The sequence below is a fragment of the Scyliorhinus torazame genome, chromosome 14, assembly GCF_047496885.1.
Source record: "Scyliorhinus torazame isolate Kashiwa2021f chromosome 14, sScyTor2.1, whole genome shotgun sequence".
NCBI classification, from domain to species: domain Eukaryota; kingdom Metazoa; phylum Chordata; class Chondrichthyes; order Carcharhiniformes; family Scyliorhinidae; genus Scyliorhinus; species Scyliorhinus torazame.
The window spans coordinates 64,323,138-64,395,226 of record NC_092720.1 but is presented as its reverse complement, the minus strand read 5'-3'; the positions used below and the strand labels follow the sequence as shown (position 1 = coordinate 64,395,226).

The 72,089-nt window shown below is 48.2% G+C and overlaps 1 long non-coding RNA gene and 1 pseudogene across 1 annotated transcript; both read left to right on the top strand.

Moving 5' to 3' along the window:
• Window positions 1-23,884: 23,884 nt before the first annotated feature.
• Window positions 23,885-48,844, top strand: LOC140389785 (uncharacterized). Its single transcript, XR_011934475.1, has 3 exons — window positions 23,885-24,329; window positions 41,489-41,610; window positions 48,053-48,844. It is a non-coding gene; the product is annotated as an uncharacterized lncRNA (long non-coding RNA).
• A 10,585-nt stretch (window positions 48,845-59,429) lies between these two features.
• On the top strand, window positions 59,430-59,645 carry LOC140390919 (U2 spliceosomal RNA; annotated as a pseudogene).
• The last annotated feature ends 12,444 nt before the right edge of the window (window positions 59,646-72,089 follow it).

The following is a 72,089-nucleotide window of genomic DNA, read 5'->3' as shown; positions in this document are numbered from 1 at the left end:
ACATTCTGCAGTTGCAACACATCATCACCCTGCCTTCTTTATTATGTTTGAATTAATTTATTCTTAATTAACTTATCGTTAATAACACTCCTACTCCCAATATCCTTTACTACTACTAGTAAGCATTATTACAACGAATAAAACCGTACAATTATGAATAAATTAATCAGTTTTTAAGATAAACAAGCAAAGTACTGGTGCCAGCATTGGTACCAGACTCTGAAAGAAACTAAGATTCCCCATTTATTGTCCTTACAAATGGCTTAGCCTTTCCCTGCGATGCGCTTTTAAGCAAAGCATAGCAGTAGATTTATACTTACTGCTTCATGTGTTTTCTCGCAGTATATGTTAGTGCAAACCAAGTGTCATTTTTCAGCAAATGCTTATAATAGAAAAGGAATGAATAGCTCTCAGGAGGTTCCAGCTGTTCAACATTATTATCTACAGCCAGGCAGTTCTATAGGCTTACACTGGACCATGTATCATTTTTGGGGATAACCAGTTAATTACCAAATAGAAGCTTCTGAAACAATGTGCCTTTCATCCTGAATTGCTGCAGATTAATGACCAGCAGCATGTTTCACTCTTACCAGCAATTCATCATTGAACGCAACTAGAGCTTTAATGATTAAGCTGTCGAGGTTGTAGAGCCCCTCTCTTTTAATTGCTCTTCTCAGTATGTGACCTGAAAAACATAAGTGACAGGTTCCATCAGTGAACCCAGCTTGCGAATGGCTTCACTTTACTTTTCACTCTTGCAGGTTTCGTTGAAATTGCTGCTCTGTTAACTTCATTAAGAAGATATATAGAGGTCAGGTGGCACTGCTGTATGCACAGGAACCATGTGGTTAATCAGTGCAAACAGGTTGAAGCAATCTTTTTATTTTACTAATCTGTTGGACGACTCAATAGAGCACGAGGTAGGTTCCTGTGCCAAGCTTAAATCTCTGTTTTAACTAACTAAAGTCCAGTCTCCTTGGGCTAGATTTTCACCAAGACCGCAAATGAGGCACTGCAGAAAAAATATGGCAGAATTATCATCTTTATTTCCGACACTGCCGATTCTCGCCAGCACAGGAAAAGGGGTGGGATGTGACTTTAATAGGGACTCGAGAATCTAAACCAAGTAAAATAAGAACAACGTTTTATTTACACACAGTATATTTACACTCCCCGGAAGACCCCTAACGGGTACTTCTCTGGTCAGTGATTGAGCTACCCCGCCCCTAGCGGGTGAGTTTGCACTCCTCAAGGAGCATGGGAGAGATAAGCATTCCCTACCCGTAAGCCCCATGTGGGATATTACCGTGACCTTGGCTGTAAAGTCTGAGAAATTGAGGATTTCAACTGACACAATTTCACCACAAATCAAAATTTTTATTGCCAAAAACTTAAACTTGAAAACAATAAACAGTGATTCAAAACATACTATTAGCCTCTTGTCCGTCAAATCAGGTTGCCTGCAGGCCCACTGGATCCAGTCTGACCAGGACTGATCTGCTTCCAGTGGGATTTTCCTGTAGATGGTGCCATTAGTGAAGGAATTCTATTTGCAGATGATTTTTAAGTATCCTTGGATCACCAACAGAGGAGCAGATATGTAGGCAAGTGTAACAATAATAATCGGGTAATTATATCAGGGGATTTCAACTTCCGCAACATAAATTGGGATAGTCATAATATAAAGGGTTGAGGGAGGGGGGAATTTCTTGAAATGTATTCAGGGGAGTTTTTTGTATCAATACGGAGAAGGCCCAACAAGAGATGGAGCAGTGCTGGACCTGGTTCTGGGGAATGAAGCCGAACACATGTTCAACGTGGCAATGGGGGAGCATTTTAGTGATAGCGACCACAACACGATAAGGTTCAAGTTTGTTATGGACAAAGAAAAAGATGACCGGCCAAAGATGATTTTGGATTGGGGCAAGGCAGATCTTTACCAAAATAAGGCAGGATCTGGCCAAAGTTGACTGGGAACAGCTTCTTGTGGGAAAATCCATAGCAGTGAAGTGGAGTGCATTCAAAAAGGAAATGAGGAGAGTATAGGCCAACATTTTCCCTATAGGCAGAAGTGTACGAGCAATACGTTAAGGGAATCCTGGATGTCAAGGACAATCCAGGACTGGATAAGGAGGAAAAAAAGGCTTTTTGCAAGTCCAAAGGGTGAAATTCAACTGTGGCCTTAGAGGAATATAGGAAGTGCAAGTGGGAACTTAAGAAAGCAATTAGAAGAGAAAAAATGGGGAATGAAAAAGGCCTTGTGAATAAGGTAAGGGAGAATCCTAAAGTATTCTATAAATACATTAAGTGGAAGGGGTTAACCAGGGAAAGAGTAGGAGACCAGGGGGGGCAATCTGTGTGTGAAACCATAGAACATTACTAGGGTTTTAAATGAATACTTCTCATTGGTCTTCATTCAGGAGAAGGAGGACATAGGTACAGTATTCAGAAAATGGGACTGTGAGGACCTTGAGCAGTTTGACATTGGAAATAAGGAGGTACTGGAGGCTTTGGTGGGCTTAAAAATAGACAAGTATCCATGTCCAGATGAATTACATCTGAGGCAGAAATTATAGGAGCTCTGACACAAATTTTTAATTCATCTCTGGCCATGGGGAAAGGGCTAGAGGACTGGAGAACAGCTAATGTGTTCTACCTTTCAAAAAGGGTGGTAGAGGTAAACCAGGGAGTTACAGACCAGTGAGTCTCATGTCAGTGGTAAGGAAACTGTTGGAGAAAATTCTGAAGGAGATCATTAATTTCCACTTGGACAGGCATGGGTTAATTAGAGATAGTCAGCAAGGCTTTGTCAGGGGGAGATCATGACTAACAAATTTGATAAGAATTTTTTGATTAAATGATCAAGTGTATGGATGAAGGAAGTGCAGTTGATGTTGTTTATATGTATTTTAGCAAAGCCTTTGACAAGGTCCCACATGGGCAATTGATTGAGAAGGTTGAAGCACATGGACTGCAAGGAAACTTGTCAAGATGGATCTGAAAGTGGCTGAGTAAGAGGACATAAAGAGTGGTGGTCGAAGGCTGTTTGAGTAACTGGAGGCCGATGTCCAGCGATGCACCACAGGGATCAATGTTGGGTCCCTTGTTGCTTGCATAGATTTTTTTTAAATTTAAATTTAAAGTACCCAATTATTTTTTTCCAATTAAGGGCCAATTTAGCATGGCCAATCCACCTACCCTGCACATCTTTGGGTTGTGGGGGGTTAGATCCACGCAGACAAGGGCAGAATGTGCAAACTCCACAAGGACAGTGACCCGGGTCCGGGATCGAACCCAGGTCCCCAGCGCCGTGAGGCAGCAGTACTAACCACTGCACCAAAGTGCCGCCCGTTATTGCTTACATAGATTACATAGAAAATAGGGGCAGGAAAAGACCATCTGCCCTTTGAGCCGGCTCTGCCATTCATTACGATCATGGCTGATCATCAAGTTCAATACTCTGATCCAGCCGTCCCCCCATATCCCTCGATCGTTTCAGCCCCAAGAGCTATATTTAATTCCTTGAAACTACAAAACATTTTGGCCTCAACTACTTTCTGTGATAGTGAATTCCATAGATTCACACTCTCTGGGTGAAGAAATTTCTACTCACCTCAGTTCTGAACGGTTTACCCCTGGTCCTCAAACTATGACCCTGAGTTCTGTGCTCTTCCATCATCGAGAACATGCTTTCTGAATCTCTCTTGTCTAATCCTGTTAGAATTTTATAACTTTCTATGAGATCCTCTTTCAGTCTTCTAAACGCCAATGAATATAATCCTAACCAACTTCATCTTTCCTCATATGACCGTTCCACCATCCCAGGAACTAACCTGGTAAATCTTCCTCGGCTAAGGACACCAAAACTGCACACAATACTCCAGGTGTGGCCTCACCAATGCCCTACGCAATTGCAGTAAAACATCCCAATTCCAATACTTAAGTCCTCTCGCTGCGAAGACCAACATACAACTTTCCTTCTTTACTGCCTTCTGCGACTGATGCACGACAACACCAATGTCTGCTGAGTATCCATCTCTCTCAATTTATACCCATTAATCTGCTGTTTACCCTCTTGATATCTGTACTCTTACAAGAGGTTGAACAGTTTACATATCAAACAAATGGTCTACACAGTAACTTGTGATTCGACAAGATTTTACGACATAAACTTCCAACAAATGCACTATGCATGTAATTGTTATTTTTTACAAATGGTTACAATTGTCCTACGACTCTCAGCTTTGGACACTTAAATAGATATTACTCGGTACAATAACTGGCCAGGTCTTTTCTTCTCTGGAAGTCTTCAGCCACTGAGTCCCAACTCGGGGTGTGACATCTGCAAGGTTCTTTCCACGGATTACGCCAAAGAAATTCAGAGCTCAGTATTTATTCCCCCTCTGCATGCGTATTGCATGGAAGAGGTCAAGCCCTGTGTCCTTCCTTAACAGTTCTGCTCTGAGAGAATAACATGCCGAAAGACCCAATTTTCCTAAACGCATCGGTTTTGTTATACATGTATTGTTTTGTATGCTTAAAGCTTGTGGTTTCAAGTGTTCCGTTCCGTTTGGTCCAAGACGGGCTTTAATGAGGTTTGTGGTCTAGGTGTCGTGTTCTATTTGGGTCAACACGCTTTGGATGAGCCTCAGTGACATCTGTGGTTTGTATATGCCCACTCACTCAGCCTGTCTAAATCCCGCTGAAGCATGTCTGCACCCTGCTCACAGCTCACCTTCCCACAACTTTGTATCATCTGCAAATTTGGAGAAAATACATTTATTTCCCTCGTCTAAATCATTAATATATAACGTAAAGAGCTGGGCTCCTTGCACAGACCCCTGTGGTACCCCACTAGTCACTGCCTGCCAATCAAAAAAAAGGCCCATTTGGGCGGCATGTGGCGCAGTGGTTAGCACTGGGATTGTGGCGCTGAGGACCCGCATTCAAATCCAGGCCCTGGGTCACTGTCCATGTGGAGTTTACACATTCGCCCCATGTCTGCATGAGTTTCACCTCCACAACTCAAAGATGTGCTAGTTAGGTGGATTGGCCACACTAAATTGCCCCTTAATTGGAAAAGAAAAATAATTGGCTACTCTAAATTTGAATTTAAAAAAAAAGACCCATTTATTCCAACTTTTGCTTCCTGCCTTCTAACCAGCTTTCTATCCAAACAAGAAACTACCCTCAATGCCATGCGCTTTAACTTTACAAGTAATCAGCTGTGAGACTTTGTCAAAAGCCTTCTGAAAGTCTAAATAAACCGCATCCACCAATGGATCTACTATTTCTTGGGCCACTTCCTCAGTACTCTGGGATGACGATTATCAGGCCCTGAAGACTTATCTATCTTCAATCCCATTAATTTCCCCCAAACTATTTCTCTACTAATACTAATTTCCTTCAGCTCCTCACTAAAACTTGTGCTTCACAGTACTTCCAGTACATTATTCATGCCTTCCTTTGTGAAGACAGACGAAAAGTGGGAAATTTGTTCCTCAACCATTTCTTTGTTCCATAGAACATAGAACATTACAGCGCAGTACAGGCCCTTCGGCCCTCGATGTTGCGCCGACCTGTGAAACCACTCTAAAGCCCATCTACACTATTCCCTTATCGTCCAAAAGTCTATCCAATGACCATTTGAATGCCCTTAGTGTTGGAGAGTCCACTACTGTTGCAGGCAGGGCATTCCACGTCCTTACTACTCACTGAGCAAAGAACCTACCTCTGACATCTGTCCTATATCTATCTCCCCTCAATTTAAAGCTATGTCCCCTCGTGCTAGACATCACCATCCGAGGAAAAAGGCTCTCATTGTCCACCCTATCTAATCCTCTGATCATCTTGTATGCCTCAATCAAGTCACCTCTTAAACTTCTTCTCTCTAACGAAAACAGCCTCAAGTCCCTCAGCCTTCCCTCCATACCAGGCAACATTCTGGAAAATCTCCACTGCACCCTTTCAATGCTTCCACAACCTTCCTATAATGCGGCGACCAGAATTGCACGCAATACTCCAAATGCGGCTGCACCAGAGTTTTGTACAGCTGCAACATGACTTCATGGATCCGAAACTCAATCCCTCTACCAATAAAAGTTAACACACCGTACACCTTCTTAACAACCCCCTCAACCTGGGTGGCAACTTTCAGGGATCTATGTACACGGACACTGAGATCTCTCTGCTCATCCACACTACCAAGAATCTTACCATTAGCCCAGTACTCTGTCTTCCTGTTATTCCTTCCAAAATGAATCACCTCACACTTTTCTGCATTAAACTCCATTTGCCACCTCTCAGCCCAGCACTGCAGCTTATCTATGTCTCTCTGTAACTTGTAACATCCTTCCGCACTGTCCACAACTCCACCGACTTTAGTGTCATCTGCAAATTTACTCACCCATCCTTCTATGCCCTCCTCCAGGTCATTTATAAAAATGACAAACAGCAGTGCCCCCAAAACAGATCCTTGTGGTACACCACTAGTAACTGGACTCCAGTCTGAACATTTCCCATCAACCACCACTCTTTGCCTTCTTCCAGCTAGCCAATTTCTGATCCAAACTGCTAAATCACCCTGAATCCCATGCCTCCGTATTTTCTGCAGTAGCCTACCGTGGGGAACCTTATCAAACGCTTTACTGATATCCATATACACCACATTAACTGCTTTACCCTCATCCACCTGTTTGGTCACCTTCTCAAAGAACTCAATAATGTTTGTGAGGCACGACCTACCCTTCACAAAAACGTGTTGACTATCTCTAATCAAATTATTCCTTTCCAGGTGATTATACATCCTATCTCTTATAAACCTTTCCAAGATTTTGCCCACAACAAAAGTAAGGCTCACTTATCTATAGTTACCTGGATTGTCTCTACTCCCTTTCTTAAATAAGGGGACAACATTTGCTATCCTCCAGTCTTCTGGCAGTATTCCTGTAGACAAAGGTGACTTAAAGATCAAAGCCAAAGGCTCAGCAATCTCCTTCCTAGCTTGCCAGAGAATCCTCGGATAAATCCCATCTGGCCCAGGGGACTTATCTATTTTCACACTTTCCAGAATTGCTAACGCCTCCTCCTCATGAACCTCAAGCCCTTCTAGTCTCGTAGCCTGAATCTCAGTATTCTCCTCGACAACATTGTCTTTTTCCTGTGTGAATACTGACGAAAAATATTAATTTAGCACCTCTCCCATCTCCTCGGACTCTACGCACAGCTTCCCACTACTGTCCTTGACTGGCCCTACTCTTACCCTCATCATTCTTTTATTCCTGACATATCTATAGAAAGCTTTAGGGTTATCCTTGATCCTACATGCCAAAGACTTCTCGTGTTCCCTCCTGGCTCTTCTTAGTTCTCTCTTTAGGTCCTTCCTAGCTAACTTGTAACTTTCGAGCGCCCTAACTGAACCTTCATGTCTCATCTTTACATAAGCCTCCTTCTTCCTCTTGACAAGTGTTTTGACTGCTTTACTAAACCACGGCTCCCTCGCTTGACCACTTCCTCCCTGCCTGACAGGTACATACTTATCAAGGACACGCAGTAGCTGTTCCTTGAACAAGCTCCACATTTCCATTGTGCCCATCCCCTGCAGTTTTCCTCTCCGTCCGATGCATCCTAAGTCTTGCCTCATCGCATCATAATTGCCTTTCCCCCAGATATAACTCTTGCCCTGCGGTATATACCTTTCCCTTTCCATCGCTAAAGTCATGAATTCCCCCGTTTCTGACTGTAAGTGGCCTGAATTGGTTTTTATCAATCTTTTTCTCTTTACATACCTATAGAAACTTTTACAGTCAGTTTTATGTTTCCCGCTGGCTTACTTTCATATTGTATTTTCGCTGTCTTAATCAATCCCTTGGTCCCCCTTTGCTGATTTTTAAACTGTTCCCAATCCTTAGGACTAATGCTTTTTCTTGTTAATTTATATGCCTCTTCTTTGAATCTAATATTACTCTAATTTCCTTGTAAGCCATGGTTTAGCCACAGTTCCCTTTCTACTCTTGCGCCAAATAGAATATATATTTGTTATATATATATAATACAGATGAGATCATGGGGTGGAATAATAAGTACATTTGCAGATTAAACCAAGATTGGTAGGATGGTTAACAGTGAAGAAGAGGGTTGTAGGTTACAGAAAGGTATAGCTGGGTTGGTCAGATGGGCAGAGCCGTGGTAGATGGTAAGTGCGAGGTGATACACTTTGGAAGAAGAAACCAGTCAAGGGAGTATGTACTGAATGGCAGGACACCAAGAAGCTCAGAGGAACAGATGGATCCTTGTGAACTTGTTCACAGATCCCTGAAGGTGGCAGAGCAGTTGAATAGGATAGTTAAGAAGGCATATGGGACACTAATATTATATGCCACGACAAATAAAAAAACAAGGAGGCTATGTTGGAGCTGTACAGAACATTGGCTTGGCCACATCTGGATTATAGGAAGGAGGTGATTGCACTGGAGAGGGTTACAGAGGAGATTCACCTGGATGTTTCCTGGGATGGAGCGCCTGAGCTATAAGGCCAGACTGGTGTGATGAATATCACACTGACTGTAGAGTCAGATAAAGCTTTTGTAAGAATCAAACTCATGGTCAGAAGTTGAAACTGGCATGCAGCATGTGTAATGCAAGTAAAGGAAAATCAAATAATACAAGTGTCTTTCAGAATCCCTGATACCTTTGGATATAAACATAACTAGAATTATGAATAAGACTTAAGTAGATCAAACTACCCCAAACAACAAACGTAACAAATGAAATAAATTGCACTCTAGCATCTTGAATTGATAAACATGAGGCATGATCAATTTGACTGGAGACGAAGTTGAATCCAAACTGAGGCTTTATTAGTATCTGATGTGTGGCCTCCCACAGCAGCTGACAAAATGGCTGCGAGCTGGAGGCCACGCATATTTATAACCCGGCTCCTGGACGGAACTAGCATGCAGGGGCCACAGGTGAACCTGTAGTGTAGGTTCTACCGTACAACCTCTAAGATCAGAACACAGTGGTTTACCACATTCACCCCCTGTTAAAATTGAGTCCGGAGGGGGTGGTGGATAACTATATGCAATTAGCAATTTTTAATATTTACAGAGCAGTTAAAAAAATGTCTCTTGGTCATCCGGCGGGCCGGTCAGAGGTTCAGCCGGTCTGGTGCCTTGATGGTTCTTTGAGATCGACGAAGTGGTGATGGCGCTGTCGTGGCCGAAGTTGACTCCGGGGGCATGCCAAAATCCTCTTCATCAACGGGGGTGGGCAGGGGGAGGACGGATGGGTCCTAGGGAGGGTGATGGGGAGGGTGGTGTCAGGGGCGACGGGGGTGGTGTGCGGGTGGAACCTGCTGGTGCCAGGTCCCTGAGGGAGACGGTATCCTGGCGGCCGTCGGGGAACGCCACATAGGCGTACTGTGGGTTTGCGTGGAGCAAGTGCACCCTTTCCACCAACGGATCCGCCTTGTGGAGCCGCACATGTTTACGGAGAAGCACGGTTCCCGGAGCTGTGAGCCAAGTTGGGAGCGATACCCCGGATGTGGACTTCCTGGGGAAGGCAAAAAGGTGTTCATGAGGTGTACGGTTAGTAGCAGTGCAGAGTAATGAGCGAATGAAATGTAGTGCATCAGGGAGGACTCTTGCCAGCGGAAGGCCGGGAGATTTCTGGACCGCAGGGCCAGCTGGACGGCCCTCCATACTGTCCCATTCTCCCTTTCTACCTGTCCGTTTCCCTGGGGGTTCCAGCTCGTCGTTCTGCTGAAGGCGATACCCCTGCTGAGCAGGAACTGACGTAGCTCATCACTCATGAATGAGGATCCCTTGTCACTGTGTATGTAGGCGGGGAAGCCGAACAGAGTGAAGATAGAATTAAGGGCTTTAATGACGGTGTCAGACGTCATGTCGGGGCATGGGATGGCGAAGGGAAACCGGGAGTATTCATCGATCACACTGAGGAAATGTGTGTCAATTGGAGGAGGGGAGGGGGCCTTTGAAATCCACGCTGAGGCGTTCAAAGGGGCGGGAGGCCTTCACCAGGTGCGCGCGGTCCGGCCGGTAGAAGTGCGGCTTGCACTCCGCACAGACCTGGCAGTCCTTGTTGATCGTCCTTACTTCCTCGACGGAGTAGGGCAAATTTTGTGCCTTAATGAAATGGTACAACCGAGTGACCCCTGGGTGACAAAGGCTGCCGTGCAGGGCCCGGAGTCGGTCTACTTGTGCACTGGCACATGTACCTCGGGATAGGGCATCTGGGGGCTCGTTGAGTTTGCCAGGGCGATACTTAATCTCGTAATTATTGGTGGAGAGCTCGATTCTCCACCGCAAGATTTTATCATTTTTGATCTTGCCCCGCTGTGTGTTGTTGAACATGAAGGCTACCGACCGTTGGTCAGTGAGGAGTGTGAATCTCCTGCCGGCCAGGTAATGCCTCCAATGTCGCACAGCCTCAACGATAGCTGGGGCTTCTTTTTCGACGGATGAGTGCCGAATTTCGGAGGCATGGAGACGAATGCCACGGGCTTGCCTGCTTGGTTGAGGGTGGCGGCAAGGGCGACATCAGATGTGTCGCTTTCTACTTGGAAAGGAAGTGTTTCGTCTACAGCGTGTGTTTCGTCTACAGCGTGCATTTCAGCTTTGGCAATATCAGCTCTGATCCGGGCGAAAGCCTGTTGGGCCTCGGCCGTCAGGGGAAACTGGGTGGGTTGTATAAGTGGGCAGGCCTTGTCCGCATAGTTTGGGACCCACTGCGCGTAATATGAGAAGAACTCCAGGCAGCATTTGAGGACCTTGGGGCAGTGGGGGAGGGGAAGCTCCATGAGGGGACGCATGCGGTCGGGATCGGGTCCCAGAACTCCGTTCTGCACCACGTAGCCGAGGATGGCTAAGCGGTTTGTACGGAACACACACTTCTCCTTGTTATACGTGAGGTTGAGGAGAGTGGCGGTACGGAGAAATTTAGGGAGGTTGGCGTCGTGGTCCTGCTGATCATGGCCGCAGATGGTCACATTGTCTAGATACGGAAACGTGGCCCGCAAGCCGTACCGGTCGACCATTCGGTCCATCTCCCTTTGGAAGACTGAAACCCCATTGGTGATGCCGAAGGGGACCCTAAGGAAGTGATATAGCCGGCCATCTGCCTCGAAGGCGGTGTATGGCCGGTCCGATTTACGGATGGGGAGCTGGTGGTAAGCGGATTTCAGGTCCACTGTTGAGAAGACCCGGTACTGTGCAATCTGATTAACCATGTCAGATATTTATGTGAGGGGGTACGCGTCGAGCTGCGTGTACCTGTTGATGGTCTGGCTGTAGTCCACGACCATTCGGCTTTTCTCCCCAGACTTAACCACTACCACTTGAACTCTCCAGGGGCTGTTGCTGGCCTCGATGACTACCTCCCGAAGCAACCGCTGGACCTCGGACCTCACGAAGGTCATATCCTGGGTGCTGTACCGTCTGCTCCTGGTGGCGATGGGTTTGCAATCTGGAGTTAGATTGGCAAAGCGGACAGGAGGATTGACCTTTAGGGTCGCAAGGCCGCACACAGTGAGGGGTGGTAAGGGTCCGCCGAATTTAAGGGTCAGGCACTGGAAGTTGCACTGGAAGTCCAGGCCGAGGATAAGTGCAGCGCAGAGGTTAGGGAGGACGTAGAGACGAAAGCCGTGGAACTCTACGCTTTGGACTGTGAGCGTGACCGTGCAGTACCCCCGGATCGCTACGCGATGGGATCCGGAGATCAGGGAGATATTTTGATTGGTAGGGTGTACCTGAAGGGAGCAACGACTTACCGTATTTGGGTGTACAAAGCTCTCGGTGCTCCCGGAGTCCAGTGAGCAGGAGGTCACATGGCCGTTGACTTTCACGCTGGTGGATGCGTTGGTCAGAGTATGTGGTCGGGACTGGTCAATTGCCATGGAGGCGAGCCGTGGTTGATCGACGGGTAGTGAGGCGGCCATTGAGTTGAGGTCCTGAAACGCCGTTGGTATCCATGAGCTGCGGGGTGGACAAGGTGGCGGCACCCGGAGGTCCTGGGGGTTACAAAATGGCGGCGCCCATGGAACGCATGTTGCGGGGGTGGAGCAAGATGGCGGCGTCCATGAAACGCACGTGTTGTGCGGGGGAGAAGATGGTGGCGCCCATTGGTCGCACATGGCCTGGGGAGGAGAGGAGGATGGTGCCGCCCATTGTCCTTGACCAGGGATGGGTGGGGGCGACCGCGGCCGCTGAGCGGGCCTGGCACACCACAGCGAAGTGGCCCTTCTTCCCGCAGGCCTTACAAAGGGCAGCGCGGACTGGGCAGTGTTGGTGGGGGTGTTTTTGCTGGCCGCACAAATAGCATCGGGGCCCCCAGGAGATCACTGGCTGGCGCGTAGCGCAGGCGTATTGGGTGGGTAGCGCCCCCGCTGGGGCGGCTGCCTGCGGGGCTCATGAAGCGTAGGAGCAGTGGGTCACGCGGTTGGGGGCGTAGGACTGGACATTGCGCAATGCGACCGTCGTGAAGAGCGCGAGTGTTTTAGTCTCTGCGAGGTCGCGCGTGGGCCTTTCTAGGAGCCGCTGCCTGATAACATCAGAACCAATCCGAGTTACAAAAGCATCCCGCATAAGGAGATCTGCGTGCTCCTTAGCTGTAATGTCCTGGCAGTCACAGTCCCGAACTAGTGGGATCAGGGCCCTCCAGAAGTCCTCGATTGACTCACCAGGTAGTTGAGTACGCGTTGCGAGCGCGTGTCTGGCGAAGAGCGTGTTCGTCTTCTGTTAATAATTTTCTTTGAGTCGAGTCATGGCATCAGCGTAATTGGCTGCATCCTGGATCAGGGGGAAGACTTTGGAGCTGAGTCTGGAGTACAATATTTGAATCTTCTGAACCTTTGGAACAGGGGTTGGCGCCGCGTTGATATACGTTTCAAAACAAGCTAGCCAGTGCTGGAAGTCCTTTCTGGCATCGCTTGCGTGTGGATCCAGCTGCAGGCGATCTGGTTTAATATGGAGGTCCATCTTCTGAATCTGATACTAATAAATTGAGGCATGATCAATTTGACTGGAGACGAAGTTGAATCCAAACTGAGGCTTTATTAGTATCAGATGTGTGGCCTCCCACAGCAGCTGGCAAAATGGCTGCGAGCTGGAGGCCATACATATTTCTAACCTGGGTCCTGGGCGGAGCTAGCATGCAGGACCCACAGGCGAACTTGTAGTGCAGGTTCTACCGTACAACCTCTAGTATCAGAACACAGTGGTTTACCACAAAACATAAAATTCTTCTGGACATCATTAGTAATTAAGCGAGAGGCCCATTTAGATAACATGGTGCTCGAACCCATTAGTCTGGCCATATTTCAAGATGTATTGACATAAACACCACAATTAAACAGAGATAACATGTCCTATAAACAACCTCCTCAAAAAATGGTGGCATCCTATACCTGTGAATAGCCATCTTTTAAAATGGCTACTATAGACTAGTTTTTTTAAGGTTAAAAAGATACCAGGCTGTCACCATACTTGAGAGAAAAAATGCATAAATCTACAGATAAGTATAGCCGCCTCTAAGACAGGCTGCTTAAGAAAAATATATACACGAGACAGCTTTGACAGAACCAGGACTCAGTCTTCTGTCCTGCAAAGAGAGTTCCTGCCTGTTTCATCAAACAAGTCTCTCAAGACTTTTGTATATTTTTCTTAATCTGTTAAAAGTCATACGGGATACTTTTGGATATTCATGTTTAAGTATATTACTCTCTTAATAATGACAAACTCAGACTTCCGGTGGCGGCTATGAAGGAGTAAGTCGCACATTTGGTGGCTCCCGCTCGGGTCGGACTTTTGGACCTTTTCCCCCGATTTTCTACTGGACTTGAATTGTAAAACTGAAGACCGAGGCAATTGTGTACTGAATTCCCACATCGGTGCATGGAGAGAAGGACTAGAAGTGCTCGTAAAGGCAGAAATAGAAAGACAGCGAAGGCTTGGGCTGAAGCTGCAGCGGGAGACAGCATGGCGGAGGACCGGACCTCTGGTTTGCCGACCCAGCGGTCAACGGAGCAGCTGTTGCAAGTTATTTGCTAAGCAGAAACGGGACTGCTTGGACCCGATAAAAGAGTCGATTGAGCGCCTGGAGCCCAAGATTGGACGCCCAAGATCGGGCGATCCAGAAGGTAGAGAAGGTGCTGGCTGAGCAGGAGGAATATCAAACTGCAGTGGAGTTGGAGGTGGGGATGCTGAGAGACCAGCAGAAGAAGCTCCTGGAGAAGGTGGGGGACCTAGAGAATAGGTCCCGCCGGCAGAACTTGAGAATCGTTGGGCTCCCAGAGGGGTCCGAAGGAGCGGACGCTGGGGCGTACATCGCAGACATGTTTGAGAAGCTGCTGGGGGTGGGGCATTCTCCTGACCCATGGAGGTGGACAGGGCTCACAGAGCACTCGCGAGGAAGCCGCGAATGGGAGACTACCAAGACCTGAGAGCCGAGGTGGCCAGGAGAAGAGCAGGCTTCAACCAGATTAGATCCATCCTTTATAAGAAAAAGGTGAAATTCAGACTGTTGTATCCGGCCCGTTTCTGGGTCACGTATGAGGAACAGCACTTTTATTTCGAGTCGCCTGAGGACGCGCTGGACTTCGCGAAAAGGAAAGGATTGGTGGTGGACTGAGAACTTTTGAACTTTGCTGCAACGTCTATGTTTTTTTTTTTGTTTTTCTGTTCTTTAAAAAAAGTTTCTCATTTTTTGTTTTGTGGAAGCTGTTTGTAATGCCTTCTGTATTGATTTGGGACCAGTGACAGAGCTGAGTGAGTTAAGGTTTTCATTTGCACTGTTGGGGGATGGATGTGTGCTTGTTTAGATTTTGGTGTTTTTCTGTTGGGCAATTGTGTGGGGATTGTTCGATGTTGGAGTATGTTTGCATGAGGGGGAGAGGGTGGGGAGGGAACAATAGGTGGGAGACTATCCGGCGCCAGGGATGGGGGTCACCAAGCTAGCTGGGCAGGCTAGCTCACAGAAGCGCAGTGGGGGGTGTGCATATGTTCACTTTATTAAAGGGGTTGGGTTAAGGAGTGTTGTTACGGGGGGAGGAGGGGGAAATGTTCTGCTGATGAGGGAGGGACTTGGGCTGAGGGACAGAGAGGAGGTTGGGGGTGGAGGCTGCCTGGGGGGTGGGCCGGTGGAGGCGCAGAGCATGGGCTTGAGGCGGGCCCAAAAAAGGAGATGGCTGATCGGCGAAAGGGGGGGGCAAAGAGCCTCCCAACTAGGCTGATCAGCTGGAATGTTCAAGGGTTAAATGGGCCAGTCAAGAGGGCACGCGTGTTCGCGCATCTAAGGGGACTGAAGATGGACGTGGTAATGTTGCAGGAGACACACCTTAGAGTAACTGACCAGATTAGATTGAGGAAAGGCTGGGTCAGTCAGGTCTTTCACTTGGGACTAGATGCAAAGACTAGAGGGTCGCGATCCTGATCAATAAGTGGGTGGTGTTTGAGGCGGGTAGAATAGTCTCAGATGTGGGAGGTCGTTACATTATGGTCAGTGGGAAACTGGAGGGGGTGCAGGTGGTATTAGTAAATGTGTATGTGCCAAATTGGAATGATGTGGAGTTTATAAAGAGGATGCTGGGGAAGATACCGGACCTGGACTCGCACAGGTTGGTCATGGGAGGGGACTTCAACACAGTTATGGACCCTGGCTTGGACCGGTCAAGCTCAAAAACGGGCAGGGTGCCAGCAATGGCAAAGGAACTAAAAGGGTTCATAGAGCAGATGGGGGGGGGGGTGGATTCATGGAGATTTGGGCAGCCGAGGGTGAAGGAGTTCTCCTTCTACTCACACGTGCATAAAGTGTATCCCCGGATTGATTTCTTTATTTTGAGCAGGGCCTTGCTGGCTGGGGTGGTGGACAAGGGGTACTCGGCGATCACAATCTCAGACCATGCTCCGCACTGGGTTGACCTGCAGGTTAGTAAAGACAGTAACCAGCGCCCGCACTGGAGGTTAGATGTGGGACTTTTGAATGACGAAGGTGTGTGTGAGTGGCTGAGGAAATGTATTCAGAACTACCTGCAGGTCAACGACACGGGGGAAATTTCAGCAGCGATGGTCTGGGAAGCACTGAAGGCGGTGGTCAGAGGGGAGCTGATCTCGATACGGGCCCATAGGGAGAAGGTGGACAGGGCAGAGATGGACTGACTGGTAAAGGAGGTACTACAGATCGATAGGAGGTATGCGGCTTTTAAGGGCACGGTGGAGGCTACAGGTGGAGTTCGGCTTGTTAACCACAGGGAGGGCGGTGGAGCAGCTGAGAAAGATGAGGTGGGTGATCTATGAGTATAGAGAGAGGATCAGCAGAATGCTTGCACAGCAGCTTAGAAAGAGGGAGGCAGCCAGGAAGATAGGGAAAGTAAATGACGGAGATGGGAACCTGGTTGGAGATTCAGCAGGGATGAATAAGGCGTTTAGGGATTTTTACAGCAGGCTGTATAGGTCGGAACCCCCTACGGGACCGGAGGTGATGAGGCACCTCTTGGGGAGGGCTGAATTTCCCAAAGGTGGACGGGGAGCTGGTAGAAGGACTGGGGGCCCCGATTGGGTTGGAAGAGATAGTGGAGGGTCTGAAGGCCATGCAGTCGGGTAAAGCCCCGGGACCGGACGGGTACCCAGTGGAGTTTTATAAAAAGTTCTCTGGGATATTGGGGCCGGTGTTGATGAAGATGTTCAATGAGGCAAGGGAAAGAGGGGTGCTGCCCCCGACGATGTCACAGGCCACAATTTCGCTGATTCTGAAGTGGGACAAGAACCCGGAGCTGTCTGGGTCCTACAGGCTGATGTCCCTGTTGAATGTGGACACAAAACCGCTGGCCAAAACTTTGTCCTCCAGGATCGAGGATTGTGTTCTGGACGTTATTGGGGAGGACCAGACGGGGTTTGTTAAGGGTCGGCAGTTGGTGGCCAATGTAAGAAGGTTGTTAAACGTGATCATGATGCCCCCGGAAGGTAGGGAGGTGGAGGTAGTGATCGCAATGGATGCAGAAAAGGCTTTTGATCAGGTAGAATGGGATTATCTGTGGGAGGTACTGGGATGGTCGGGATTTGGGCGGGGCTTTATTGACTGGGTCAGCTTGCTGTGTCAGGCTCCTGTGGCAAGCGTACGGACGAAGAGGACAACATTGCACTATTTTATTCTGCACCGGGGGAAAAGACAGGATGCCCCCTCTCCCCACTGTTGTTCCCGCTAGCTATAGAGCCATTGGCAATTGCTCTGAGGGAAGTGGCTGGTCCGGGGGGGTGGGTGGAGCACAGAGTGTTGCTCTGTGCAGGCGACCTGCTTCTGTATGTATCGGACCCAATAGAGGGGATGGAAGAAATCATGAGGATTCCAGAGGAATTTGGCCGGTTTTCGGGGTATAAGCTAAATATGGGGAAATGTGAGATGTTTGCGGTCCAGGCGAGGGGAACAGGAGAGGGGATTGGGGGAGCTGCTGTTTAGATTAGTAGGGGGAAGCTTTAGGTACCTAGGCATTCAAGTGGCGTGAGAACGGGACAGGCTGCATAAATTAAATCTAGCCCGACTAGTAGATCAAAGGAAGGACGATTTTCGGAGATGGGACGCGCTCCCGTTGTCATTAGCTGGGAGGGTGCAGATGGTGAAGATGACGGTCCTCCCGAGTTTCCTGTTCGTGGTTCAATGTCTCCCCATCTTTATTCCGCGGTCCTTTTTTAAACGGGTCAACAAAGTGATCACTGGCTTTGTTTGGGCGGGCAAGACCCCACGAATAAGGAGGTAATGCTTGAGCGTAGTCAGGGAGAGGGCGGGCTGGCGCTGCCAAATTTTAGTTACTATTACTGGGTGCCGAATATAGCCATGGTTAGGAAGTGGGTGGTGGGGGAGGGATATGGCATGGGAGCGTATGGAGGCGGCTTCATGCAAGGGCACCAGTCTGGGGGCGTTGGTAACTGCGCCTCTGCCGTTCCCGCCGGCACGGTACTTCACCGGTCCAGTGGTGGCGGCGGCCCTGAGAGTCTGGGGGCAATGGAGGAGACATGTGGGAGCAGAGGGAGCATTGGTCTGGTCCCCAATCTGTAATAATCACCGGTTTGCCCCGGGAAGTATGGATGGGGGTGTTCCGGATATGGCGGAGAGCAGGGATTGAGAGGATGGGGGATATGTTTACAGAGGGGAGCTTTCCGAGTATGAGGGCGCTGGAGGAGAAGTTTGGGTTGGCGAGGGGAAACAAATTCAGGTATCTGCAGGTGCGGGACTTCCTACGTAAACAGGTGTCAACCTTCCCGCTTCTACCGCTAAAGTGGATTCAGGACACGATAGTTTCCAGAGGGTGGGGAGGAGAAGGGAGCGTCTCTGACATTTACAAGGAACTTATGGGGTCAGAGGAGACGCAGACCGAGGAGCTGAAGCGCAAGTGGGAGGAGGAGCTGGGAGGAGAGATAGAGGATAATCTATGGGCGGACGCATTGAGTAGAGTCGACATGTCCGCAACATGTGCCGGGCTCAGCCTGATACAATTCAAGGTCGTTCATTGGGCTCATATGGCAGCGGCCCAGATGTGCAGATTCTTTGGGGTGGAAGACAGATGTGCAAAATGTGTGGGAGGACCAGCTAACCATGTCCACATGTTCTGGGCATGTCCGAAGCTTAGGGGATTTTGGCAGGGGTTTGCAGATGTCATGCCCACGGTGTTAAAAACAAGGCTGGCACTGAGTCCAGAGATGGTGATTTTCAGGGTGTCGGAAGACCCGGGAATCTAGGAGGAGAAAGATGCAGACGTTCTGTCCTTTGCTTCCCTGGTAGCCCGGATACGGATACTATTAACTTGGAGGGACTCAAAACCCCTGAAGTCGGAGACCTGGCTATCGGACATGGCTAGCTTTCTCTGTTTGGAGAAAATCAAGTTCGCCTTGAGAGGGTCACTGTTAGGGTTCGCCCGGAGGTGGCAACCGTTCGTCGACTACTTTACGGAAAATTAATCATCAGCAGAAGGGGGTGGGTGGGAAAGTTTAGCTTAGAGTAGAGGATTAATAAAGTGGGACCTGTAAGGGAGAGAGACGGCTTTTGCACTATGTTTATCGTTCCATGTACATTATTTATTTTGTTGTTGTTACTATACTAAAAATACCTCAATAAAATGTTTATTAAAAAGAACATACTGACAAACTGTTAGCAGGCTTACATTAATGACAAACTGTTAGCAGATTTAATAATGACAAACCGTTAACAGACATACCTCTTGTAGACTCTGTAATTCTGTTTTATACTTTAAAATGTTTATAATAAAACCCCACTAAAATATAACTGTTCATGTGTTGCATTGAGTAAGTTTAAAATGCCTAGACGCTTGTTAGGCAAAATCTTAAGCGGCAGGGATCCACTCTGAAAACGTAAAAATGTAGTTTGAGCGACTTACTCGGAGAATCTCCTACCAGAACTAACGGAAACCTGTTTAACTGTTTGAGAGCTGGACGAATAATCTCCCTCTAGTGAGAACCATTCTCCTTCTATAAAGGAAAATAGATAACCTGCTAGATTTCAGTGGCTTAATCAGAAACAGACTGTTATGCTTAATCATCTGGGTCAGAAATCCTAAATCAGCCACAATGGATAGGCTTGGATTAGAACAAAAGAACAAAGAACAATACAGCGCAGGAACAGGCCCTTCGTCCCTCCAAGCCTGCGCCGACCATGATACCTGCCTAAACTAAAACCGTCTGCACTTACGAAGTCCGTCTCCTTCCATTCCCACCCTATTCATGTATTTGTCGAGATGTCCCTTAAATGCAACTATCGTAACTGCTCCCACCACCTTCCCAGGCAGCGTGTTACATATATTTACCACCCTCAGTGTAAAGAAACTTGCCTCACACATCTGTTCTAAACTTTTCCCAATGCACTTTAAACTTATGTCCCCTAGTACTTGACTCTCCTACCTTAGGAAAGAGCATCTGACTATCCACTCTGTCACTCATAATTTTGTAGACCTCTATCAGGTCGCCTCTCAACCTCCGTCATTCCAGTGAGAACAGACGGTGTTTATCTGACCTGTTTTCTTTAGAGCAGAGAAGGCTGAGAGGGGATACGATTGCGGTGTATAAGATTATGAGGGGTTTGGACAGTGTAAATAGGAAGCAGCTGTTCCCCTTGGTTGAGGGGTCAATCACAAGGGGGCATAGCTTTGGGCAGCACGTTAGCACAGTTGTTAGCACTGTTGCTTCACAGCGGCAGGGTCCCAGGTTCGATTCCCGGCTTGAGTCACTGTCTGTGCAGACTCTGCATATTCTCCCTGTGTCTGCGTGGATTTCCTACAGGTGCTCTGGTTTCTTGTCACAAGTCCCGAAAGGCGTCCTTGTTAGGTGAATTGGTCATTCTGAATTCTCCCTCGGTATACCCGAACAGGCGCCGGAGTGCGGCGACTAGGGGATTTTCGCAGTAACTTGACAACAAGCTTCCATTTTTATGAACACAGATACTGCCACGTGATGAGAAACAAAATGATTTCCCACCACTCTCAAGTCTGACCGTAATGGTCTTTTTTGTGAATTTAGTGAGGATATGCTTTGCTATTACTGTGGAAGTCCTAGTATGTACGCTTTTAAGTTATAAAGAATTAACCAGTCAGATTTCTGAACTTAAACAAACAACAAGATAACTTCCTGAATTTTAAAAAAAACTAGGTAAATCGCAATCACTGAATCGGCGGGGGGGAATCTTTGTTTTTTTTTTAAGATTGGGATACCCTTTAAAACAGGTACCATGATCTCTGGAGAGCCACTGTTGCCGGATCTATCAGGCCCTGCTCTGCCAGTGTGATCACGTGATACATGCCTCCAGCACTTTTCTTTTACTCAGTGCTAGCAAATGTGGAGAGAAAAGTGGCTATGCAACTGGTGAGCAACACATGTTTCTCAACTGGTCCAGCACTTCCAAAAAGAAGGAACATTTCACCCTGTATCTTTTTTTTAAAAAAACAGAACACATCCTCGTAACAACACAATTGAAGGAAAGCAAAAAAAACCTTGTTTTAGTTATTTGTAAAAAATTTCAAAGAATTAGAAGTAAGTAACAAATGTATAGGGGCAGGGTTATCCGTCCATTTGCCAAAATGGGATTCTATCACAGCAATGGATGGGAGATTTAGTTGAGAATCGCGGCCAGGATCTTTTGCATGCTCTGTTATATATCATTATAAAGTTGTGTGTGCTAGCAAGTAGAAACTCCAGATGGTCCAAAATAGCTCTAATCAAACAGTAATGTTAAGCGCGACCTAACGGACAGGTTCCTAAATGTCATTTGTGGCGGGTTTTGCTGGGAATATCTCCCCGGCTCTATTGACGGGTTCGCCACCGATATCTAACCACACTTTAGTCATTTTTCCGGGCGCTGGGGAGTTTCTCTCTGGGCGAGCCCACACTTAGAATTCTTTTCATCACTCGGGTGCTAAACTGGCCAGACTGGCGCCTCTGAAATCGGGTCACCATTTTGAAAGGGTGCCATGATCTCCAAGTGGGCTTGAGGGTCCCCTACACCCCGTCACCCATGGATAACATCGTCCCCCGCGCACACACATGAGCATTACCGCCCCCCCCCCCCCCCGCCCCCCCAAAGGGATGACATCCCATTATGGGGTCACTGAGGGCTTCCCCTTTTCAGGCCTTCCCAAGCTCCCTTTCGGCCCCCCCTTTCCAGAACCCCCACCCTTCACCCTTCCCAACCTTCCAGAGGCCCCTTCATACCTGCCCTGCATCTCCACCCTTCATACCCCCCTCCACTCTGCTTTCATAGACAAGTTCCCCCTCAGGCCTTGACCCTTGGGTGTGCCACCCTAGCACCCTGGAAGTGTTCTTGCCGGTTTTGCAGTGCCACCTGGGCACCTTGGCAGTGCCAGGGTGGCAGTGCCAAGGTGCCAGCGCCAAGGTGCCCATGTTAAAGTCGAAAGTCCAGGGGGCCACTCTGTCCCAGACTACTCAGCGCGTTCCGAGTGAGAACCCAGAGTGCCGTTCCATTTGGTCCGTGTTTGCGTGGACCAGCACCGAAAAACGCTCAGCTGGGGTATCCCTGGGGAGATCGGTAAATGCCAGGAGCCCGATAGATCCCGGGTCAGCGCGTCTAAGTGCGTTTTAAACCTACTTGGGCATTAACTCTTTTTAAGAGTTAATGTAATCCAAGCTAAACCCAAGTGTTAAGTGAACCTGCACAGCCTTTGTAGCAGTCCCATTGGAAACTTTTGGCTGAGCACAACAATCAAAAAGAGCCAAAAGTCTTTGTGTCAGTGTTGTTCTGAACAAGTCTCAGGAAATCTGGAAATCTGCTTGCAGTTGTTCTTCATTATTGGAACAGATGAACTTTACATTTTCAAGCATGTTTATTAAAGTTCAACAGATCTCAGCTGGCACAATAGTGGGAATGTTTTTTCAATGTCTGAGAGTTAGTATGCAAATAATCAGCCTAGGCTACTACTTATGGTTCCTGCCCAAAAAGCCCCTCCTGAAGAAAATGTGTATATACTTCAGATGGGGTCAATATTTGACTCTCTTGTGTTATCCTTCCCGGACAATCCATTTCCATTCCAAACCTACTCTGCCGACGCTCGCGTCTAGGCTCACCCAGGAAGCTATGTGAGTGAGGTAAACTCCACCCATGAAATCACACTTCAACACGAGTTTACAATCTCCCGGAAAAGGAGGGCAAAAAGTGGGAAAATACAAGTTTAAAATACATCTGCTCCTTTGAGTAATTGAAAACAAAAAGTCTTTTGGAAATGATCCCTTTTCCAGCTTTATTCAAAGCTGTTCATTAACTTTGCTAGTCTCCACTAATGAAAGTCCCTGGTGAGAAGCCCCGTCTCATAAATGGCCTGTCAGAGAGCAAGGACTGGTCTAAGTGATTGTAGTAGGAGACATAATGAGAGGATTACAATGGTATGCATCTTCTGCAGTGACAAGGTATCACCAAAGCTGCTGCTGGGTAATTAGCAGCAGACAGTAATAAACTGACTCACTGAACTGCTGTGTCAGCTAACGCATTGCATGGGAATTCTTTTTACAATAGAAGCAGCACAAAAATAGAGCAGGGTAGTACTCCGAGAGCTGTAGACCAAGACAATGAAGTACAGCACCTTGACATATACATGTGGTGCTTTTGTTTTCTTTGAGAACTCTGGCAACTTTATTCATTCAAACTGCAGTAGCTACAAATGAAAAAAGCTGAAAGAGGCCAGATACAAGACATTCAGTGCATCTCACTGCTCCAGGGAACGTAACAGTGTGTGCAGTGTACCGTTTGAATTGTATTTGTGTTACTGTCAGTTTTGCTCTTCAAAATTGCCACAAGTATTCCCACAGAATCTTTCATTAGTTAAGCATCGATCAAACCTCTACAATTAATCTGTAGGGTGTTCATGTACTTTTCCTCTTAAAGGAAAATTAATGAAGAGAAACGGCTCCCATGGGGATGTGGAAAAAAGGAATGGTAAACCCACATGTTAAAAATTAGCTCTTGGAAAATTGCCGATAGATTTTCAGCTTCACCCACTGGATCTCAATCTGGTTCATTTGGAACCCCCCTAATGCTGATTGAAGGTGTGGGTAGTATTCTGTGCCAGTTAAATGTGCAGCTGAAGAAAAGAAAGTCTGTGATCGGACATTTAACTACATTAAAGGCACTCGATGAAAACAAATTGCTGTTCGTATTTTCTTCTGTATATTTGAACTCTTGCCCTCCATTAAGAGGACTAACTCAGCTCTGACCTGGAATCAGAATTGACTTCTAGTTTATCTTTAGCAATAACAACAGAATACCCAGGCAGCTTCTGCGGAAAGAGAAACATGGTAAACAGTTCAGATTGATGATCTGTCATCACAGCTAGTAAAAGTTAGAAATGTCATAGGTTTTAAGCAGGCAAAAGGGGAGGTGAAGGTGTGAGCAAGATCATAAGGGAAGGTCTGAGGTGGGGTACAGGGCAGGAGAGAGTAAATGATAAAAGGGCTCATGGTGCAAGGCCAAGGGGACTGACAGTGGGATCAGTAAAGAAAAAAAAGATGTATTCAGACGAGCTGTGAATGGCAAAGTGGTTATAGCTTCTGTCCAAAAGAAAACCAAACAGAAAAGCAAGGGGAAAAGGGAAATAAAATGGGCAGAGGTTATGATCTTAATCCTGTTATTATGGGTTCAAATTGGGATTTGTTGGCTTCTTTGATCTTTCTGGATGTAATGTTATTTTGTTCAAAAACCATTCATTTACCTCAGACTAGTCCAATGTGCAGCCTGAGGACCAAAGGCAGCCCTTGAAGCCCCTCTCTGCGGCCCCCAGAGCCAGTTTCAAAATGCCGGTCAAACAGGTAGGTTTGAATGAACAAATTTTGCATGGAACTACTCTTTCAATCATAAGGAATTTCTTTCCTCTGTTGTGGGAGAGAAACACTCTGTGATTAGAGGAGCAGCGAAGACTGGCGGTGAGTTTGGGGCCTTGAGAACCAAAGTTCAGGGGAGGTTAGGGGGGTTTGAGGAGGAGGTGAGGATGGGGTGGAGACAGAGGGCTGGGGCAGGGAGAAGAAGGGGAGAGGGCCGGGGAAGGGAAAGGGAGTCCGGGGGAAGTGGAGGCCAGGGGAAAAAAATGGATGCCACTGCTGTACAAGAGAGGAGGAAGAAGAATGGCAAGGCTTAAGAGATTATGGATTCAATAATAAAGGAAACAGACAGGTGCTTCTGTGGCTGCAAAAGAGACTCCTGAATGGTGTGTTGCCTCCCTGGTACCAGGGTCAAAGATGTCTTGGAGCAGCTGTAGGGCATTCAGAAGGGGTAAGATGAACAGCCAGCGGTTGTGGTACATACCGGTAGCAATGACATAGGTTAAATAAAGGGACGAGATCCTACAAGGAGAATATAGGGAGTTGGATGTAAATTAAAAAGTAAGACCTCAAAGATAGTAATTTCATGATTACTACCAGTGCAACGTGCTAGGGAAAGCAAAAATAACAGGATATATCGGATGAAGATGTGGCTGAAGAAATGGTGTAGGGAGGGAGGGATTCAGTCTACTGGATATTGGGATCGGTTCTGGAGAAGGTGGTACCGGTACAAACAGGATGGGTTGCAACTGGGCAGGGCCAAAACCAATATCCTTTGGGGGTGAGGAGGGGGGGGGGGGGGGGGGGAGCTGCTGTCAGGGAGGGTTTAAACTAGAATGACAGGGAAATGGAAACCGGAGCAGGGAGACAGAAGAGGGAGAAACAAGAATGGAAACAAAAGACTGAAATATAAGAAGCAAAAGTGCAAGGCAGAAAAAAACAAGGGCAAAAAAGCTAAGATGACTAACCAGATTAAAAAGACAAGTTGAGACTTCCGGTGACAGGATATGCTGAGCGGACACGCGGAAGGTGGCTCTCCTCCTGGAAACTTGAAATTAGGCACTTTTAGCCAATAAAGAGGCCACAAAACCTAGGGGAAAGAAACCCCCCCACCCTCCTCCAAAACCACCACAATGAATGAGGCATGCCAGCAACAACCTGAGGAACTGAAAAGACAGCAAAATCAGTGTAAATCTGGAGAGGAAGATTGAGGCAACAGCGAACACGCAGAGCAACGAGGATCTGGCCACATCTGGATGGGTCAAGCTGCAAGGAAATATGCCAGGCTACCACCCGATAAATAAATGGATGGACCTCCTAGCACAGGAGCTCCACATCCTCAAGGACACCATTAAACTCAAAATGAAGGCAGCGGTGAAAGTGGTGGAGCGGAGGCACTGGTCCCCCTTCAAGCAGAGCTGGAAAAGACAGAGCAGCGTCTGGAGACACAGGAGGTGACGATCAGAGAGCTGGAGAAGGCCGCGACCAACCAGAGCGGCTGGATCGCCTCACTGGAGACAAAGATGCCAAGGTTGGTGGTGACACAAGGGGCACTAAGGGGAGGTTTCGGGACCAAGAGAACTGGCCTTATGGCCAAAACTTCCACATTGTGGGCCTACCAGATAGTACCAAGGGCAGGAACCCTATGGAGCACATGGCACAGATGCTGGGCAAACCTGTTGGAGGGGAAAGCTTCACCATGCCCCCAGAAGTAGTCAGAGCCCACAGGTCACTTCTGCCAAAGTCCAAGCCCAGGGAGCAGCCACGGGCCATCATTGTGAAACTGCACCAGTACCAAGACCAGGAAAAGATCCTGAACTGAGCAAAGCACATTGTCCTGTAAATGGGAGGGGCACTCAATCCGTGTGTACCAGGACATTGGGGCAGACCTAGCCAAGTACAGGGCGGAATTTAACACTGCCAAGGTGGCTCTTTATATCAGGTTCAGGATGCTGTACACCGCCAAACTCTGGGTGACTTTCCTGAGTAGGGAGTACTATTTCACCGCACCGGCAGAAGCAGACGAATACATGCACAAGCTGGGAGCTGAGAAGGAAACGACACCAGCACTGAATCAGTAAATCTCTAGTCTCATCGGTCAAAAAAAGGGAGAGGCTCTTTGCACAGGACTGATCTGGTCTCATCTTCAATTTGACGATGATTCTCAGATAGGAGAAAAGAGGGGGTGAGAGCAGGAGGACGCAGAAGGCGGTGAGGAGGGGGAGATGGGGGGGAAGGGAAATGCAAAAGCCGGAGCAAAATGTGGATCGATCCTCGGGGGTGGGGGAGGGGGGGGCACCACAATAGCGGGTGAGCTAGCACAGGGAAGTACGAGGTGGGGAGTGCCGCGGCACAACTTCCGATGAGTGTGTGCCTCGCAGCAGGGGGTGGGGGGGGGGGGGGGCCGTAACAATATGTATATTGTATGGGAGATAAACAGTGAACAATTTAATGTTTATACCTCTTGGGCGGGATTCTTCGTGAATTGACGGGGAGGGCCACTCCGGCATCGGGCTGCCCCGAAGGTGCGGAATCCTCAGCACTATCAGGGGCTAGGCCAGCACAGGAGTGGTTGGCGCCGCGCCAGCCGGCATGGAAGGGCTTGGCGCCAAGGCAATCGGCGGCGAAGGGCCTCCACCGGCCGACGCGAGTTGGCCCATACGCGGGAGCGCCAGCATGTGCTGGCGTCATCCCAGCGCATGCGCAGGGGGGTTCTTCTCTGCACTGGCCATGGCGGAGGTTGACAGTGGCCGGTGTGGAGGGAAAGAGTGCCCGTACGGCACAGGCCCGCCCGCAGATCGGTGGGCCCCGATCACGGGCCAGGCCACCGTGGGGGCACCCCCCGGGGCCAGATCACCCATCACCCCCCCCGAGGACTCTGCAGGCCGCCCGTGGAGCCAGGACCTGCCGGTAAGAACCTGTTATGATTGAGGCCGGCGGGACCCGCCGAAAACCGTCGGCCACTCGGCCCATCGCGGGCAGGAGAATCGCCAGGGAGGCCGCTGCCAGCGGCGTGATTCCCGATGGATAACATGCCCAGGGGGATAGTCAAGCGACCCAAGGGGAAGGAAACATCATGGCTAGTGGTATCGGATGCGCAATCAATTGCACAAAGACGCAGATTGGGTACAACTGTGGCTTTATTGCAGTCAGATGCGTGGCCTCCTGCTGTAGCTAGCGAAATGGCAGAGCAATGGAGGTCACGCATATTTATACAGATCTTATTGGGCGGAGCCAGCTGGCCGGGGCTACCGGCGAACCTGTAGTGCAGATCCTACCTTACATCCCATAATACAGTGGTTCACCACATTCACCCCTGTCCGGCGAGGGTGATGTGAAGCTATATACAAATAGGGTATTGTGTACAGTGTTAAGAATGGGGAAAACAAGGAAGAAAAAAAAGAAAAGTCCATGTTGACGGTCCGGAGTCTGTCAAGGGTTCAGCCGATCCAGTGCTTTGGTGCTTCGCTGGGAGCGGCGTAAAGGTGGCGGTGAAGTCGGTGCTGGCGGTGGTGGAGGTGGCACCGATGGCGGTGGTGGCGGTGCTGATGCTGGCCAGTCATCGGGGAACTCCAGGAGCGTGCCAAAATCCTCTTCGTCCTCTTGTGTGGGAAGGGGGGGAGGGGTTGGTGTGATGGGGTCAATGTTGGCGGCGCGGTGGGGAGGGGGGGGGGGGGGGCGCATGGGTGGGGGAAGTGTGTTGGGGTGGAACCTGATGGTGCCAGGTCCCTGAGTGAGACAGTATCTTGGCGGCCGTCGGGGAACTCAATGTAGGCATATTGAGGGTTGGCGTGGAGCAGGTGAACCCTGTCCACCAAGGGGTCCGCCTTGTGGAGTCGGACGTACCTACGGACGAGGACCGGTCCTGGAACAGTGAGCCAAGTCGGGAGCGACACCCCGGATGTGAACTTCCTGGGGAAGGTAAAAACACGTTCATGGGGTGTGTTATTAGTGGCGGTGCACAATAGTGACCGGATGGAATGAAGAGCGTCAGGGAGGACCTACTGCCAGCGAGAGGCTGGGAGGTTCATGGACCATAGGGCCAGCTGGTCGGCGCTCCAAACAGTCCCATTCTCCCGTTCTATTTGCCCGTTTCCCCGGGTGTTGTAGCTGGTCGTCCTGCTGGAGGCCATACCCCTGCTGAGCAGGAACTGACGCAGCTCATTGCTCATGAATGAGGATCCCCTGTCACTGTGGATGTAGGCGGGGAAACCAAACAGAGCGAAGATGGTGTTGAGGGCCTTGATGACGGTGGCAGATGTCATATCGGGGCATGTAATGGCGAAGGGGAATCTGGAGTACTCATCGACCACACTGAGAATTTTTCGTGTTACGTTCGGTGGAGGGGAGGAACCCTTTGAAATCCACGCTGAGGCGTTCAAAGGGGCGGAAAGCCTTCACCAGGTACGCACGGTCCGGCCAGTAGAAGTGCGGCTTGCACTCCGCACAGACCTGGCAGTCCCTGGTGACTGTCCTTACAGGGCAGATTGCGAGCTTTGACCAGATGGTACAATCGAGTGACCCCCGGGTGACAAAGGCTGTCGTGTAGAGCCCGGAGTTGGTCTGCTTGTGCGCTGGCACATGTACCTCGGGAGAGGGCGTCTAGGGGCTCGTTGACTTTACAGGGGCGATACAAAATCTCGCAATTATAGGTGGAGAGCTCGATTCTCCACTGCAAGATTTTATCATTTTTGATCTTGCCCCGTTGTCTGTTATTGAACATGAAGGCTACTGACCGTTGGTCAGTGAGGAGAGTGAATCTCTTACCGGACAGGTAATGCCTCCAATGCCGCACAGCTTCAACGATAGCTTGGGCCTCCTTTTCGACGGATGAGTGTCGAATTTCAGAGGCATGAAGGGTGCGGGAAAAGAATGCCACGGGTCTGCCTGCCTGGTTTAGAGTGGCGGCAAGGGCGACGTCTGAAGCGTCGCTTTCTACTTGAAAAGGCAGTGACTCGTCCACTGCACGCATCCCGGCCTTGGCGATGTCTGCTCTGATACGGACAAAAGCGTGTTGTGCCTCGGCCGCGAGAGGGAATTGGGTGAACTGAATGAGTGGGCGGGCCTTGTCCGCATAGTTTGGGACCCACTGGGTGGAGTAGGAAAAGAACCCCAGGCAGCGTTTGAGGGCCTTGGGGCAGTGGGGGAGGGGTGCCCCATGAAGGGGCGCATGCGGTCGTGATCGGGCCCGAGAAGTCCGTTTTGGACGACATAGCCGAGAATGGCTAACCGGGTCGTGAACACACACTTCTCCTTATTTTTGGTCAGTTTGAGAAGAGTGGCAATGCGGAGGAATTCATCGAGGTTGGCATCGTGGTCCTGCTGGTCATGGCCGCAGATGGTGACATTATCTAAGTACGGAAAGGTGGCCCGCAAACCGCACTGGTCGACCATTCGGTCCATTTCCCTTTGGAAGACCGAGACCCCGTTTGTGACGTCGAAAGGGGCCCTAAGGAAGTGATAGAGCCGACCGTCTGCCTCAAAGGCAGTGTATGGACGGTCCGACTTCTGGATGGGGAGCTAATGGTAGGCAGATTTGAGGTCAATTGTTGAGAAGACCCGGTACTGCGCAATCTGATTAACCATATCAGATATGCGTGGGAGGGGGTAGGCGTCGAGCTGCGTGTACTGATTGATGATCTGGCTGTAGTCCACGACCATCTTCTGTTTCTCCCCAGTTTTAGTCACTACCACTTGGGCTCTCCAGGGGCTGTTGCTGGCCTCGATAATACCCTCCTTAAGCAGCCGCTGGACTTCGGACCTGATGAAGATCTTGTCCTCGGTGCTGTACCCTCTGCTCCTGGTGGCGACGTGCTTGCAATCCGCAGTTAGATTGGCAAAGAGGGAGGGGGGGGTCATCCTTCAGGGTCACGAGGCCGCAAACGGTAAGGGGGGGTAGGGGCCCGCCGACTTTGAGAGTGAAGCTCTGGAGATTGCACTGGAAGTCTAGGCCCAACAAGTGTGCAGCGCAGAGATTAGGAAGGACATAGAGGCGGAAGTTACTAAATTGTACGCCTTGGACAGTGAGGGTGACTGTATAGAAACCTCAGATTGGGACGGAGTGGGATCCGGAAGCAAGGGAGATCCTTTGATTGGCAGGATGGACCGCGAGGGAGCAGCACCCTACCGTATCTGGGTGTACAAAGCTTTCGGTGCACGCGGAGTCCAGCAGGCACGAGGTCGCGTGGCCGTTGATTTTCACTGTTGTTGATGTGGTGGCGAGGTTGTGCGGGTGAGATTGGTCCAGTATCATCGAAGCGAGCTGCGGGTAGTCGTTGGATGCTTCGGATGGCGAGTGTGTGCGGTTCCGATCTCGGGATGTCCGGAGAACCTGTGGGGAACAAAATGGCGGCACGCACATTGCGGGGTCGGGACAAGATGGCGGCACCCATGGGGCGCACATGGCCGAAGGGGGACAAGGTGGCGGCGCCCATTGGTCGCACATGGCCCCGGGAGGAGAAGATGGCGGCTCCCATTGTGCGTTTGGCGTGGGGGAGGGGGCGATAGCGGCCGCGATCGCAGCGACTGTGCGGGCCTGGCACACAGCTGCGAAGTGGCCCTTTTTACTGCAGGCTTTACAAACTGCAGTGCGGGGCGGGCAGTGTTGGCGGGGGTGCTTCTGCTGACCGCATAAGTAGCAGGGGGGACCCCCAGGTACGCGGATCGGCGTGCGGCGCAGGCGTATTGGAAAGGCAAGGCCCCAGCTGAGGAGGTCGGTGGCGGGGTCCAGGAGGGGTAGGAAGGGGTAGAAGGGTGGGCAGCGCGGTGGGAGGGGTAAGACTGTACATTACGGGATGCGACCGTCATGGGGAATGCCAAGGTTTTCGTCTCCGCTAGTTTGAGCGTGGCCCCTTCCAGTAATCGTTCTCGGATGCAGTCCGACGCAATCCCTGTCACAAAAGCATCGCGCATGAGGAGATTAGCGTGTTCAGCGACCGTAACAGCCTGACAGTCCCAGTCCCGGATGAGTGGAATTAGGGCCCGCCAGAAGTCTTCGATGGACTCACCAGGTAGTTGCGAGCGGGTGGCGAGTGCATGCCTGGCAAAGAGCGTGTTCGTCTTCTGAGCATAGTGTTCTTTAAGGAGTGCCATTGCTTTCGCGTAATTCGAGGCGTCTTGGATCAATGGGAACATGCTGGAGCTCAGTCTGGAGTACAGGACGTTTATCTTCTGAGCCTCCGTTTGCTCGGGGTCCACAGCCTTGATGGAGGCCTCAAAACATGCTATCCAGTGAGTAAAGTCTTTTCTGGCGTCGGGCGAGTGCGGATCCAGCTGCAGGCGATCTGCTTTGATTCTGATATCCATTCTGTGGAAAAAAATCTGACTGCAATAAATTGATGCGCAATCAATTGCCCAAAGACGCAGATTGGGTACAACTGTGGCTTTATTGCAGTCAGATGCGTGGCCTCCTGCTGCAGCTGGCGAAATGGCAGAGCAATGGAGGTCACACATATTTATACAGATCTTAGTGGGCGGAGCCAGCCAGCCAGGGCTACCGGCGAACCTGTAGTGCAGGTCCTTACATCCCAGAATACAGTGGTTCACCACAGTGTCCTGGAAGGGGCACTGATGGTCCTCGTAAATGTGTACGCTCCTAACTGGGACAATGGTGGGGGGGGGGGGGGGGGGGGGGGGGGGGGGTCCTTAACTGCTGACAGGACTCATGGACAGACAGATCAAACCCAAGTCAGGAAAAAAAAAATCAAACTTGGCAACGAAATGGAACATTTTCATGGAATAGATGGGGGCAATGGACTCATGGCGGTTCACACCCAGGGGAAAAGGAGATCTCCTTCTCCCAGGTACACAGGGTATATACTAGGCCCCACGCCTGTGCGATATGTTCGTAGACTCATTAGTAAGGGTAACCCGGCATCCAATACTGACATGAGCCTCACGATCGCTGTTACTGAAAAAAGACCCGACGGAGTGCGGGTCCTATAGGCCCATCTAAAAAGGGGACATGGCCACAGAGGGAGGGAAGATAATTGCTTCTAAATATATGTGCTAATTTCTGTGTGTCATTTTATTTTCCTTTTTTGGCGCGCTTTTATAATATGCAACTTATAAATTGTGTAATATAAGGGGCTGGATTCTCCGTCCCGCCGCCCCACATTTCTGTTTCATCCCGCCGGCGGGATCCTCCGTTACGCCGGCTGGTCAATGGGGTTACCATTGTGGGGCAGCCCCATGCCGTCGGGAAACCCCTGGCAAAACGGAGCATCCCGCCAGTGGAGAATCTAGCCCAAGATGTGAAAACCCAATTAAAAGACTTTTAAAAATAGCCAAGTCTACAGGCTTTGGGTGGGACTCTTTGTTAGCTGACGCCGAAATCGGAGAAGGCAATAGGGGTCTCATTTCCGGACCCAATTTCCGAATACCTCCTTCGCATAACAAGGACAAAAATTGTGATCAAGAGGGGAAAAATAAAATGAGAGTAAAATTGCAGGGAACATTGAAACTGATGCTAAAAGTCAGATAAAGGAGAACCAGTTGATGTGTATTTGGACTTTCAGAAAGCTTTTGATAAGGCCCCTCATAAGAGTTTTGTGGCAAAATTATAGCCCGGGGATAGGGGGCAGTGCATTGGCATGGATCAGGAATTGGTTGACAGAGCAGCAAGGTGGCGCAGTAGATAGCATTACTGCCTCATGGCGCCGAGGTTCCAAGTTTGATCCCAGCTCTGTCTGGGTCACTGTCCGGGTGGGGTTTGCACATTCTCCTCATGTTTGCATGGGTTTTGCCCCCACAGCCCAAGAGATGTGCAGGCTAGGTAGATTGGCCACGCTAAATTGCCCCTGTCATGATATCCACATCAGCATATCATGGTGCAATCACACACAAACTGATGGATAGGCAGTTGGACCAACCAGCACACACATAACATCGCAGCCAATCACCAGTGAGAGCACACGCACTATAAAACAGGGAACACCACAGTTCCCGCTCATTCTACCAGGAGATAGCTCAGAGCACTGAACTCACAGCCTGCCACTCAGACATAGTCCATGTGCTGAGTGCCTCACTAAGATAGTGATAGGGCTGGGTCCACAGGTTAGCTGGTGAAGTGCGTACCCAAGCCAGCAGTTAGTTGTAACCGTTGTTAAGACAATAAAACAGAGTTGTACCATCTACAGCCGTGTTGGATTATTTGTGCAGCAGAACACTCAACACGACATGATATCAGTAGTGGAAGCTGACCAGCGACTGTGAGACCTACCTGCACCCTTTCGGAAATCCGCCATCCTGCTCCATGGAAATCATCAGCTCGCCGCAGCCGCTCAGAATCACTGGAAATCTTGGCGTCAACTGGAAGCTGTTTAAACAGCGCTTCCAGCTCTTCCTAGAAGCCACAGACAGGGAGAATGCATCGGACACCAGGAAGATCGCCCTCCTCCTCTCCACGGCGGGGCAACACGCCATCCACATCTATAACTCCCTGGCATTCGCGGAAGGTGAGGACAAAACAAAATATAAGACGGTGCTTCTCAAGTTCGACGAACACTTCAGCGTGGAAGTCACTGAGAGCTTTGAGAGGTACCTCTTCCAGCAGCGCCTTCAGGGTAAGGATGATCCTTTCCAATCTTTCTTGACACACCTCCCTATCCTCGCGTAGTCCTGCGGCTATGAGGCCACCTCCGACTCCATGATACGGGGTCAGATAGTTTTTGGGGTCATCTCGGACACCCTACGCCAGCAGCTCCTAAAAATAAAGCGCCTCACCCCAGCGACTGCCATCGAGACCTGAGTCCTCCATGAGAACGCGACCAGCCGGTACTCCCAAATCCAGGTGGCCGAAATGGCACGGCACGGGTCCTACGAGGCGGGCGTGTCCAGTCGATTGAGTTCCTCCCAGCCCGTGGCCCGGACGAGGGCGGACATTTCGCACGCTTTCCGTGGCCTCCCGCGCTTGTACGCGCCAAAAGTGGGGATGTTGACGCAGAGGGGCGTGATGCGCAGGCGTGCTCTACGCAGGACCCCACCGCGCATGCGCAATGGCACAACGAATGCCATGACATCACGACATGTGGCAAGTGTGGCTCCGCCCACTTAAAGCGGCAATGTCCGGCCAAAGCGCGACAATGCCTCCGTTGTGGCAGGATGGGCCACTACGCTGCCTGCTGTCGAGCAGCTCAACCTGCCAACTCCCAACAATTCCGCCAGCCTCGCAGGGACGTGCGGGCGATTCAGCCCCCCTACACTGAGTCATATCCAAACAGTATGCAGACCAGCGATACCGAAGACAGGGAGCCCTTCCGCGTTGCGGTAATCCACAAGAACCGGATGTCCCCAAGTCGGAACCACCAGCCGCTGCCAATGCACAGCATTGATCCGGGCGATGAGTGGTGTGCCACCCTAACGGTCAACCTGAATTCGTCGCCCACCTGAGAGACTTGACTTATGAGCCTGTTAGCACATTGGACTCACTGAATTGTTTTACAGTACTGTTAACGAGTTTCTTTTCTTGTCATTCATTGTTCCAGAAGTTTTCTCTTGTCGTTTGCTGATTGCATTTGTTCTGTTATGGGTACAACCTCTTTGTTCTATTGCACCAGACACCTTCCTCTGTATATAGTTCAGCCTCATGTACATGTTGTAAATATTGCACACATATACTCAGATGCACTCAGTACACATTTCTATTTATTAGCATGTTGGCACATATCCTTTGTGAAAGGGGGGGATGTCATGATATCCACATCAGCATATCATGGTGCAATCACACACACACTGATGGACAGGCAGTTGGACCTACCAGCACACACATAACATCGCAGACAATCACCAGTGAGAGCACACGCACTATAAAACAGGGAACACCACAGTTCCCGCTCATTCTACCAGGAGGTAGCTCAGAGCACAGAGCTCACAGCGTGCCACTCAGACATAGTTCATAGTGCTGAGTGCCTCACTGAGATAGTGATAGGGCTGGGTCCACAGGTTAGCTGGTGAAGCATGTACCCAAGCCAGCAGTTAGTTGTAACCGTTGTTAAGACAATAAAACAGAGTTGTACCATCTACAGCCGTGTTGGATCATTTGTGCAGCAGAACACCCAACACGACAGCCCCTTAATTGAGTACTCTAAACTTATTAAACAAAAAGAATTGGTTGACAGACAGGAAACAGAGATTCAGAATAAATGTGCCATTTTCCGAGTGGCAGGCAGTGACTGGTGAGGCACCCGGGATCAGTGCTTGGGCCCCAGCTGTTCACAATATAGATAAATGACCTGGATGAAGGAACCAAATGTATAATTTCCAAGTTTGCTGACGACACAAAACTGTCATGATATTCAAAGATACATCATTCAGCAGCGCCTGCAAGGTAAGGATGAGCTCTTTCAGTCCTTCCTGACGCACCTCCGCATACTCGCGCAGTCCTGCGGTTACGACACCACCTCAGAGTCCATGATCCGGGACCAGAACGTTTTTGGCGTTGCCTCCAGTGGCCTACGCCAGCAGCTTCTAAAAATAAAAGGCCTGACCTTAGCATCTGCAGTTGAAGCCTGTGTCCTGCATGAGAATGCGACCAGCCGCTATGCCCAATTTCAGGCGACCGAATCGGCACGGAGGGGGTCCCACGCGACCGAATCGGCAAGCCAGGCCACCCACGAGGCCGAACGCGTCCAGGCAATCGAATTTCTCTTGGCCCGCGGCCCGGACGAGGGCGGCCGTTTCGCGCGCTTTTCAAGGCCTCCCGCGTTTGTGGGCGCCAAAACCTACGGCAACACTGAGGGACGTGCTGCGCAGGCGCGCCCGACGCAAAACCGAACTGCGCATGCGCAGTGGCGTAACGAACGCCATGACGTCATGACGTGCGGCAACTGTGGAGCTGCACATTTAAAAGGGCAATGTCCTGCAAAAACCCGACAATGCCTACGCTGTGGCAAGATGGGCCACTATGCTGCCTACTGTCGAGCGGCTCAACCTGTTGATCTTCCACATCTCCGACAACCTCGCAGGAACGTGTGGACCATTCAGCCTCCACATCACGACATCCAAACCGATGACACAGATGACCAAGACGCCTTCTGGGTTGCGGTCATTGATGGGAACCGGGTCAACACCATCAATCCAGGCGATGAATGGAGTGCCACCCTAACGGTCAACCCGGATTCGTCGCCCATCTACTAGACTGGACTTATGAGACTGTTCACACGTCAAACTTTTGCAACCACTGTTTTATAACATGGGCGAAATTCTCCGGAAACGGCGCGATGTCCGCCGTTTTTGGGGACCGCATCTTTGGGGACCGAGCCCCAACCTTAAGGGGCTAGGTCGGCGACGGATGAATTTCCGCCCCGCCAGCTGGCGGAAAAGGCCTTTGGTGCCCCGCCAGCTGGCGCGGAAATGACATCTCCAGGCGGCGCATGCGCGGGAGCGTTAGCGGCCACTGACGGCATTCCCACGCATGCGCAGTGAAGGGAGTCTCTTCTGCCTCCGCCATGGTGGAGACCGTGGCGAAGGCGGAAGGGAAAGAGTGCCCCCACGGCACAGGCGCGCCCGCGGATCGGTGGGCCCCGATCGCGGGCCAGGCCACCGTGGGGGCACCTCCCGGGGCCAGATTGCCCCACGCCCCCCCCAGGACTCCGGAGCCCACCCGCGCCGCCTTGTCCCGCCGGTAAGGTAGGTGGTTTAATCTACGTCAGCGGGACAGGCATTTTAGCGGCGGGACTTCGGCCCATCCGGGCCGGAGAATCGCGCGGGGGGGCCCGCCAACCGGCGCGGCGCGATTCCCGCCCCCGCCAAATATCCAGTGCTGGAGACTTTGGCAACCGGCAGGGGCGGGATTCACGCCAGTCCCTGGCGATTCTCTGACCCGGCGGGGGGTCGGAGAATCTCGCCCCATGTCTCTGTTTTATCGTTACAGGCTTCGTTTGATCGTTCCAAATGTCCATGTTGTTCTTCTTTTTGTTATGGTACAACCTCGTTAGCATGTCACACCTGACATCGCCCCTTGTATATAGTTAAGCCCCATGTACATGATGTAAATATTACGCACACACACACCTTTAGCTGCACTCAGGACACATTTATATTTATAACCACATAGGCACATAATCTTGTAAAAAAGGGGGATGTCATGATATACAAACATACATCATAACACATACATAATGATAGACAGACCAACGGACCAATTAGCACACATAACACGACAGCCAATCACAGACAAGAGCAGACACAGTATAAAACAAGAAACACAACACTTCCTAGGCAGTCCATCTGGAGACGGCACAGGGCCAGGACCTCATAGCAAGACACTCACACAGTCACAACGTGCTGAGTACCAAGTCTGATGTATAAATGGAAAAAACTGCGTTGTATCAATCGCAACCGTGTTGGTTCATCTGTACCTCAGTGCACCCAACACTTCAAAAACTAAGCTGAATTGTGAGAAGGATGCAAGGGTGGTTCAAGATGATTTGGACAAGTTGAATGAGTGAGCAAATACATGGCAGATGTAGTACAGCATGGCTCAATGGGAAGATACACATTTTGGTGTAAAATACAGAAAGAAAGAGTATTATTTAAATGGGGATATATTAGGAAGTATAGATGTACAAAGGGATCTGGGTGTCCTTGTACACCAGTCAATGAAAGTGGACAGGCAGGTGCAGCAAGCAATTTGGAAGACGAATAGTATGTTGGCCTACATTGCAAGAGGATTTGAGTTCAGAAGTGGCAATGTCTTACTGCAATTATGCAAGGTCATGGTGAGATCACATCTGGAGTGTTGTGTGCAGTTTTGGACTCCCTACCCAAGGAAGGATATACCTGCCATAGAGGGAGAGCAATGGAAGTTCACTAGGCTGCTTCCGGAGCTGGCAGGACTATCCTCTGAGGAGAGATTGGTCTGACTGGACCTGCATTCACTCGACTTTAGAAGGATGGGAGGAGATCTGATTGAAATGGATAAAATTCTAACAGGGCTGGATAGAATAGAAGCAGGGAGGATGTTTTCCCTGGTTGGGGAATGTAGAACCAGGTGCCACAGTCTCAGGATACAGGGTAGACCATTTAAACTGGGATGAGGAACAATTTTTTCACTCAAAGGGTAATGAACCTGTGGAATTCTCTACCACAGAAGGCTGTGGAGGCCAAGTCACTGAATATACTCAAGAGAGAAACAGGCAATTTCTTTGATTTTAATGGCATCGAGGAGTATGGGGAAAGAGTGGGAATATGGCATTGAGATAGAAGATCAGCCATGATCATACTGAATAGCGAACCAGACTCAAAGGGCAGAATGGCTTATTCATTGTTTCCAGTTTCTATGTTATCTTTCTGAAATTTGTTAATCGGCCGGCCGCTTGAGTGAGAAAAATTCTGAAATGTGGCCCCCCACACGAAAAGGTTGGACAAGCCTGTTTTGTCCCAGCCATTTACAAAGGTTCAGTAAGACAAAGACATAGCTGGAGCTGATCTCTGAGATGCTTCACACTCATCTCCTCTCAGTGTGTGACACCACTGTGACATATCTCCTTCTGCACATGCTCAGTAGCTATCCTCAGATTTAACTCTTTATTCTACATTGAATCACTGAACTTTGTTAAATTTGGAATTTTGTTAAGTGCCCTGTTGAAAGATAAAACGCTGTCCTTGGGGCAGCACGGTGGTGCCGAGGTTAGCCTGTACCCAGCCCCGGGTCACTGTCCGTGTGGAGTTTGCACATTCTCCCCGTGTCTGCGTTGGTCTCATCCTCACAACCCAAAAGATGTGCAGGGTAGGTGGAATGGCCATGCTAAATTGCCCCTTAATTTGAACTTTTTTTAAAGAAATGCTGTCCCTGGAGCATTGTTGAACATTGCAGGAGGCTGAGGGCAGAGACGTCAGAGTGGGAGCACAGTGCGGAATTAGAATGATAATTACCTGGAGGCTTGGGATCATGATTGCAAAATTGAACCGAGATGTTAGGTGGGAAGGGACTGGACAATGGAAGGAAAAATAGAGTCAAGAAAGCAAGAAACAAGTTCAGTAGGGCTGGAAATGATGAACTGCTTGTCTTTCCTTGATCAATCTGCCTCAGTTTCTTATCACTTAGAAAAGATTTTAGCAAAGTTTTAACAGGCAAGATTAAGAATGGTGGTACAAATCAATTAAACACCCATTAAAACATTCTACCAGGTTTACTCTAATTAGCTATACACGAACATGTGAATTAGGAGCAATAGTAATCCACTCAGCTACCTGAGCCTACTCTTGTCATTCAACTAGATCATGGTTGATTTGATTGTAACTTCAATCCCACCTCCTGCCCACCTCCATGATGCACCATCAATTACCACAAAGACGAGAGTAGTGGAATAATCAAGGCTTTATTGAGCAAAGATGTTGTGCCTCCTGTAGCTGGAACTAGAATGGCTGCAGTACCGGCGAGCACACACATTTATACGCCGCCTACTGGGCGGAGCCAGCAGGCAGGGATTTACCCATGTACCTCTACTATACGTGTCTTACCGTAATACATATAATACTGCTAGTGGTGACTACCACACTCCAATAATGTTTCACCCCCATGTTAATCAGGAATCTATCTAGTTCTGCCCTAAAAATAGTCAAACTAATGTCTACATTTTGTTAAATTTAAAATAGAGATTACATTATCTTCCATAATGTTTAATTTAAAGTAAGTTAACCAATACTTGCATAAAATCTTGTTCTCAAAAAGCAATACATTAATGATCTGAAAGAAGGAATTGAGAGCACTGTTGCTAAGTTTACAGATGATGCAATGATATGTGGACGGACAAGCAGTGTTGCAGAAGGACTCGGGCAGGCTGGGGGAGTGGGCAAAGAAGTGTCAGATGGAATACAATGTGGAAAAGTGCGAGGTTATGCACTTTGGTAAGAAGAATAGAGGCATATACTGTTTACTAAATGGGAAAAGGCTTCGGAAATCTGAAGCACAGAGGGACTTAGAATTCCTAGTTCAGGATCCTCTTAACGTTAATGTGTAGGTTCAGTAGGCAGTTAGGAAGGCAAATGCAATGTTCGCATTCACTTTGAGATGGCTAGAATACAAGAGCAGGGGTGTACTGCTGAGGCTGTATAAGGCTCTGGTCAGACCCCATTTGAGATATTTTGAGCAGTTTTGGGCCCCGTATCTAAGGAAGAATGTGCTAGCCTTGGAGAGGGTCTAGACGAGGTTCACAAGAATGGTCAGTGGAATGAAGGGCTTGTCATATGAGGAGCAGTTGAGGACTCTTGAGTCTGTACTCGATGGAGTTTAGAAGGATGAGGAGTGGTCTTATTGAAACTTACAGAATACTGAGAGCCTATATAGAATGGACAATGAGAAGATGTTTCAACTAATAGGAGAAACTAGAACAATAGGGCACAGTCTCAGACTGAAGGGATGATCCTTTAAAACTGAGATTAGAATGGGTTTCTTCAGCCAGAGGGTGGTGAATCTGTGGAACACATTGCTGCAGCAGGCTGTGGAGGCCAAGTCACTGAGTGCTTTAAGACTGAAATAGATATTTTGTTTATTAATAATGGGATCAGGGGTTATGGGGACAGGATAGGAGAATGGGGATGAGAAACATATCAGCCATGATAGAATGGTGGAGCAAACGCGATGGGCCGAATGGCTTAATTCTGCTCCTATGTCTTATGGTCTTATGGTGTTTAAACCATGGCCTATGCATTTAAACAGTCATATGATGCATTTTTATGCAACAGTAGTTTTGGATCTTTTTCATTCCTATGTAAAAGTGCTTTATTAACTGAATTGTTTCATGTAACAACCACTTACAAAGTTTGCAAAAATCAGGTCCAAGTAGTTCGGTGCTTGTGTATTTTAGTCATTACCCTTTCCATTCGTCCTGGGAAATTCACATAAAATCATTTTACAGATGTTTTCTGATTGAAAACATATCTTCTTTCAAGTTGAAAAGGATATTCAATTGATATATGATTAAACAAACATTTTCAAATGTTTGATGTCAAAAATTAACTCTGCAGACATTGTATTTTGGCTTACTCACAAGTAAAATAATTTACTCCTCTTGAATTGTATTATCGTGAGAGCAATAAAAGAACATTGCTGTATTAGCATAATGCACCCAATATGTCTGCCCTCGCTGCCCCATTCTTTCTCCTTCGCCCCCAGTTCATGAATTGAAAGTCCTTGTCCTTGTCTACAGATTCATACAGAAATGGAAACAGAGATGTCAATGAAGGGAAGGGGTGGGAGATGGAGATGAGCCACGTTAATGTGAAAGAGAGGAGAACTGAAAGCAAAGTTTGTGACGTTTTCAAGTGTCAGGTGAGAGCACAAAATGACAATGATAAAGAGCGTGATTCTCTGGCCTCAGTGCGCATGAGCGAGAGGGCGACAAGGGCGGTTAATAGCGGGAGAGGCCAAAAAGAGAAACACAACCAGCGCCAAACAGTTTGCGATGCAATCAGCCAGCTCCCATAGGCGAAATTGGGATCCCGCTGTAGCGTGACGAGAAGCCAATTATCACCACTTAAACCCTATATCCATACAATTAACGAGAGCCACCCCATGTCCAACGGGCTCCCGTGATTCAGCAGCCTTCCCAGCAAGTGGTCACGCTGGCGCCGATTAGTACTCCTTTTGAAAAACAACAACCTGCGGAAGGGCTTTTGCGGGTATCTGAGGAGGTGAGTAGCCATCTTTCCTCACAGGCAAAGAGTCCTAGGGCTTGGCGGGGGGCTGGTGGACACCCTCAGGTGGGGTGCTATGAGGGGGTCTGTTGGGGGGGGCGCTGGAGGGGCAATCATGCAGGACTCCACCATGCCAACCCCTGGATCGTGTGTACTCATTCCGGGGCAACCATTGTCCCTGCCCCACTGACCACCTGTAACTCCCACCGACTGTGGCTTCTTTCCGTGCGGCTGAAGGCTATTGCTGAGTTGGCAATCGTGGTTAAGTGAACACTTCACCCAACCTGAGTGCATTCCCCTGGGTGGGTAGGCGTGCCATGTAGCATGTGGGGGTTCTTACCTAGCATCTCAATCAGACCACGATGTCTGGACACTGTGCCTGAACACTGCGGGACACCACACCGCGGACAGAGCAGCCAACATCCGACAACCCAGGGGATGGGCAGGGCGTTCCAAGTGCGGGGGAGGGGGGGGGGGGGATCAATGGAGGAATGGAGGGTCCCGTGGAGGGAGCCACTACTGTTTGTCAGTCTAACACCCTCTCCCAAATCCTTACAGATATTGAACAGTACAGATGGTATTTTGGTACCCTGCAGAACAGGTAGTGGAACAGGGCCCAAGCCTGGAGAGATGGGCCATGGGTTCGGAGATCAGTCCGCATTGCGATAGAAAGTGACAGAGGTATCGTACTGGTTGCGGTGAAGTGTTTTTAAAGTTTCACAGGTGTCCAACAATGGCCCACTCTCCCGATGGTGCACCCCACTCTCCCCACCATCCCCTCACCCACCTACCCCCCTCCCCCAGTGCCCTCAGTGATAGTTTGCCTTCCTTGCTCTACCGCTACGTCCAGGTGTGTCTCCTGGAATGCACATCAGAGACGGAGGCAGCCAGCTGTTTACCATTTCCTGTGGCCTTCGATGCCCCTGGTGGGTGTCCTCTGGGGCCGGAGTGCCCTGGCGCACTTGGCGGCATACGCACAGCTGTGCGGCCTTGTCCCGTGTGCTGACTACGAGACACAACGTCGTCAGAGGGGTGGAACTCAGGGGAGCCGGTGGCCACACCCCCCACTCCATGGGACAGGTCCGTGTTACACCCAGTGCCCTCTCCTCCCATTGGGGGCACATAGGAGGAGGAGCAGCTGGTTTGAGCCTCCGCCACCCCTGGGTCAGTGGGAGGGATGGGTCAGTATGTATGGCAATAACAACTCACGTTTGACAGGTCCTCCGGCTGGGGCCCAGTGAATCCTTACCTCTGCACATGTCGCCCCCGTTACCTCCAGGGCCCGTTCCTCGAAGGTTGTGAGGATTTTAATGTCCGGCACCCTGCAGCCAGTCTGGGCCCTCTCCCGGCGATTGTGGGAGAGCTTCTCCTGCGGTGACTCAGAGAGGGCCGCATGCGTTGGTGGGGGGTTGGTGGGGGGTTGGTGAGGAAAGGTTTGGGAGGGGGTGATTGAATGGAGATGGGGGGTGAAGGAAGGGTTGGGGGCCGCATGGAGGGTTAACGGGGCGGAAAGGTCTTGGGGGGGTGTGGGGGGGGGAGAGAGGGGGGGGGGAGTGTTGGTATCAACTCACCTGTGCTATCTGTTGTTGACGTTCGTGCGGCACTGGAGGACAGTCCCACTGGTCACACTTCCTGAGCTATCCCAGGCAGCACTGGCTGACCTGTGGCTCACCCTTCAGGACCCTCAGAGGAACAGGCCATCCCTCCTGGCCTCAACTGCATCTAGGAGCCTCCCCAGCTCCACATCTCCAAACCTTGGGGCCAGGTGTCTCGGTGCCATGACTGCGAGCTGAGTAGCGTTGGCTGTACAAGTGCTGGTTAAGTGCTGATGAACCTTGTTAGCAGGAGTCTGGTGAGCGCGGTCCCGGCGAATTGGCTGGCGAGCCTCCATTTGCGGTGTGAAGCCTGTGAGACATCGCTAATTGGACCAATTAATGTTGCATTGCGTTGCCGGCCTTGTTGAGCACAGGGTCATTTGTGGTAGTTCCCGCTCGCTACTCCACTTAGAAACCTTTCCGGAAAATCGCGCCCATAGTCATTAATGTGCATGGACCTGTGAGAGGTCCTGTGTAAGAATGCAGTCAACCAAGGATATTCGTCCTCACCATGGATAACAGGAGCTTCATCTATGTCCACACCATTTCCTGCACTCCTGCTCTCATCTCTTCCCTTCTGATCGGGTTACCCATGTCCTCACTTTCCACCCACCAAACAGCCTCCATATTCAGTGGGACGAGACGTGTCGAAGAACGCCAACGCTGGTGCCGTGGTGAGTTTGTGTTTGAGCTCCTCCCATTCCAGCTGGTGTGTATGTTGCCACTGGAACTCTGTAGATTTTTTTTATGAGATGGCGCAGATTCGTTGTGTGGGAGGCAAGGTTGGGAATGAATTTCCCTAGGAAGTTGACCATGCCAAGGAATCGTAGGACAACCTTCTTGTCGGCCGGCCGCGGCATGGCTGTGATGGCGCTCACCTTGTCTGCATCCGGACGGACCCCTGACCGGGAGATGTGGTCCCCCAGGAACTTCAATTCGGTCTGGCCAAAGGCGCACTTGGCTCGGTTGAGGCGCAGGCCGTTTTCCCGTATGCGGGCAAAAATGCGTTGGAGACGATGTATGTGCTCCTGCAGTGTGGTGGACCAGATGATGACATCGTCCACATATACGCGCACCCCTTCGATGCCTTCTATCATCTGCTCCATGATTCTGTGGAAGACCTCGGATGCCGATATGATGCCAAATGGCATCCGGTTGTAGCAGAATCTGCCGAAAGGGGTGTTAAAGGTACATAGCTTTCGGCTGGACGGGTCCAGTTGGATCTGCCAAAACCTTTTAGAAGCATCCAGTTTTGTGAATATCTTCGCTTGGGCCATTTCACTGGTGACCTCCTCCCGTTTAGGTATGGGATAATGTTCCCACATAATGTTATTATTGAGGTCCTTGGGGCCTATACAGATGCGGAGCTCGCCAGAGGGTTTCTTGACACACACCATGGAGCTGACCCATGGCGTGGGCTCCGTGACCCTGGATAGGACCCCTTGGTCCTGGAGATCCTGCAGCTGCAGCTTGAGGCGGTCTTTAAGTAGCGCAGGAACCCTGCAAGGTGCGTGAACGACCGGGATGGCGTCCGGTTTGAGGCGAATTCGGTATGCGTATGGCAGTGTTCCCATGCCTTCGAATGCCTCCTGGTTGTGGGCAAGGAGCGATTGGAGCTGTGCGTTGAACTCAGCATCCGGGAAGTCTGATGTGTCGTCTGGAGAGAGAGACAGAATCCGTTGTACAAGGTGGAGAGCCTTACATGCCTGTGCGCCCAGCAAGGAGTCCTTCGATGAGCCAACTATTTCGAACGAGAGTGTGGCCGTGTGTGTTCTGTGTGTCACCTGGAGCTGGCAGGATCCCATGGCCGGGATAACGTTCCCATTGTAGTCGACCATCTTGCACCGGGATGGCTGGATTGGTGGTCTGACCTTCATGGCATAGAATTCTGACCATGCTATGAGGTTGGCGGATGCGCCAGTGTCCAGGCGGAAAGTGATCGGCGATCGGTTGACCGTCAGGGTGGCACTCCATTCATCGGCCGGATTGATGGTGTTGACCCGGTTCACATCAATGACCGCAACCCGGAAGGCGTCTTGGTCATCTGTGTCGTTGGGTTGGATGTCCTGATGTGTGGGCTGGATGGTCCGCACGTGTCTGCGAGGTTGTCGGAGATGTGGAGGATCCATCGGTCGAACCGCTCGACAGCAGGCAGCGTAGTGACCCATCCTGCCACAGCGTAGGCATTGTCAGGTTTTTGCAGGACATTGCCCTTTTAAATGTGCAGCTCCACTGTTGCCGCACGTCATGACATCATGACGTTCGTTACGTCACTGCGCATGCGCAGTTCGGTCTTGCGTCCGGCGCGCCTGCGCAGTGCGTCCCTCGATGTTGCCGTTGGTTTTGGCGTGCACAAGCGCGGGAGACCTCAAAAAGCTGCGAAACGGCCGCCCTCGTCCGGGCTGCGGGCCGGGAGAAATTCGATTGCCTGGATGCGTTCGGCCTCGTGGGCGGCCTGGCTTGCCGATTCGATCGCTTGGGACCCCCTCCGTGCCGATTCGGTCGCCTGAAAGTGGGCAAAGCGGCTGGTCGCATTTTCATGCAGGACACAAGCTTCCACTGCAGATGCTAAGGTCAGGCCTTTAATTTTAAGAAGCTGTTGGCGTAGGCCACTGGAGGCAACGCCAAAAACGATCTGGTCCCGGATCATGGACTCTGAGGTGGTGCCGTAACCGCAGGACTGCGCGAGTATGCGGAGGTGCGACAGAAAGGGTTGAAAGAGCTCATCCTTACCTTGCAGGTGTTGCTGAAAGATATACCTCTCAAAGCTTTCATTGACCTCAACGTTGAAGTGCTGGTCGAGCTTGAGGAGGACCGTGTCATATTTAGATTTGTTCTCGTCTTCCGCGAACACCAAGGAGTTGTATACATCGATGGCGTGCTGACCTGCGGTAGTGAGGAGCATGGCAACCTTTGTTTTGTCCGAGGCACCCTGTTTCTCGTTGGCTCGCATGAACAGTTCGAATCGCTGCTTGAAGAGCTTCCAATTGGTGCCCAGGTTCCCAGTGACTTGCAACGGCTGCGGTTTGTTGTGGGTGTCCATGGCTCAGGATGGCAGATTTGCAGGCAGGTATCGATCCACTCACTGGTATCATGTGGTGTTGCTCTGAGGTACAGATGAACCAACACGGTTGCGATTGGTACAGCGCAGTTTTATTCCAACTTGTTATTTACAGATCTGTCTTGGTACTCAGCACGTGGTGACTGTGTGAGTGTCTTGTTAATCAGGTCCTGTCCTTGTCCCTGTCTCCAGATGGACTGTCCACCAGGTGTTGTGTTTCTTGTCTTATACTGTGTCTGCTCTTGTCTGTGATTGGCTGTCGTGTTATGTGTGCTAATTGGTCTGTTGGTCTATCTATCATGATGTGTGTGTTTGAATATCATGACAATGACATCACCAAACACAACTTTCCTCCCCTCCCCTGTCAGCATTTGGAAGGGACCCTGTACCCTCTGTGACGCTCCGTGGCCTGCTCCTCAATCACCCCCGAGTTGGGGTTGTTGCGTGTCATCTCGTTCTCACTGCATCTTCCCATGCAAACGCAGGACATCTAAAACCTACTCTATACCTCCTGTCTCCTCACTGTCCATGACCCCAAACAGTCATTGCAGGTAAAGCAGCGATTCACCTGTACTTCTTTCAATTTAGTATACTGTGTTCGATGCACACAACAACATGGCCTTTACCATGGGGAAACCAAACACAGATTGGGTGACCACTTTGTAGATCATCTCCACTTAGTCTGTAAACATTACCCCGAGCTTCTGATTGCTTGTCCCCTGGCAAACATGTTGACACCTCGGTCTTCAGTTGTTCTAATGAAACTCAATGCATGTCAAGGAACAGCATCTCCTCTTTCAATTAGGCACCATCAATTTGTAGCCATCTGGACGCAAAATTATGTTTAACAATATCAGACTGTAAACTCTGTCCCTCCATTTTGCTTTTTTGCATGTTCCAATCTTAATCTTTTTTTAAATGTGTTTTGCTTTTGGACACAACTGTTCCCTATTCTGCCAATCACACATATGCTGATCAAATTCCTTGTTCTTTATTACACACATTGCCACTCACTGTGTCTTTTTATTTTATTTTAGAGAACGCAATTAACTTTTTCCAATTAAGGGGCAATTTAGCGTGGCCAATCCACCTAGCATGCACATCTTTGGTTTGTGGGGGCGAAACCCACGCAAACACGGGGAGAATGTGCAAACTCCACATGGACAGTGATACAGAGCCGGGATCGAACTCACGACCTCGGCGCCGTGAGGCAGCAGGGCTAACCCACTGTGTCTTTTGTAGCATGATTTCTTTTGTCATTTAACCTCTACTCTTATCACAGACTTCCCCTCTTTCTTGTTCTTCCTACCCAGCTCCCTTCCCCCCACAACGTGTTCAAAGGCTATTACATTATTTCAGTCTTCCTTCAGTTCTGAGGAAAGTTCCTTGACCTAAAAACTCAAATGTTTCTCTCCCCACAGATGCTGCCCGACCTGTTGAGCAATACCAGCATTTTCTATTTTTATTTCATTACCTGAGGAGTTGCAAAAGATACCGAACACTGCAAGGACAATGATGCAGCAGCCGAAGGTGATTGAGCCTAGGACACAACCCTGAGGAACCCCTGCAGCAAAGTCCTGGGGGGCTTTATTTTAAATTACAAAGCACACCACAAGCCTCGTTGGTGTACCTGACCCCTTTGTCAGATGTAAAGTGGGTGCAAGATGAATTTAGCTGTGTGAGTAATGCCTGCTCAGATTGATTGCAAGCCATAAAATATACCAAATTAGCAATGGGGCACCCAATCCACAAAAGCATCGGTCCCAATGATGAATTTGTGGGGCACAATTTTTAATGTTTTGGGCAGCCACTTTAAGCATTTGTTCAAATCATTGAATATGTTAATCTGGCGCTCAAAGGCACTTAGTTGAAGGATTCCGGTAGGGTGGCATGGTAGCACAGTGGATAGCACTGTTTCTTCACACCGCCAGGGTCCCAGGTTCGATTCCCGGCTTGGGTCACTGTCTGTGCGGAGTTTGTACGTTCTACCCGTGTCTGTGTGGGTTTCCTCCAGGTGCTCCGGTTTCCTCCCAGATATCCCGAAAGACGTGCTGTTAGGTAATTTGGACATTCTGAATTCTCCCTCTGTGTACCCGAACAGGCGCCGGAATGTGGCGAATATGGGGATTTTCACAGTAACTTCATTGCAGTGTTAATGTAAGCCTACTTGTGACACTAAACATTATTATAAATTATAAAAGTTTGTTGCCACATGAATTCAGCAGATCCAGGGTACTCCTGTTCAGAATTCTTCAATGGCCCCAGGCAATCTATCATTCCCCACCATTCACCCTCTCCAAACCTCCTCTCAGGACTTAACTGAGGGTCACTAAAAAATGGATTTTTCTGTTGCTGTGAACTTCTTGTGAAAGCATGATCGACAGGAGCAGTTCATTCTGACATACAGATGAAATTCTGGACACAACCTCTGGCATTTCTCATGCCTCTTGAGTTGGAGATTGCGGTCATCACCATGAACCTGGCCCACTAAAAGAAGGGATCCTTCCACCTCCATCTGACCTGCATGGTACCAGCCTGGCTCTTAATGCCATCAGGATTACTAGAAATTTGCAAAAAAAATCAGACCTCGTCAGTGTTGTCCACATGCCGGAGAACAACTGTGGAAAAACAAGAGAAAGTAATTGTTTCTGTACATAATTGTTCATGCTTAGAACTGCCCACATTAACAGTTCACTGTATTTAAAAATCAACTCTATTTCGGTACGGTGGTGTAGTGGTTAGCACTGCTGCCTCACTGCGCCAGAGACCCAGGCCCAATTCCATCCTTGGGTGACTGTCTCTGTGGAGTTGCATGTTCTCCCTGTGTCTGCATGGGATTCCTCTGGGTGCTCCGGTTTCTTCCAACAATATAAGATGTGCAGGTTAGGTGGATAGGCCATGTTAAATTGCCCCTAGTAACTAAAAGGTTGGATGAGGTTACGGGGATAGGGCAGGTGAGTGGGCCGACGTAGGATGCTCCTTAGAGAGTTGGTGCATCTCAATGGGCCAAATGGCCTCCTTCTGTACTGTAGGGATTATATTCTATTTCTTGTAGTCATTGTAGTTTAGGATAATCTCAAGCGTGCTTTATGTAATCCATGACTTGGTTCTTAAGACTTGTCTAAGCGTTGTCTAACATTAGCTTCAATAGATACTTAGCCATAGACACATAAAAGCCCTATGTTCTATTGGATGATGGAAGTCTACCAATTCTCCTTATTTAACTTTTGCCTATTCAAAACTATTTCAACTTAGTTCTGGAAGCAGGATGTTCAAGATGGGATTTCATTTGCTACAGGAATGTGTAAATTCTCTAAATTTACTTTTATTTCTGAAGTTTGGTGTTGAAAATTGTCATTTTAATAAGCATGCTTTAGTGAGACTGGCACTACAACGTTTGTGCATTTGTAATAGATCAGCCAAATAAAAATGATGTAAACAGCGGAGCATCAAGATGTTACATGTAACTGAATTCAGAAGTTCATTGATGACAGCTATGGTTCTGAATAATTTGCTTGCAGAACTGTCACTGCTGCTATCAGATGCAGACTTTGTACAATGTAAAACTGACTTTCATTGTTTTAGTGACATATGGTGGATTTTGCTGATTTTCATGCAGACTATGCAAAATACTTCCAGTGCTCTTAAAATTACTGTTCGAGTCAAAGTAGCAAGTGTGTACTATTTCCAGTTGGGGTGCTTCTGTTGTTAACATGTGAACTGCTGAAGGTATTGGGAATATTCTGCTTGTCTTGTCTTATGCCGACTGATACTCCTGATCGGGAAAAAAAATCCAATCAGTGACTGGAAGAGGTTCTTGCGCTTGATAATTTAATTCTGTATGGCAGACATAAGTAAAACATTTACTCAAAAGGTTTTCATATTGTCAGACTTAGATCCCTTCATTTGAATTAATTAATGACAGGGATCAGCAGCTATGCAGACATAATCTGTCTTTGTGAAAATCAGAAGCAGCTCTGGATTTGCCTTGATGTGCATTGGCTGCTCATATAACTTCAGTTGGTCTCCTGCGATGCAGCTTTGCAATACAGTGGTATCGCAGTAGGAGGGAAGTCAATATTTACAGTGAGAATTCAGGCATTTTTGCATCACTCTGATCTGACTCCAGAGCTCCCCCTCAACGGCAGTACACCTGTGGTCACACATACCAGCCACTGGCCTAGATTAAACATGTCGTGTTGGGTGTTCCGCTATACAAACGAACCAACACGGTTGTAGATGGTACAACTCTGTTTTATTATTCTTGATAACATCTACTGTATACTTCTGGCTGTGGTTCATACTTTACCAGTTAACCTGTGGACCCAGCCCTTGCACTATCTTAGAGAGGCACTCAGCACATGGTGTATGTCTGAGTGGCACGTTGTGAGCTCTGTGCTCTGAGCTATCTCCTGCTGGAATGAACGGGAACTGTGGTGTTCCCTGTTTTATAGTGCGTGTGCTCTCACTGGTGATTGGCTGTGATGTTGCGTGTGTGTTGATTGGTCCGTTGATCTGTCCATCAGTGTGTATGTGTGTTTGCACCATGATATGTTTATCGAATATCATGACATCCCCCCTTTTCACAAAAATATGTGCCTATATGGTAATAAATATTGGTGTGTACTGAGTGCAGCTGAATATGTGTGTGCAATATCTACAACATGTACATGAGGCTAAACTATATACATAGGAAGGTGTCAGGTGCAACATAGCAATGAGGTTGTACCATAAACAAAACAAGTGCAATCATCAAATATCGAAAGAGAGCTCCTGGAATGACAAAAAGAGAAACACATTAACATTGTTGCATAACAATTCAGTGGGCCCAATGTGCAAACAGGCTCATAAGTCCAGCCTAGTAGGTGGGCGACGAATTCGGGTTGACCGCCTCAAGGGTGGGTCAGGATCCACCGGCTGAGGAATGGGCCTAGCCACGGGCGATAGAGGAATAGGCATAGTGGCAGGAAGCTCCAGCAAGTCGACATCAGGGACAACAGGAGAGCGTGGCACCAGTGCATGATCACGTAGCGAGCGCGGAAGCAGCCGAAGGGCCCGCCGATTACGTCGGCGAATGGAGCCATCAGGCATGTGAACCAGGAATGAGCGGGGAGCCACGCGGCGGAGAACTTCGGCAGTTGCCGACCAGCCACCCTCTGGTAGGTGTATGTGGACGTTGTCTCCAGGTGCCAAGGCAGGAAGATCAGTTGCCCGAGTGTCATGTGCCACCTTCTGCTGAGCACGCTGCTGTCACATTCTTTGCAGTACTGGAGCATGGTCGGGTTTAGGAACATGAATGGACGGTACAGTGGTCCTGAGGGCGCGACCCATCAACAGCTAGGCTGGTGAGAGGCCTGTGGACAGTGGGGCCGAGCGATAGGCCAGCAGGGCTAAACAGAAGTCAGATCCGGCATCAGCAGCCTTGCAGAGGAGCAGGTTCACGATGTGGACGCCCTTTTCCGCCTTGCCATATGACTGGGGATGCAGAGGGCTGGACGTCACGTGTGTGAAGCCATACGAAGTGGCAAAAGAAGACCATTCTTGGCTCGCAATACAGGGCCCATTGTCCGACATGATGGTAAGCGGAATGCCATGGCGAGCGAAGGTTTCATTGCATGCTCTGATTACAGCTGATGATGTCAAATCGTGCAGGCGTATGACCTCCGGATAATTTGAAAAATAGTCAATTATGATGAGGTACTCCCTACCGAGCGCATGAAAAAGGTCCACACCCACCTTCGCCCAGGGGGACGTTACCAACTCATGGGGCTGAAGCATCTTAGGGGGTTGCGCCGGCTGAAACCTTTGGCAGGTGGGGCAGTTGAGCACCATGTTGGCGATGTCGTCGCTGATGCCCGGCCAGTACACAGCTTCTTGGGCCCTCCACTTGCACTTCTCAACCCCGAGATGGCCTTTGTGTAATTGTTCAAGGACCAGCCTGTGCATGCTGTGTGGAATCACAATCCGGTCCAACTTTAGGAGGACACCGTCAATGACGGCCAAGTCGTCCCGGACATTGTAGAATTGTGGGCACTGTCCTTTCAGCCACCCTTCCGTCATGTGGCGCATCACACGTTGTAGCAGGGGGTCAGCCGCAGTCTCCCGGCGAATACGGGCCAGACTTGCATTATTAGCTGGCAGATTGGCTGATGTGAAGGCCACATGCGCTTCGACCTGACAGACGAACACCCCCAATTCGGGCGGTGTGCTCACTGCTCTGGACAGGGCATCCATGATGATGAAGTCCTTTCCCGGGGTGTAGACCAGTTGGAAGTCGTACCTCTGGAGCTTGAGCAGAATGCGCTGGAGGCGAGGGGTCATCTCTTTAAGGTCCTTTTGTATGATGCCGACCAGGGGGCGATGGTCGGTTTCCACGGTGAACTGAGGGAGACCATACACATAGTCGTGGAATTTATCTATGCCGGTTAACAAACCCAGGCACTCCTTCTCAATCTGCGCATAGAACTGTTCTGTGGGGACATGCACCATGATATGTTTATATGAATATCATGACGAAACAGACCGGCCTTGTAGCAGCCAAACCCTCAAAAATTTCAGATATATTTTCTTGAAAATGGTCCCTTTGTTTCAGGCATCTTTCTGGTGTAAAGTTCGGAAATTTTGGCAGTGTCTTGGGGCAGCAGATATCCGTGGTGATGCACTACCAGTGGCATGGCCAACCTTCTGGGATATTTAAATTTAATTATCTTCCCTTCCTCTGTTCCTGCAAATTTAGGCAGGGTTTCCCAGGAGCTCATAACTGGATGCATTCCAATAAATACACCGAGGATTCTGGGGCTGCAGACTTTTGTCACTTACATCCTCTCTTGGACAATAGCAGGCTACTCTGCTTGCTGTCTGCCTGAGAACCAATGAAGATCATCCACCTAGAAGAGCCAAGTTGAATGACAGCTTTGGCTGCGGTTTGACCACAGCCCTCTGAATGGCTCCATCACTTGAAGTGCATGCCTGCTCTTTTAGAGAACGTATTTTATTTGTTTCAACAAAAAGAAAAAGAAGGAAACTTCCAAGTTCATTCTTATGTTACAATCGAAACTTGCCATTGTTGTCTTATGCTGTACACAAAGGAATTCCAGAGCAGCACTTAGGATTTGCAGGTAATGAAGGGTCATGCAGGGACTGACCTTGGGACAATTACTAGGCCATTACCAACATTCTTTCCAAATGTTAACAACATCCAGCATCAATCTGCATCAAGACCAAGGTAGCGACAGCACCTGTGGAGAATGTGAGCTTGGCTGGTGAAGAAAATAAACTTAGTGCTCTGAAACTGTGATGTTTTGCTAATGGCTTTACCATTCCTGTGGGTCTTGTTTCAGAAATCAAATGGCAATCCCAAATACAGCAGCCTTCTGCTTGTGCTTTAATGGGAAGTGCCGAAAAATGGTGACACCATCAAGAGAGCAATGTCAAAACATTAATTTCCTCAATTTAAAACACAGACATTTGTGCCAGTTTTATTCCTGTTTTTTCTTTATAAGTTGTCCAGGTACGAGTTATTTTACAATTATTGTAAATTTACATTAGCTGTAAATTAAGTTTACATAATAATCAAACTTGCTACAATAACTGACTGTAATGAACAGAGATAAGTTATGTCTTATTTCCCCACAAACTGAGATCCCACGAGGGCAGTGTTTACACATCAGCAACATTAGACAAGAAACTATTCTCCTCCATCCGAGCACTATAATGATTAGCTGTACATATTAATCTAAAATTGTATAAATCATGTTGCCATGTTCCTATTCGTCACAGAGACAGAGTGCTCTGCAGCACAAAAGAAATCCCTTAACAACATGGTCCTGAGCTACCCTTCCCCCTCCCATAATCCAAAACAGAAGCTCTATACAGTGAAAAGCCTATAAATAATTCTGCAAGGAAAAACACATGGGGCGCGATTTAATAAAAAAAATCAGAGTCTTTTCTGGGCAGGGAATGCCCTCACCGAGGCCACACTTTAGCATAATTTCCTGCACTGAGGAGCTCCGCTCGAAGAGACCGGTGAGCCATTTTTAAATGACGCCCGGATCTCTCGACCCTGTGACGCGACTCCCAGACCCCCCTCCCTCCCAACACCTCAACTCACCTATAAAGGATTCCTCGAACCCCCGCATCCCACCTCACACAAGCAGGGCACCCACGGGCCCGACCCCAGTGCAGGGTGGCATCTGAGCAGCACTTCCAGGGTGCCAGAGTGGCAGTGCCAAGGTGCCCAGATGGCACCAGCAGTACCAGGGTACCAGCCAGGCCAGAGCCCAACCACCTGGGGGGCCTCCGATCGCCTGGGAGACCCCCTCACCCCCGTGCCATTCCATCTGATCCCCATTTGCAGGGCCCAGTGCTAAACAACGTGCGACTGGGGCCTCCTCGGCGAGGCTGATAATTGCCGGGTGGTCATTCGTTCCAGCGTAGACATAGCTAAGCTAATTTAAATATGCGAAGCTGGACACTGCCCATTGTTGGTGGGATACAGATCAAGACATCTCGTGAGATCTGCTTAAAGCTCGAGGTGTAACGGCCATCGAGAATTCCGTAAGAGGCCTCTCCCGGGATCTGCCAGCCACATCCCATCCTGCTTGCAACGAGATGCGGCCAGCAAATCACACTAATGAAAAGGCCCATCCCCCTATTCCTTATGAATTACAAAGTACACCCACCTTCAAAAAAGGAGGAGGAATCTTGCATGTTAAAAATTAAACAAAAAAGCGTAGAACATTTACCAAAAGCTCCACACCAGTTCCCAATAAAATACAAGAATGTGCAGAACATCACACACAGGAATATAATGTCCTCTAAAGATACCCTATTTAAAATATACAGAAATAAACAGCACCTTGGCAAAATACCAGAAGTGAAGTAAGCTCGATTTCACTGCACAGCAGCATTCTCTTAAACACCCACTAATTCTATACCATCTCCTCTCCTCCTGACTGAAGTCCTTTGATGGCTTTCGGTCGCATCTGTGTCTTTTTGCCAGCCTAGTGTATGCATAGATATACATTATATTATGATTCAGACAAAGTCTTTTTAATCCTTCACATGATGGCACAATTTTCTGTCTGTTATTAATCCAGGACAGATGTGTTTATTCTCAACAAACTATGCCCCAATTCCCAGAATCGAGAAGTAATAGTTAGGTACTTCCCCCGAACAAAGAAAATTGGAGAACTGTCAGCTTGGATAGCTTTCACACATTTGTTTGTTGCCACTTATAGTGCAGAATAGGCAGAATTTGGGGATTCTCCCAGACAGGTAGGAAGTGGCCCCTCTGAAGGGAACCCAAAAGAAAAGTTTGCCCTAATCAAGCACGACTGTCATATAGCAATAATTCCCTTACTAACGTTTGAATATTGCTGAAGAGAGCCAAAGCTGGTTGAGTACAGTCTGTACTCGGCCTACTGCAAACAACTGAAGGAACATGTGGTTTCATTTGATCAGCCAATGGTTAGACTTGGGGGACCCATAGTTCTCTGTTGCTTTCCCCATACCAATACCTTGCCAACCAATCAATACCATTTACTCCTGTAGTATAAATTGTTGTGATCTTTTGAAATCTGGCAATCTTGTGTTTGTCCTGGAGGGTGTAAGACCAAAAGATTCAGCAACAAGTCCCACTTTTCAGCAATATTCACATTCTGTATTATTAATAAAAATTATTATTATAATAATCACTTATTGTCACAAGTAGGCTTCAATGAAGTTACTGTGAAAAGCCCCTAGTCACCACATTCCGGCACCTGTTCGGGGAGGCCAATGCGGGAATTGAACCCGCGCTGCTGCCTCGTTCTGCATTACAAGCCAGCTATTTAGCCCACTGTGCTAAACCAGTCCCAGCCCCTATTACCAAGCGACTAATAATTTTTGTCTCTGGTTGTATATTTTTTTACTTTCTCTTAATAGCTTATGTGTATCCATATTTAATACATTATTTTCATCAACCAATAAACTGCAGAATTTCAAATCTGTACAATGAAAAATGTCAAATTAGGACACCTACTGCTATTGCCACGGAGTCACTGGAGAAAAGGAATAAATTCTAGCTTGTTTATTTATGTATTAAACTCAACACATTAAAGCATCATATTTTGTTAATATATTTATGGGATGTAACGATCACTGGCAAGAACAGTGTTTAGCCACCATCCACGACTGTCCTTGAGAAGGTGGTTGTGAGGTGCCACTTTGAACTGCTGCAGTTGTTGCGTATATGGATCCACAGTGCTGTTAGATAGTGATTTCAGGATTTTGACCAAGCAAGTTGGAAGGAATGGCAATATGTTTCCAAGCCAGGAAGATGTGAAACGTGGAAAGGAACTTGCTGTTTGTGTTCCTGTGCATCTCCTGTCCTTATCCTTCTAAGTTGTAGAGGTCACAGGTTTGGAAGGGGCCTTTGAAAGTTGTGCAGTGTATCTTGCAGATAATATATATTGCTGCCACTGGACTGCACCAATGGCAGTGGGAATGAATGTCTAAGATGGTCAATGGGATGCCACACAAGCAGGTAGCTTTGTCCCAGACAGTGTCAGCTTCTGGAGTGCTGTTGGAGCTTCAGTCTTCTGGGCATGCATCATACCACTGACCCGTGCCTTATAGATGGTGGAAAAACCTTTGGGTTTCACTTATGATCCCAAGCCTGAATGTTGTCCAAGTCTTGCTGAATGCTTGCCTGTCATTAGCTGAGGAGATGCAAATAGAACTGAACACTGGGCAATCATTAGTGAATATCCATCCCCATTTCTGTCCTTACGATGGAAGGAAGATTATTGATGAAGCGGCTGAAGATGGTTGGGTGAAGGGCACTGCCTTGAGGAATTTCTTCAGTGATGTCCTATGGCTGAGATCATTGACGTCCAACAGCCACAACCAATTAACTTTGTGCCATGCATGACCCCAACTATTGGAGAGTTTCCCCCTGAATCCTAATGACTTCAATTTTGTTAGGTCAAGTAAATGCTGCCATGATAAGGGTAGTTACTTTCATTTCACCTATGGAGGTTAGCTCTTTTGTCCCTGTTTGGACCAAGGAGCTGAGTAGTTTTGGTGAAACCAAACTGAGCATCGATGAGCAGGTTACTGCTGAGTAAATGCTACTTCATAGCTCTGTTGACAACGGTTGGGCTTCTCCGATTCGAGTTCACCCTGCCAATGCTGCCAGAGAGAATGGAGAATTTGGCACTCATCCAAAACGTCATTCAATACAGCGGGACCAGAGAATCCTGCTGGTGTGAATGGATGGAGAATTTAGCCAACACCCTCCATCACTTAACTGATGATTTGAGAGTAGATCGATGGGATTTAAACCATGAGCTAAAATATTTTTGGGGGGATCGCAAGTAATGTGCTGCTACTTTCAATCAAACAAAATTGTGAATCATAGAATCAAAGGATTTATAATGCATAAGGAGGCCATCGAGTCTGCACCGGCTCCTGGAAGGAGCATCCCACCCAAGCCCACACTATCCCCTTGACCCAGTAACCCCACCCAACCTTTTTGGCACCAAGGGTAATTTATCATGGCCAATCCACCTAACCTGCACATCTTTGGACTGTGGGAGGAAACCGGAGCACCCGGAGGAAACCTACGCCGACACAGGGAGAACGTGCAGACTCCCCACAGAAGGTGACCAAGCCGGGAATCAAACCTGGGACCCTGGAGCTGTGAAGCAACTGTGCTAACCACTGTGCTATCGTGCTGCCCTCAACTACTTTAGTAATTTTAATCACGGCTGTACAGTATCATCGGCCCATCATAGGCATTAATGTTATCATTTTCTCTTCTGGAAGCAGCAGCGGATTGACTCTATGTGGAACGTGATCTTATGGCCATTGCAGCTCATGGCATTTTGTTCGCCGTGCTCAAAAGTGGCGGTCTTCGGGGTATCTGAACAGCTAGAACTGTTTAGAGGGAGATGGATGGTCACCCTAGTCTTTGTCTCCCTGATTGCTCGCTGGAGAATCATGCTCTGCTGGAGAGCAGCAGCGCCACCCAAGGCCACGGACTGGCTGTCCAACCAATTCCTGAAATTGGAAAAATTAAAATTCAGCATCAAAGGATCGGAAGAGGGCTTCCAAAATACCTGGAGGCAATTCACCTACCTGTTTGAGGACCTGTTCATAGCCAGCAACCAATAAGGGAAGGGAGGTGGGGGCTGAAACAGACAAAGAAGGAAAAGTAGAGGGGGTGGGGTGGGGTGTGGGGAGGAAGGATCACAGAAAGAGGAGGGGGAGGAAACAATCCAGAACACAGGGGAAACAGGGCTGGAGGACCAAAAGGGCATCAGAGTGAGGAGAAAAGCCCAGGAAGGAATGTCCAAAACAACTAGGTGGGCACACCTGGGTGACTGCAAACAAGCCCCTGGAATGTTTTAATATGAGAAGCCACACAGAAATAGCGGAACAGGGCGACCGGGCACCCATCCATCGGGGGCCTAAAGCAAACAGGTCCCCCAAACCTGTACGTATGTTTTTGAGTTATATATAATTATACTACGTTAATTCCCAATTCACATTTTATTCTGTATGCTACATTTTCAATGGACCCCTTGCATTTTTTTAGTTCTTCTTTTTGCCTCATGTGTGTGTAAATACTGGTGTAACAATGTTATGGCCAGTCAGATGTAAATAACCAATAAAAATACTGTTAAAAAAAATTGGCACTTCATTCAATTGATATTCTTGATCTGTGCACCTAGACAATGGGTCAACGGTCTATTTATTCATGGGAGTATCAACTCCCTCCATAATTCAATATACTATGAAATATTTATTAGTGTCATCGCTTCTCGGCCTTTTGGCTAAGATCAAGTATAGTATCTGCTCGGCCTTTTGGCTAAGATCTGGTATGTCTCTCTTGTGTGACCATAAATTGGATTCAATTTGAATTTGAATTGTTTTTTGAAGCAGGCAAGGAGCTGGATTAGGGGTTCACCCCTGTCCACACTCTGACCTCTGGCTTTGTAACTCAAAAAAAGTAAAAACAATATATTTATTCGTATCGCAAGTAGGCTTACATCAATACTGCAATGAAGTTACAGTGAAAATCCCCTAGTCGCCACACTCCAGCACCTGTTTGGGTACACTGAGGGAGAATTCAGAATGTCCAATTCACCTAACAAGTACATCTTTCTGGACTTGTGGGAGGAAACCGGAGCACCCGGAGGAAACTCACGCAGACATGGGGAGAACATGCAGATTCCGCACAGACAGTGACCCAAGCCGGGAATCGAACCCGGGTCCCTGGCGCTGTGAAGCAACCGTGCTAACCACTGTGCTACCGTGCTGTCCTATTCGAAGTGGAGAGTGACAAGGAAGTGTTTCTTCTCGAAAATCTAATGAATCAAAATTAATCAAAATAACACTGCAAGCAGGGGTGGGTCCTTTAGTGCTACTAGGCACTGTCTCAATTTCGGGTAACATGCAAGGATATTAAAAGTAATAAAAGTTTTTTAAAAGGCTCAGAGTTTAATCTTAGCTTTTTATGAATGAAATAGTATCAGAATAATACTTCCCACTGTGTGCTTTTCACCAATTCAAATGCTTATAATTTTATATATAAGGTAATTATGAGTTGTGGCACCAGTAGAGGAATAAATAAATGAGATCGAATAATTGGAGTGAAAGTAATCCTTATCAATTATAGGTATCATTCATAGTTGACAATAATAATAATAGTTGCAACTTCCAACTGTTAAACAATGTAAGAATGAACAATGAACAATTACAGAAGTTCACAGGCATGTTAAGGCATTTTCCTATTACTTAGCTTTATGTTGGGAAAATTAATGGCCTGTAACTGCCGGCTAGTGGCAGAAAGCCGCGGACCGCCGATTCTGAAAGTGAAAAATGCTTACTTCTGGAAGCAGCAGCAGATTGACTCAAGGTGAAACATGATCTTACGGCCATTGCAGCTTATGGCATTTTACAGCTTATGGCATTTGTCGGATATCGCGACAAATGTTCCTTGCCATTCGGCAGCCTGTGGCCTCCAACGCTACAGCCTGTGCAGGCTCCAGTGCAGCACGGGAGGAGTGCAACCTCACCCCCTTATGATGGGAGGCATTTAAAATGCAGATTTACATTGAAGACAACATATTTAACAAGCGTTTTAACGGTATGTAGAGGTTTTTTTTCACTTTTGTTTTGCTCTTTCTTCCACACAGGCATTACTGCTGTTATTGGTTCTTTTAAAGTAATTTTTAATTTTATTTTTTATGATTAAAGGTCATTACTTATAAGCCAACGTAGGTTTGGTTATATGTTTTAAAATCTGTGAAACTATTTAAATCTGCACTATGTTATTGTATAACTTTACATATGGCATGCTTAAAAGTGTTTGTATGTTTTGATTTAGATTGTGGTCATAAGATTTTAAAAGCGCCCCAGGGCATTTTGCTTTCACTGTCCTTGTAACATCTGATTTTTTATTTATTTGTATTTATAGAATCATTGAATCACTGCAGTACAGAAGAAAGACATTCAGCCCATTGAATTTGCACCGACCCTCTGAAAGGGCACCCTACCCAGGCCCATGTTCCCACACTATCCCCGTAACCCCACCTGACCTTTAGACACTAAGGCACACTTAACAATTTAACAAGGCCAATCCACCTAACCTGCACATCTTTGGACTGTGGGAGGAAACTGAAGAACCCGGAACAAACCCACGCAGAGAACTTTCAAACTCCACACAGTCACCCAAGGCCGGAATTGAACACTGGTGTTGTGAGGCAGCAGTGCTAACCTTTGTGCCACCATGTTTTATTTCTGCCTTGTTTACTTCAATTATCTTATTCAGTTATAGGTGTCTCATAATTAAATGGTGCTTTGATGTTTCAGAAAGACATTTATAGAAGCTTGTAAAGTTAAATAGAAAACATTTAACAAAAATAATTTTATAATACCAAATCTTTTAACCAGTTAAAGTTAAATGTTTAATTAAATATTATCAGCTGAACAATGACATAAAACTACCTCAACATTTACAAAATGTATTTTCTCATTTAAACACAATGGTCAATAAAATATATGTTTCCACAATAATACAATGGTTCTTTCTATTTATAAAGGGGAGGGGAGATCGAAGGGTGCAATGGGAAGGAAGAGGGGTGGTGGAGGGAGGGTTTTGACATATCAATTGTTAATTTTACAAGCTCAATGTCCAAAAGCAGCAGCGGACAGGCGATCTCGAATGGCCCTTGTGTCACCTGACGGAGATGCTGCCCGATTCCTCTCATATCTCTGCGCATACGTTGATGCCTCAAAAGAGTGATGCCCCAGCAGAGGTGGAGCATGACTATAGATTTTGGGCATGGTCGAACAGCGACGCTGCGCCCAAAAAGCAGCACATCGCGGCACAGCGCAGCTGATAGAAGACACGAGGCCTTGCTCCTGGGATCTATCCAGCTTGTAACGTCTCGCGAGATGTAAACTCCGCCATTGTAGGCGGCAGCACTTTTAGGCAAATCTGCATGTTAAAGCGAGACAGCTAGTTTCACCCTTATGTGCACTTTCCCGAGGTACCTGAGGTGTTGGGATCCATCCCCTTCGCCTCGGAGACCTCGGGTGAGCACAGTTCAGTACTCGCCTCCACAAACGGGACCAGACGGAATGGCACTCAAAGGGGTCACCCAGGTAATCAGAGGCCCACAGGTGCATGCCATTTGGGCAGGGTGGTACCCTGGCATGGCTGGTACCACCCAGATACCTTGGTACTGCCAGCCTGGCACCCTGGCAGTGTCAACTAGGTGCCAGCTTGGCACTGCCCAAGTAGTACTACCAACTGTCAGTGACACTGCCAGGGTTCCAGGTTGGCACTGCCAAGGTGCCAAGCTGACATTTTTTGTGCAGTGGTGATTGCAGTGGCGGAGCCCTGCATGGGTGTTTGTGTGGGGGGGGGGGGTCCATTTTTAAATGGCATCCCGATCTCTCGCTCTACTGAGGATTTCCATCAAGCGGGGCTCCTCAGTTCACAAACCTGGGCTATGTGTGGCCTCAGCTGCGCACTCCCCGCTGAGGCACCCATTTAACTGGGGTACTGTTTTATAGCATTGTGATTCTCAGCTCTGCATGCGTGGCTAAATACGCTCGCCATGGGAATTTGTTCCCATTTAGTTAAATTTCGCCACTTGAGTCTTCACTGGTTTCTGCAATACAGTTCACATTAGCTTACAGGAGGCTTGCATACGTTAACTCAGGCATTAAAATTATCAAAGCATTTGAAGTAATCACTGAGGCTTCTAAGGATGGACATTACATCAGGGAGACAGCTTACAATCATCGTAAAATCCAAATGTACTTTAGCTATGAATCAACTGGGAGGACAGGCGTGCTAACATCAGTGTTCTTGAAGGAGTCAATAGCACCAGTATGGAGGCCATGATCATCCAAAATCAACTCCGCTGGGCCACCCATATGCTTAGGATGTCAGAGACCTGACTACCAAAGCAAATATTTTTTTACCCAGCTTAAGGAAGAATTCCGACACAAGGAGGACGAAGGAGCTCTTCAAAGACACCTTGAAGACTTAGCTCAAGAAATGGAACATAGACGTCGATGTCTGGAGACATTTGGTCAGAAGAGACCTATTTGGAAGAGCCTCCTTACTGAAAGGACAAAATTCTTCGAGAACACCCGATGGTAAGAGGAGGCCTGGAGGAGGAGCCTGAGAAAGGAATACCCCCGACCTAGCGTTCAAGGATCGATCCCACCTTTTGGAAACTCCTGCCAAAGGAGTGCTTCAGGTTGATGTGGCTCTCGGATCAGGTTCTTCAGCCATGCAAGGACCCACAGAACCCTTGAACAGTAACACAGTATATTCAGTCATGGATCATACTCGCTAGTGAGTGATCACCACATTCCATCCATAGTTCCTTTAATGCAGTATTTTCAAACTTTATTCCCACAGACCCACTTTTAGCAACCAACCGACCTCTGAGACCCATGCTGGCCAGCCTTCGTGACCCACCATTATCACTTACCTTTAATGTGACAGGTGAGCCTTCTCAGTCTTCACAACCTCACTTGCTTTGTCAGTCAATGTTACATTTCTGCTAAGAGCTGGTTAAGTTCTCTCTGTATCCATTGAAAAAAAATCAAGAGATTTGTCCTCAAACTTGCCATGCTTAGTCTTCAAATGCCTTTGATGTTTTGAGGGCTTTAAACTTTCATTTGTCAGTACTTCTCTGCACATAACACACATGGGATTTGCATCCTGATTTGTATGGGTATAATTCACAAAGCCATATCTCAAGGAATCATCTTTATTTTGCTTTGTTTCCTATTTCAGTTTCTTCTCCGTAGGCTATTCACCAGAGGCCCTGGAGCTCTGTATACAGCTCACACTAGCTCTGTTCGAGGCCAGGTGGACTGAAGCCTTGTAAACGCAGTTAACTGCTAAATTCCCCATTGTCAATCTAGGCTCCTTTTGCTCTCCAACAGGGCAAAATCAAATATGGTGGAGGAGGTCAGACGCTCATAGCAGTACATTCACACAGGTTTGGAGAATGTGCTGGAGCCAATGTAACAGAGACCTGTGCCACCTGCAGACTCTGGTGTGGAAATGCACTATCGTATTCAGGACAGGGCCACTGCGATGGAGGCGGAGTCACGAACAGAGACCACATCCATCCCTCAACCCCTCCCCTGGGGTGTGACAGCACCAGCCGCTTCAGGCAATGCGGGGAGTCGGCGCAGCTCCTGATCAAGATGCAGAGCTGCGAGCTGTACTCCACAGGCGAGGCCTGTTCCAACTTGCCACTGGTCCACGCCAGCTTCTATAGGGTGGCCAGCTTGACCTCCCTGCGGGTGGGGGCCCACGGGTTGCCTAGGCGGGGGCCGCATGGGGAAGGGCTGGCTCAGCAAGCTCAGGAAAAGGAGAGGGCAGAACCCTGGAGTCAGCAGAAAGATCAGGAGTGGAGCAATTCCTCATGGCCATTGAAAAGGCGCTGTCGCTCCCTCACTTGAGATAGGGCCGCTTGTGGGTTCAAAGCTGGGTTGTCATTGTCCACATTGTCGTGTTGGGTGTTCCGATACACAAACGAACCAACACAGTTGTAGATGGTACAACTCTGTTTTATTATTCTTCACAAGAACAACTGTTAACTTCTGGCTGTGGTTCGTACTTCACCAGTTAACCTGTGGACCCAGCCCTAGCACTATCTTAGAGAGGCACTCGGCACATGGTGTATGTCTGAGTGGCACGCTGTGAGCTCTGTGCTCTAAGCTATCTCCTGCTGGAATGAACGGGAACTGTGGTGTTCCCTGTTTTATAGTGCATGTGCTCTCACTGGTGATTGGCTGTGATGTTGTGTGTGTGTTGATTTGTCCGTCTACCTGTCCATCAGTGTGTGTGCGTGGTTGCACCATGATATGTTAATATGGATATCATGACACACGTCAGCATCCAGCTCGTTTCTTGTCTTGAAGAAGAACTGTTCCATATTCCTGACAGTCTGCCAGCATCCTGTATCCTTTCAGCAGGTAATCCCCATCAGTTTGGTGATATTGTCCTGGCATTCACGGCAGGCTACGATCACCTTCGTCTCAGCCTAAGGCAAAGGGGCATCCATGTAAACTCCTCATCCACACTATTCAGAGCCAATCTGCTGCTTCAATTTGAGGCCGGCATTCTTACAAGCTCCGGGACCCTCCCAACACCCACCCAACACCAGCAGTTTGAAAATCTCTGCTTTATTGGAATAACATCCCCATGACAAACCAAAGTTTAAAAAAAACCTTTCTTTCACTTTCTGGACTTCAAACTCATTTTATGCAATAAAGTAACTTTTTAATGGAATTAACCATATTTATAAATGCTAAACACTCATAATATAAAACATTAACTTACAAACAAATGACTCCCGAGGTCTCCTGCCTCTGCTTGATGATCCTGGACTGAGAAATAAAAGTGCAAATAAAAAGGTGTAAAAACTTACTAAACATTGCAGCAAGTCGACCAAATTCGCGCTGTACCTGGATTTTTCTTTCTGCGCAGGTCCAGCGCAGCGCACAATTTTAAGCTGTCAAAAATAAAGCCGGCCAGGAGTGTGAATGGCGCGCACTTCCAGCCCGCATGCCCAGATGCACGCACTTCCGGGTCATCACGCCGTATATGTATGGCAGTCCAGCAGCTTAAGTCGGGGATGGCAGAGGAAGTTACAGGCCAATATGGATAATATACAAGTGTCAGCTGCTGAACAAATAGAATATCAAACTTAGGCCATAAAACAAAGGATGCAGCACATTAATTTTTACAGCAAGCATATGGTGGTTCCAGCAATGGTTTACTTCTGATGCTTACTATTTTTTAAATAGGTTTTAATACCCAGATGTTGGTAACAGGACCCTTTATTCCCCTCATGTGCATTATTTTATTATTATTTAGCCCGAATTTCTGTTGAATTGGGCCTTCAAAATTGGTGGGCGGCATCTGATTCTGGAATTCCGACTTCCATTCCCATTTCTGGCAACATTTGCAGGCGGATGTTAAGGGTCATGAGCCTACATTCAGCACTCCTGAACCTGCCCCCTCGCAGAGAGGGGGGAGGGGGGTGTAGAATTTCAACCCCCTCTGCAATTTTGATGAAGCCATTTCGAGAGCGTGGATAGTTCATGGAACTTCATCGCAAAGTGCGGCGGCAGAAGGGACCCACCACTGGCCGGTGGTAGGATCCTCTGATTCCCCCGCTGTCAACAGGGTTTCCAGTTTAATGCACGTGGTGGTTCACAGTCGGAGGAACGGGATGAGCTAAGGTAGGAGTGGAAGAAGACAATGCTGTAGAGAAGAGAGAACAGATACAGGACATGATTCAGTGGACATAGAACTAACTCCGGTTTCGGGCACGTTTGGAGGGGTGTTTCTCGGCGGCTACAGTGCCGGGATTCACCCCATTGTTCACCCGCACTTTGCCAGTTTTCTGGGCCTCGGGGAGTTTCTCGCAGATCAGTGCACCATTTTGACCAGTAGCCCCAATCTCTGCACCCCCACCTGTCAAAGACAGATCCATGCATAACTCCAAAAGTAATTGTGTGAGTGGAAGGAGGACCCATTGCTGGACATACGTTATCCAAGGTTAGATTGCTAACAGGGAATCCAGGTGAGGGTTTTCCCACTGGACTGGGCTTTGGGGAGCGATGGTGTGTTATTTAATCATGAAATTGTTACAGCACTGAAGGAGACTTGTTGTATTTATGCCATTTCTCTGCAAAAGAAATGAGCCCAAGCTATTCCCCTGTCTTTTCCCAGATGATGTGTCCTGTACTCTGGGATAACACAGGCTGCAACTGGATGCAGCTTTAATCAAAAGATACTCCAGACCTTGAAGTCAGTTCAATCTGATTTATTGAACCAGTAGCACAGTTAGCACAGTTCTTTATGAGTTCGACTCTCTGCTAACCTAAGTGTGGTTACTCTGTCTGACTGAACCGGACGAGCTCTTAGCCACGTGCTGGAGGTGTGATACTGTACATACACCCTGACTCACTCTGTAGATGTTCATCAGTGGAAAGAGGTGGAGTGTGAGTGCCTCGTGCCTTTTATAGTGAGATACCACCCCTGAGTGTCCTGCCTGCTCATTGGTCATGTCCTGTTCTCTGTGTTCATTAGCTGCCTGTCTGTGCCTGTCTGTATATCATTATTTGCATGTCTGCATATCATGACATCTCCCTTTGTTTAATGTTTTGTTGACATATGGGAACATACTTACATGTGGTGGCATATATTAACATATACACAAGCGGTGGCATATGTGAACGTATTTACATGTGAAGACAGTAGTCTAATGTGAGAAAACAGAACATAGCAAACAAAACAAATGTTCATAAGTCCAGTCTCTGGGGCTTGCGTCTGATCCTTGTCGACCGCCGGAGAGGGGGTGGTGGGGACGACGGCGCCTTGACAGGTGGGATGGAAGCCTGACTGGTGGCCTCGTAGTTCGGATGGAAATGGGGAAGAAAGCGGTTGCGGGCAGGCAACTTTGCGCAGTGCCCGTCTGTTTCGTCGCACAACAAAACCATCAGCCATACGTACAACATACGAGCGGGGCGCAGCCTGTCGAACAACGACAGCTGGAGCAGACCAGCCACCATCTGGTATCTTGATCCTGACAGTGGCTGCCGGGGATAACACGGGAAAATCAGTGGCATGAGCATCATAGCCCTGCTTTTGCTGGTTTCAGAGCTGCTGCACCTTCTGCAGCACCGGGAGGTGATCCAGGTTGGGCAAGTGTACGGCTGGAAGTGTTGTCCGCAGGTCCCTGTTCATCAGGAGTTGAGCCGGCGACATGCCAGTGGACAGTGTGGTCACCCTGTATGCAAGCAGCGCGAGGTAGATGTCAGAAGCAGAATCCGCGGCCTTGCAGATGAGCTGTTTCACAATGTGCCCCTTTTTCAACCTTCCCATTGGACTGAGGATAGTGTGGGCTGGAAGTGACATGTTTGAAATGGTACGCCTTGGCAAACAGAGACCACTCGTGGCTGTTGAAGCACGGGCCATTGTCAGTCATGACAGTGAGTGGGTACCATGCCTGGAGAACGTCTCCTTATAGGCCTTGATCACAGTCCGAGATGTGAGGTCTGAGAGCTTCACGACTTCAGGGTAGTTGGAGAAATAGTCAGTAATCAACACGTAGTCACGACCATTCGCACGAAAGAGGTCGATGCCAACCTTGGACCACGGGAGGTCTCAATTTCATGCTGCTGGAGCGTCTCCTTGCTCTGCGCTGGCTGGAAGCGTTGACAGGTCGCACAGTTGAGGACCATGTTCGAGTTGTCCTGGCTAATACCGGGCTATTATTTTCTTTTCAGATAATGATCAAGTCACTTTGGAAAGTCATGATTGAATCCGCCTCTACCACACTCGCTGGACGAGATCCAGATCTGAATACTTAAATAAGCCGTACGACTTATTTAACTACCCGGGTGCCGGATTCACCCGGAGCTCAATGGTCACACCTTGGAGACCTCGCAGGGCACCATTTAGTACTGGTCCACACAAACGTGGACCAGTCGTAACGGCATCTGGAGGGGTCTCCTAGGCATTGGAGAACCCTGGGTGGTCAGGGACAGGATAGGATGGCACCATGGCATTCCCTTGGCACTACCAGCTTGGCAGCATGGCAGTTCCACCCAGTACCCTGGCAGTGCTGCAGGCGCCGAGAAACACCCCGCAAAATGTGCCGTTCAGTGGATTAACTAGAGCGGCCTATATTCTGAATTTGAACCTGACGGAGTGATTTAGAGTAACATGGGAAACAAATGGCTGAATCCAAGGGTAGAGTGTTGGGATATGACTAGCCACCATTGTTTTCTGAGTGTCAATCCTATAACTAATGGAAGAACAAGTAACCATATGGACATGGGTTATGTCCTTGCCCAAGAAAAAACAAGAACTGGCCTTTGCACTTTTGTTACCATAGAAAAGCAAGTATTTTCGGAATTGAGTCAGAGTAATTGAACTTAGATGAAGGTTTGGATACATTATTAACTATCTAGGATAAGATTTACCAATAGGATGACTTATTAAGTGCTTATGAGGCTTGCTCAGGGTTTGACTTTTTTTTAGAAATTTGCAGGTCACCTCCATGGAAGAGTATAAAATGGAATTTCGCTGACTGTATACGAGGCTGCAAAAATTCTATCTCAAAATTCCTCAACGCATGCTGGCGCTCAAATTATTGGGCTGTGCTAAAGTTACAAATATGGATAGGCTTCTGATTTTGATGGGAGTTAAATTTGGAGAAAGACACACCCTGATAGAACAAATGTCAGAGGCTCTAAAAATGCTGTTGGGCAAATATTCTCTCCCGACAACCTTTCTGACACAAATGGGCCAATTGGCAATAAGACAGGCTATGAAAGATATAATGTTAACGGAATGGCAAGGTGGTTTAGAAACAGGACGCAAGCGTCTCTACGAAGAATGATTTGTGACCAAAAATTATTTTTTTTGTTTGTTTTTATTAGAGTATCCAATTCTTTTTTTTCCCAATTAATGGGTAACTGAGCATGGTTAATCTGCCTACCCTGCACATCTTTTCGAGTTGTGGGGGTGTGATCCACGCAGATACAGGGAAAATGTGCAATACCCTTAAATTGCTGAAATGAATAGTGATTCCCTGTAAAATCGTCGGAAGGAATCATTTTATTAACACATATGGCGTAACCAGCAAAATACCTTTATTATTGTGTTGCTCTTTATGATATGATGTTATGTCCCAACAGCCTCACCAATACTGTGGGTATTCCTATTTATCTTAGTGAACCACAAGCCTTCCCTTATATCGGTCAAATGACCACACAACCAGTTAGTCAGTTCAAAAGGTGGTTTATTTACACACACAAGGATTACTTCGACATGCAAATACAATATCTACTACGAGTTAAACTACACCTATCAGCTACCATAACCTATATTTAACTTCAGGGTGACCAGCACTGTGCAGCTGGATAAGGCCTTTATCTTGATCTCACGTGGCTGGTTTGAAGAAGTGGCTCTGTCTCTGCTGGGCTCATCTGTCAGGTAGCGATCGTTGGTTTTGAACTTGGCTGTCTGGTCGTTATGCTGCAGTTGGTGTGGGCATAGGCTGATCCCAAAAGTGGCTGGCACAGGCCGGGTCCAAAAGAGACAGTACACATGGCTGTGTCCTCTTTTATTTCGCGCTCTTTAGGGCGGTCCTTAACCTTGGATCCAATAGTTCAACAGGGCTCTGATCACGGTCTTCGATTTCGGCCAATAAAGGGGCGGGTGCCTCGGTAGCTGGGCGGGCCTTAGCGGTCATTGACCTCGGCAGTTGGGCTCTCTGAGTAAAGGGAGTGGTGCCGATCAGTCTGTGGCTGGATCAGTTTCTTGATTGGAGTCCTATTGTCCTGGGAAACGAGCCATTAAGAATGCAAACGAGCGAGGGTTTCGATCAGGTCTAGCTACCTGTGTTTCAGATCCACATAAGCTCTGTATCTGTCTGAGTCCTGGGTTGGCCATAATTCCCATGGTCCTTTGCAGGTGGCCATCTCAGATGGCTACATCTGAGACGACTATTCATAAAGAAATCACATATGATACTTGAACACAAAAAGGCCATCATATTTGGAAATACTGTGGACTTCAATTTACACAGTCTGGACACTATTGTATCCCGTTAATGAATCCTAATTTTTCTTGTAAAGAAATTAAGGAAGTACTGTTAGCATCAGAGAACTGGAGTCTAGAAAACAAAAAGTTGATTGTGTTAAAGTTGCATCGGCAATTTGCCCATTTGTCTTCCCAAAGATAAAACATTTTGCTCAGGAATGGGGGTATAAGAGATAAAGAATGCACCAAACTTATAGAACAGATCAGCGATAGTTGTGATATATATTAGAAATATCAAGGAACACCATCGCGACCCATATGGAGTATGCCCTTGGCGAGAGATTTTAATGAAGTAGTGGCTATGGATCTTAAGGTGTGGGATAAAGAAAATAATACTTTCGTCTTACACTTCATAGGCTTGGCAACATTATAGGTTTAGTTAGTCGACATTTATATGTCGTAAAGAAAATAAAATTATTGTGGTACAGATAATGGAAAAATGGATAGGGGCTGGACTAGGGCCACCAGCAAATAATACTTTCATCTTACACTTCATAGGCTTGGCAACATTATAGGTTTAGTTAGTCGACATTTATACGTCGTAAAGAAAAGAAAATTATTGTGGTACAGATAATGGAAAAATGGATAGGGGCTGGACTAGGGCCACCAGCAAAGTTGCTCACTGGTAATGGGTGGGGGTTTTGCTAATGTTGAATTTGGAGGTAAGTGTGAAAACGTGAACATAATAGTTATGAATACACCTGCAGAAGGCCCATTTAATAACAGGGTGTGCAAGAGAAATCATGCTGTGATAGATTAAATGCTTCGGAAAATTTTGGCAGATCGGCCAAATTGTAAATTAACATCGGCTTAACATGGACCGTCCATGCAAATAATTCACGATAGATGGTTGGGGGCTACAGATCATATCAGTTGGCTTTTGGGAGAAATCCCTAAATTCCTTCAACCATGAATGATCGTCCTCCAGCTTGGGAGAGGACTACGATTAGCCCTACCTTTTCTGAGCATTTGAATGCATTACACGCAAGCAGAAATCTCAAAAAATTTGGAAAGCTTTGATGCACAATGTACAGCCATCGGAAACGATTTTCAAACAGGGACATATGGCATACTATAAAAGAGATGGATTTTATGAGTGGAAAGGTCCAGGAGAGGTGATAGGTACAGATGGTAAAACAATCATTTTGAAGCATGTAAACCAGATTGTTCAGGTGCATTCATCAAGATTAGTGGGCACAGATTACAAGTTTGCGGGTTCAAAGGGGGTTTCTGAATATGCTAAGGAACCAGGTACTTCTTATACACATGTTACACAATTATGAGGACCAGACCGAGGAAATTCACAGGGT